Source organism: Cynocephalus volans, chromosome 8 (assembly GCF_027409185.1).
Source record: "Cynocephalus volans isolate mCynVol1 chromosome 8, mCynVol1.pri, whole genome shotgun sequence".
Lineage (NCBI taxonomy): Eukaryota > Metazoa > Chordata > Mammalia > Dermoptera > Cynocephalidae > Cynocephalus > Cynocephalus volans.
Genome location: NC_084467.1, coordinates 128191231 through 128263319, shown reverse-complemented (window position 1 = coordinate 128263319; position 72089 = coordinate 128191231). Strand labels below are relative to the sequence as shown.

General features: G+C 39.4%; 1 protein-coding gene across 1 annotated transcript; it reads right to left on the bottom strand.

The window, feature by feature from the left end:
• Positions 1-38394: 38394 nt before the first annotated feature.
• LOC134383487 (dimethylaniline monooxygenase [N-oxide-forming] 4) lies at positions 38395-59100 on the bottom strand. Its single transcript, XM_063104591.1, has 9 exons — positions 58775-59100; positions 54866-55005; positions 52413-52601; positions 51637-51799; positions 46807-46949; positions 45667-45866; positions 44226-44578; positions 42071-42140; positions 38395-40314 (listed from the first exon to the last, which is right to left on the bottom strand). Exons 2-9 carry the CDS (start codon positions 54995-54997, stop codon positions 39894-39896), a joined length of 1671 nt encoding a protein of 556 aa, XP_062960661.1. The 5' UTR covers positions 54998-55005; positions 58775-59100; the 3' UTR covers positions 38395-39893.
• Positions 59101-72089: the final 12989 nt, after the last annotated feature.

The window sequence follows — 72089 nt, the reverse complement described above, 5'->3', positions numbered from 1 at the left end:
CAGAGCTGTGGTCCCCTGAGAGGAGGTGCCTCTTTCTCCTTTTAAAATGAGCAGTACAGGCTCCGCCTGGCCCTGTAGGCAGAACAGACTCCATTCCTTTACCCAGACTCACCCATCAGCGCACTGTCTTCTTCCATGAGGAGGAGTTAGTGAGGGGAGGGTGGGGAGGCAGGGACTGTTCCTAACATTCTTCTCCTTCTCGGGATGTGAAGTTGAAATTTTACCCACCTTTCCCCAATATCGATACGTGGAATTCCACCTATGATTATCTTATACAGTTCTTCCAATTACTCAGTGGTATTCTTACTCTCATTTTCTAAACATGCTATATTGTGAAGAAATGGAGACAGCAATGATTGACTGGTGATTTTAGAATTTTGAATGAAATGAGGAGAAAAAAGTTTGAGATACAAAGTCAGGGGATTTTTTTTTTTTTTTTTTTTTGAAGGGAGAGACTGGAACTTGTTTAGAGGACTGTAGTTTTCAAACTTGAGTATGTATCAGAATCACCTAAAGGGCTTGTTAAACCACAGATTGCTGGGCTATATGCCCAAAGTTTCTGATTCAATAGGTTTGGGGTGGGGCAGGAAAATTTTTCTTTCTAACATATTCCCATACGTTGCTGATGCTGTTGGGACCACACTCTGAGAACCACTGTTATAAGCTAAGGCAGGGGTTGGCTAAATATGGCCTGCTGCCTGTTTTTGTGTTACTCGTGAGCTAAGAATGGTGTTTGCATTTTTAAGTGGTTGGAAAAAAATCAAAGAAGAATATTGTAGGGCTGGCTGGTTAGCTCAGTACGTAGAGCATGGTGTTGATATCACCAAGATCCAGGGTTCTATTCCTGTACCAGCCAGTCACCACAAAAAAAAAAAAAAAAAAAAAAGAATATTTTATTCATGAGAAGTGTGAAATTCAAATTTCATTGTCCATGAATAAAGTTTTATTGGAACACAATCATGTTTATTCATTACATATTGTCTATGGCTACTTTCATGCCTTAACAGCAAGGTCGAATAGTTGTGACAGATACAGTATTGCCCACAAAGCCTAAAATATTTACTATGTGGCCTTTTACAGAAAAAGTTTGATGCCCACCCCATGAGTTAAGGTAATGAAGCTAGTTGAGATGGAGAGGTTAGTAATACGGGAGAGAAATAGCTGACTGGACGGACAGCATTCTGCCTGAGGCAACTGGGAATTCAGTGAAAAAAGAGGGATATGCCATCCTTTGACAGATGGAGGATTACGGTGAATCTAGGTATCATTGTATGTGTGCTGTTTGGTTGGAATTTGATAAAGACAGCTTAATAGAAATGAGGGGGATGGGAAATTGACAAAATTGGCAAAGGCTTAGAATAATATTTAAGGAAGAATAAGAGAAATTGCAAAATGCCTCATTAAGGTGGAAGATTGTTCACTTTTAGTGATGCCGTTTGCATAATGTGTATCATTTTTATCCATTTTTGCTTATTGTTCCAATGCAGAAGCAGAGAAGGTAATTGTAGAATTGATCCAGCATGTAAAGATAAGTGTGCCTTGGAATAGAGGGTGTTCATGAAAGAATTGTGCATATGATAAACCATATAATAATATCTTCAGCTCAGAAGAAAAAAGGTCAGGAGAAGATTGCTTGGTAGAAATGAAAGAATCAAGCAATAGAATAATTGTCTAGTGAGAGACGTAAATATTCTCTAGTGGGTGCTTGAAAAATGAAAGTCTACAGTCAGAAGAGGAGTTATTATAGTTTAAAATATAATCAATGAAACAATTGCAAATGATCACAAGGTCCAGGTATGATCACAGGAATGGGTAGCTGAATGAAGTGGAAATAGTTATCATTAAAGGTGAGGGCATCAAGAAGCTAGAAAACTTGAATGTTAGGCTTATCCACACGGACACTGACAATTTCCAAGATGATGCCAATTTACCCGTTATTCCAAGAATGAGAGCATGTGAAGATGTTAAAGGTGTAGTAACTCTCAAAAGGAAAGTGTCTTAGCCTATGAGTGCAGCTGTAACAAAATACTGGGTAATTTATGAACAATAGAAATTTATTTCTCACAGTTTTGAAGGTGGGGAAGTCCAGGATCAAGGGAACACCAGGTTTGGTATCTGGTGACACTTTGTGTTGCTGTGAAGAGTGACCACCCACCAACAAAGACCTCACCAAATGTATTCCATGGACTTGGGATTTCCCAGCCTCCAAAACTGTAAGGAATAAATGTTATTTCTTTATAAATTATCCAGTTTCAGGTATCCTGTTATAAGCAACAGAAATGGACTAATACATTAAGTATCTTACATTGCCTGAAACATAAATAGTTATTTAATAATCATTTGTCAAATGAGTGGGTGAGAAAATTCTTCACTTAACCAGGCTTCAGCCTGCACCAGCTTAAAATTGCCGAGGGATAAGGTCCACAGCCAACAATCTAAGGCCTTTAACTGTAGCATTCTCAGCATCCACATCTTACCCTCTGACTCTACCTTGAGACTCAGGGCCATCCCACATGGAGCAACTATAGTCGTCCAATCACACTAGGCATCACATAGTTGGCATAATTGACCAGTAACCAAAATATGTTTCTCCAATACTCTTATCCTCATATTGCTCCATTATTTCTTTCCCTCCTATACCCATAGTCTGTCTGCATACCTAACTCATAGAATACTATCTCCATCCTTAGTCATAACTAAGACATGGTTCTGGCCCAAGACCAACACTTCCCCTGCAGCCTGGTTAAGGTGGTTGACCATCTTCCAGCCTACATACCTAAAGGTGGATAGGTGAGGTTAAGATTTTTCTGAGCAAGAGCAAGCTAACCTGCTCACTTGCTCTCCTTATAAAGCCATCAGAACCACACCCATTACCACCCATTAAACATCAACTTATTATTTCATGTATGATCAATCCGTTCACCAGGACATGGTCCTCACAATCTAATCACCTCTTAAAACTGCACCTTTCAATTGCCATAATAGGATTTCCCACCCTTAACACTGTTACAATGTAGATTAATACATGAACCTTTGGGGGACACAATTCAACCCATAGCAGTTAGGAACACAGAGATGAATAATACAGGATCACTGTGTTTGGTATGTAAACAGTTTAGTGTAAGAGAATGATAAATTAACACAGTGTAGTATTAAAAGTTTAGTGGAAGAGCATATAAGAGTGGATGGGAGGGAAACATGCCTCGTTTGAGAAGATCAAGGAAAGCTTCCTGATTGAAGTCTTCATTCCAAATAGCTTTCCAATTAGCTTCCAGGTAAGTATCACCTTCTGTTATGGTTTGAATGTTTGTTGAATTTATGTGTGCAAAAAGTAAGTTGCATTCAGTTATATATTTTTGCTTTCATCAGAAAGGGGAAGATTACATGTTGTGGGTTGAATGTCCCCCCAAACTCATTGAAGCTTGAATTGTGTCCCCCAAGTTGTATGTATTGGAAGCTTGATGGTATTTGAAAGGTAGGACCATGCCCTAATAAATAGATTAATAATGGTGGTTGTGGGTGTGGTGCCGAGGGCTTTAAAAGGGGAGCCCATAAGGAGCTATCTCTTTCTGCTCCACCATTTCCTGCCATATGAGACCCCTGCATTGCTGTAAAGCCACCACCAAAGAAGACCCTCACCAGATGTGTTCCCCGGACTTTGGGCTTCCCAGCCTCTGAAACTGCAAGGAATAAATTTCATTTTCTTTATAAATTACCCAGTTTCAGATATTTTTCTATATGCAACAGAAATGGGCTAATACAAAAACATACTTGAAAATGTGGAAGCAGCTTTGAAACTGCATGTCAAGGGAGAGACTGGAAGAATTTGAAGAAGCAAGCTAGAAAAAGCCTAGCTGCAGGTGGGAGTTTAGAAGACAAGAAAACCAGGGAAGATTTAAAATGGTTTAGAGTCCGGTTAAATGGTGGGGAGCAGAACATTGATAGAAATATGGACAGTAAAGGCCATACTGAGGAAGTCTCAGATAGAAATAAGAAGTTTTTTGGAAACTGAGGCAAAGATCACCCTTACTATGAACTGGCAAGGAACATGACTGCATTCTGTTCATGCCCAAAATTTCTATGAAAAGTGGAACTTTAAGGTGCAGACCCAGGATATCTGGCAGAAGAAACTTCTAAGCAGCAAAACATTCAGGAAGCTGCATGGCTACTTGCAACAGCTTATGCTGAGTGGCAAAGGCATGACATAAAGTCAGAATTTATAATTCAAAGGAAAGCAGAGATAAAGATTTGGAAAATTTGCAGCCTGGCCATTTGATAGAGAAGCAGAGAGCATTTTCTAGAGAACAATTCAATGTATAGCCCAGTGACTGTTTGCTAAGGAGATTAGTACAGAAGGAAAGGATTATCACAAGCAGAGAAAAAAAAAGACCTTGAAGGCATTTCAGAGACCCTGGAGGCTGAATCTTCCATTACAGGCCCAGAGGCCTAGGGAGACAGAATGGTCTCGGGAACAGGCCTGAGGTACCCTCTATGGGCTCACTGCCCAGGGCCACCTTGGGATGCTGCTCCCCACTCCAGCACCCCAGAGTTTTGGGTGCTCCAGCTGTGGCTAAATTGGCCCCAGGTGTGGCTAGATCCACAGCTTTGGAAAATACAAGCTGGAAGCCTTGGTGGCATTCATGTGGTGTTAAGTCTGCAGGCTTGCAGAATGCCAGAGCTGTGAAGGCTTGGGATCTTACACCCCAATTTTAAAGGATGTATGGAAAAGCCTGGGGGTCCAAGAAGAGATCAGCATAGGAGTAAAGTCATCACAGGAAGCCTTCGCTAGAGCAATGCTGAGCAGAAATGTGGGATCAGAGTTGCAGCACAGAAACCCATCAGCACCATGCCTAGTGGAGCTGTGAGAGCAGAACTGCCATGGAGACCCCAGACCTGTGGAGCTACCAGCACACAATGCCAGCCTGCAAGAGCTGAAGCATGACCTCAGACCAGGAAAGCCATAGAAGTGAAGGTGCCAGAAGACTTGGGGACCCAATCCCCACAACAGCATGCAGAGAATGTCAAACATGGAGTCAAGGTACATGATTCACCAGCTTTGATATTTAATGCCTGCCCTGCTGGGTTTTGGAATGCTTAGGACCTGTTACCTCTTTCTTTTGGCTTATTTCTCCCTTTTTGAATGGGAATATGTACTCTATGCTTTTCCCACCATTGTGTCTTGGAAGCAGATAACTTGTTTTGATTTCATGGATAGGACCTTGAGACTTTGGACTTTTGAGTTGAAACAAGTTAAGATTTGGGGGATGAAATAAGTGTATTTGTATGTGAAAAGGACATGAGTTTTGGAGTGCCAGGAGTGGGATGCTGTGGATTAAATGTCTTCCCCAAACTCATTAAAGCTTAAATTCTATCTCCCAAAGTTCCAGATATTGGAAACTTGGCACCCACTGTGACTGTTAACAGGGTGGAAAATCCTATTATGATAATTGAAAGGTGGGGCTTTGAAGAGGTGATTAAGTTGATGGTTTAATGGTGGTCACGGATGTGGTTCTGAGGGCTTTAAAAGTCTCTCTCTCTGCTTTGCTGTTTTCTGCCATGTGAGACCCCTGCATTATTGTAAAGCCACCACCAAAGAAGACCCTCAGCAGATGTGTTCCCTGGACTTTGGACTTCCCAGCCTTTGAAACTGTGAGCAATAAATTTTGTTTTCTTACAAATTACCCTGTTCTGTTTATTTTGTTATAAGCAACAGAAACTGACTAATATATTACATAAAATTGGGACTGCTTTGGAAAGCCTGAGATGGATGTTTTCTATGCTTTTGTACACCAGGCACTTGGAGAACACCTATTTTGTGTGACTTAGAGCAGTGTTATCCATGTTCCCCAAATCCTAATCACCTTGAATAAACTGATTGTTAAGTTTCCTATCACCTTGGAGAGCAAATTTGGAGTAGAGTGGTCCAGCAGTCTTAAGACTTCTTTTGCTGACTCCCCAACAATAAAATAGAAGGGAATAGAACTATAGATTTCTCTGTATGGGCTTAGTTCTATGTAGCTTCTCAGTTTAGAAAACCTGTTCTCATGACCCCCTCTTTAGGTTTGATTAATTTGCCAGATTAAAGTATCTCAGGGCGATACTTACTTACATTTACCAATTTATTATACAGGATATAGTAAAGGGTACAGATGAACAGCCAGATGAAGAGATGGATAGGGGAAGGTATGGGGGAAGGGTGGTATGGAGCTTCCACGCCCTCTCTGGGTGTGTCACCCTCAGAGTACCTTCATGTGGTCAGCAGCCCAAAAGTTCATCAAGTCTCACTGTCCAAGAATTTTTATAGATCTTGATGTCCAGCAACCCCCCCCCCCAGCCCCCAATCTTTCCTGGAGGTTGGTAGGTGGAGCTGAAAATTCCAACCCTCTAATCCTCTAATCACTTGGTGACTTTCAGGTGATTGGCTCCATCCTGAGGCTATGTAAGGGCCCCACTCATTAGATCCAAAGGACTTGTTATAAATAACAAAAGATGCTCTCATCACAATGAAATTCCAAGGGTTTTAGGAGCTCTGTACAAAAATCAAATATTGTAACAATAGATGTTCTTATCACCCTTGTTACTCAGGAAATTACAAGGGATTTAGGAGCTCTGTGCCAGGAACCTGGAATAGAGACCAAAAAATATATGTATTTCTTATTACATACTGGGGCTGGCCCAGGCTGGCACTCCTGAGAAGAACTTTGAGAAACAGCTCAGCCTCTGCCTGAAAAATGGGGACAAGGCAAGCATGCTGCCAGGTACCAGCATGCAATGAAACAACCAATGACAGATTGGAGGGCAGCAGATATATACCCGGGTAGGGCGACTCACAGGAAGCCAGGCTGTATGAAGAAGTATGGCAGGGTGGGGGCGAGTGATAAGGGCAACATGCAGATGAATCAGGAGATTGAGGCCATTTGTGGTGACTGGGAAGCTGCAGGACAGATCTGGGAGGACACCCAAGTGTCTGAGATGCCCCCCACCCCTTAAGCAAAGGATTTCCCTTTCCTCCACGAGAGAGCGAGGGGTTTGGACTAAGTTAGAAGTTCCCAGAGTGTGGGAGGAAGGATGGGATGGGTGAAGATGCGGGGTGGAGGTAGTAGAAACAGTAGAAACCCTGTCTTCCTGATTAAATCCAGAGGCTGTAGTGGCCCAGGGGGAATTACATTGTTACGCAATCCAAAGTTAGAAGAACAAAAGTAAATTATGGTTATTGTTATATTTGTATTTAACTTAAATTTTATTGTGGCTAATAGAATAACATGTATTTGTGTTTCACTCCTGTATGTGAGAGGGGAGAGAGAAGGTCATGCATCTAGCTTCTAGAATTATGATTTTAATACTTATAATAGCCAACATTTATTGAGCACTTACTATATGCCAGGTATCACATTTAATTATTGCAACAACTCTCAAGAAGATGCTCCTATCATCATTTTACAGATGAGAAACAGGTTCAGAAAGGTTTATTAACAGTTTGGAAGTGATCAAGTTAAGGTTCCAACCCTGATCTATGGGCCTCTGAAAGACTCTACTCTTCACTGCTTGGCTATATTGCTTTCCTTGTACCTGTAAAGCAAGGGATCATATCTGTACATGTCCTGCCTCGGGCGAGCTTTGATGTGTGTGAGGCACTCTGATGTGGGAGACAGATGTTCACTGGCTTTTTGAGGTGGTGAAGAGGAGGGGCTGAGACTGACTCTACAGAGAGCCTAGCTAGCCTAGTCCTGAGAGGATCAAGTTCCTCTGGGGAGGGTAATGAGCAAGGAGGAGAAAATGTGAGGGATCTGAGAGGAAATAATGAGGAAAAAAAAAAAAATCTTGGTTTGTATCTCATGAGAAGGGGTTGGTCCTCCCTGCCAGTGGTGTTCTCATAAACCCATCTAAGGAATCCTCTCTCTTCCTTCCTTCCTTTTTTCTTTAGAAACTTCTTTAAAGAAGTATAAAGACTCTATTTCTTCATTGTGTTTGTCCCCCTCCCCCATTCATTCATTCTTAAATGTTGATTGAGGGTATTGGGTGAAATGGGAAGGCATTTAAAGGGTTTAAGCAGAGAAGTTTAAAATTTTACACTTTAAAATAATCACACGGGCCGAGCCCGTGGCGCACTCGGTAGAGTGCTGCGCTGGGAGCGCGGCACCGCTCCCGCCGCGGGTTCGGATCCTACATAGGAATGACCGGTGCACTGGGTGCCGGTCACGAAAAAGGCAAAAAAAAAAAAATAAAATAAATAATAATCACACTGGCAGGCTGGGAGAGAAGCAACTCAAGTTTTCTTATGACCAACTCCTTTCCCATCCTCTGTGATTCAGGGGTAAAGGGAGAAAGGAAGGAAGAGCTTTCAACACCTCCCCGCTTCCACTAACAGGATTTACCCCCTGTTAAATCCCAAGATTTCCTTGAATGCTTCTGTCCCTGCTCACTTTAGCAATTTACCTGACTCATTCTGAAATCCCAGCCAAATTTACCTTTACAGTGCCCCATTAGGACTCCTTATGACCCGTAACAGAGGGCTCACTGTAAAGGTAAGCCACACATTTGTACTGATGCGTCAGTAGGTAACATCCTGTATCAGCTGTTTTAGCAAGGGCCCTAGTGCACTGGAAGCATTTTGGTACATGGTGCTTCCGTGGAGACAAAAGGGAAAGTTTTACCCATAGGCTGTTAAGAGAAGATTTTCCTTTGTTTTGGAGATACTTCTCTAGCTTATTGATGACTGCTTAGGATACATGCAGCAACAATAATAGCTAGTGCAAATGTGTACTCCTTACCTCATGCCCTACATTGTTCCAAGCAATTTAACCATTTAATCCTTATTACACTCTTCTGAAGCAGGTACTATTATCGTCCCATTTTAGAAATAAAGAAATAGAAAGAAGCACAGAAAGATTAAATCACTTGTCCAAGGTCCACAGGTAATAAATACCCTTGACCACTGTGCTATATAAAGAATATTTTGGAGCACTATTAAAGCACCTATAAAATATCAATGTCAAAGTTATCTTTAAGGTGAGTTTACTTTTGTCCAACTCTGTATTCTTTAACCGTCTGGGTAATTTCAGCATTTCTCATCCTGATTTCCTTTTATGGAAAATATCATAAACAAATAGAGGACTCAGAAGTTTTCTAGTCACATCATAAGAACAGACCATGCCAAAGTAAAACATTGTGTTAAAATACTAGATGAACCTGAAAGTTCTGTCACAGTTTTAGGAGAAATTAGTATTCTGCAAGGATCCTGGCTTGTTACCAAAGTTTTATCACCTATGGGCGTGTCTCTGGCTCTTATTATCATAATTATTTCCTGTTTCTCTTTTGCTCCCACACACCCAAGCTGAGTCACTCAGATAACTCAGAAATTTGTCCTTACAGCCAGAGGGCTCTAGTCAGAAATGGAAGGAACTGAAATCAGAACAAGCCTTCAAAAGGAGACCTGCTGCTGAAACTTCAAACTTAGTTCCAAGTAGAAATAAATAATGAAATCCTGTTAAACTAATCCAGTGCTGCATTGTCAGAGCAATCCCTCCCTGGATTCTCTCCTGCCAAACACACACAAAAATCTGTTGGAGTGACTGCTACAGTTCTGAAACCAATTGCAACAGGTCACAACAAAACCTGCTCAATCTTTCTGCTTGCTGCTGGCTGCTGCAGTGATGCGATAGAACTGGACTAATGCCACTCATACAAATCAACAATTTTAACTCAATTATAACTTTAGAGGTGGTATGGAAAGGATTTCATAGGTCACCTAGGTAAGATGATGGTGATTTTTTATTTTTTCAGTTTTAGCGGATTTCTGATTTTGTTTCTTTTAAAAAATGTAGTAGTTTATTTTTTAACTGACAAATGACAAATTGTGTATACTTAAGGTGTTCAACATGTTTTGATATATGTATACATTGTGGAATGATTAAATCAAGATAATTAACATATTCATTACCTCACATAATATGTATTTGTGATGAGAACATTTAAAATTGTTGCAGGGAACCCTAAGCATTTTTTAATTGCTAAGCTTTCCCTTTTCCACTTGAGAAACTGTTTTAGAAACTCTATGCTCCACTGTAGACTCTGGCCCCTGCTATTTACCCTGCTTGCTTCCTGGGCCCACCCTCTAGGAGATAACAGCAGTCTCACACACCCCCAGGGGCCAGAGGCAAATTAGGCTCCTAAAGTGACAAACGGACCGTGTCCCACAATCAGCCAATCCAAATTAGCAGGACAGCATCCCTCATTTACATAAGAGGACCTGAATGGGAACCTGGGAGGGAAAAGGGAGGGAATTTAGGCTATATAAGGGGGTCTTTTTCTTTGTTCTGGGAGACACTGGTTTAGGAGTTCTTGCTCCCCAGTGCTCTCCTTGCTTGCAGGCAAAAAGAGGTGCTGTAACACTGAATAAAGAGCTGCAACACTAAAATAAAGAGCTATAAAACTACAACACTGACGCTGGTCTTGGATTCCTCTGTGCATTTGCCCCCCAACAAAATCTACTCAGCAATTTTCAAGTATACTATACATTATTATTAATTATAATCACCATGCTATACACTTGATCTCCAGAACTTATTCCTCCTTTCTAACTCAAATTTTTTATCCTTTGGCCAACATTTCCCCATTCCAACCTTCACTCCCAGTCCCAGGTAACCACCTTTCTACTTCCTGCTTCTATGAGTTTGATTTGTTTAGATTCCACTTATAAGTGAGATCATACAATATTTGACTTTCTGTGCCTGGCTTATTTCACTAAGCAAAATGTCTCCTAGTTTCATCCATGTTGTTGCAAATTATAGGATTTCTTTCTACTTTAAGGCTGAATAGTGTTCCATATATATACCACATTTTCTTTATCTGTTCATCCATTGATGGATACTTAGGTTGATTTCATATCTGGGTGTTGTGAATAAGGCTGTGATGAACATTAGAGTGCAGATATCTCTATGACATGCTAATTTCATTTCAATATATACTCAGATATATATATATATACTCAGATATATATGTGTATATATACACACATATATATACATACACACTCAGGAGTACGGACATTTTTACAACAGTAATTCTTTTGTTTCATTAACATGGAATATATTTCCATTTGTGTCTTCTTTGATTGTTTCATTAATGCTTTATCATTTTCAGTGTACAGTTCTTTCACTTCCTTGGTTAAATTTATTCCCAAGGTTTTTTTTTTTTTTGATGCTATAATAAATGGGTTTGTTGCTACTGATTTTGGCATGTTGATTTTATATCCTATAACTTTACTAATTTTGTTTATTGGTTCAAATAGTTTTTTGGGGGGGTGGAGTTTTTAGGGATTTTATATATAAGATCATGTTGTCTGCAAACATAGACAATTTTCCTTCTTCCTTTTTGATTTGGATGCTTCTTTTTCTTTTTCTCCTAATTGCTCTGGTTAGGACTTTCACTACTTTGTTGAACAGAAGTGGTGAGAGGGGCATTGTTTTCTTGTCCCTCATTGTAGAGGGAAAGCTTCCAATTTTTCATCATTTATGATGTTAGCTGTGGGTTTATAATACATGGCCTTTACTGTGTTGAGGTACATTCCTTCAATACCTAATTTGTTGGAAGTTTTTATCACGAAAGTGTGTTGAATTTTGTCATGCTTTTTCAGCATCTGTTGAAATAAACAAATGTTATTGTCTTTCATTCTGTTAATGTGGTGTATCACAGTCATTGATTTGCACATGTGGAACTATCCTTGCATCCTAGGTGTAAATCCCACTTCAGTGTGGTAATGATCTTGCTGATGTGCTATTGAATTCAGTTTGCTAATATTTTGTTGTGAATTTTTGCATCTATGTTCTTTAGTGTCGGGCCTTAAAAACTAACACCACCTTAAATGACATTACAAGCGGCGCCATTATGGGCCCACAAGGGCGTATTAACGTGGCAGCCTAAGACTGGCACCAGGAGGAAATAGGGTGGGAGTGTCTGCGGGAACCTTGCCTTAGCCCTTACTGGCCAAATACACGCTTCCGCCTCGTGAACACTGCGTGATTGCAATAGCTAGGCATTGAGACAGGATACATGCTCTCGTAATCTTTAAGCTGATTGGAGGATGTAAAAATCTCCCTTCCCTATTTGCCTTTAAAAGCAAGTGCTTGCCGAGCCCGTGGCGCACTCGGGAGGGTGAGGTGCTGGGAGCGCAGCCACGCTCCCGCTGCGGGTTCGGATCCTATATAGGAATGGCCGGTGCACTCACTGGCTGAGTGCCGGTCACGAAAACGACAAAAAAAAAAAAAAAAATAAAATAAAATAAATAAAAATAAAAGCAAGTGCTTGTGTGATAATAAACGGAACTGCTCGACAGAACCCCCACCGCGTCTGAGTGTCCTTTAACGGGCTAGTTGGGGCCAGCGGCTGTGCTCACCTCTCTTCATGGCTCTCTTCCCCCGTCTCCTTCCAAGGGGACTGGAGGGAAGGAGGAATCCGGGCAATTCACTCGCCCACCTAGGGAAAGACTGATGACGAGGCATTTTTTCTAGGGCTGTTCGGGTTGGCTGGTGGCAGACCCAACATTTTAGGGATATTACCTGTAATTTTGGTTTTTCTATAGTGTCCTTGTCTGGCTTTGTTATAAGGGTAATGCTGGCCTTGTAAAATGAATTTGGAAGTATTCCCTTTTCCTTAGTTTTTTGGAAGAGTTTGAGAAGATTGGTGTTAGTTTTTCTTTAACTGTTTGGTAGAATTTAGCAGTGAAGTGATCAGGTCCTTGGCTTTTCGTTGATGGGTTTCATTACTTATTCAATCTATGTACTCATTGTTGGTTTGTTCAGATTTTGTATTTCTTTATAGCCCAACCTTGACAGGCTGTGTGTTTCTGGGAATTTACCCATTTCTTCTGGATTATCTAATTTGTTGATGTATAAGTGGTCATAGTGGTTGTGGTCTCTTACTATCCTTTGTATTTTGGTGGTGTCATTTGTAATGTCTCCTCTTTTGTTTTTTCTCTCTTTTTCCTCAGTCTGGCTAAAGGTTTGTCAATTTTGTCTTTTCAAAAAATCAACTCTTAGTTTTGTTGATCATTTCTATTATTTTTCTAGCCTCTTTTTCATGTATTTCTGCTCTGATCGTTATTCTTTCTTTCTTTCTACTAACTTTGGGCTTCTTCTCTTTCTAGTTCCTTGAGGTTTATCATTGGGTTGTTTATTTGAGATCTTTGTTCTTTTTAGATCTAGGCACTTACTGCTATAAATTTCCCTCTTAGAACTGCTTTTGGTGCATCCTGTAAGTTGGTATGCTGTGTTTTCATTTTAGTTTGTCTGAAGATATTTTTTAATTTCCCTTTTGATTTCTTCTTTGACCTATTGGTTGTCCAGGAGCATGTTATTTAAATTCTGCATATGTTTTAATTTTTCAAAGTTCTTCCTGTTATTGATTTCTAGCTTCATACCACTGTGGTTGGAAAAGATACTTGATATGATTTTAATATACTTTAATTTTTAAATGTTTTGCGGCCTAGCATATGATCTGTCATGGAGATTGTCCTGTATGCACTTGAGAAGAATGTGTATTCTGCTGCTGTGTGATGGAATGTTCTATATATATCGGTTAGGTCCATTTGGTCTAAAGTGTAGTTCAAGTCCAGTGTTTCTTTATTGGTTTTCTGTCTGGATGATCTGTTCCTTGTTGAAAGTGGGGTATGTAAATCTCCTCTCCTGCTATTATCATATTGCAGTCTATCTCTCTTTTCAGATATAATAATAGTGGCTTTATATATTCAGGTGCTCCTATGTCAGTGCATATATATTTATAATTGTTATATCCTCTTGATGAATCGACCCCCTTATCACTATATAATAACCTTTTTTGTCTCTTTTTACAGTTTTTGGCTTAAAGTCTATTTTATCTAAGTATAACACACCTGCTCTCTTTGGTTACATTTGGAGAAGTGCATGTTTTATGGCAGCTGAAGGGAGAATGGATTTCAAGGGCAAGTGTGTAAGCAGAGAGACTATTACATTAGCCCAGGTCATAAAGGATGGAAGCTTGGACTCAGGTAGAAACTGTGAAGGTATTAAGAAGTCGGTTTCCATTTATACATTATGAAGTTCACAGATCTTGGTAGTGGATCGATGGGGGGTGGGGGGGGTGAGTGAAGTAAAGAAACCAAGGATTTCCCAAGTGCTTGGCTTGAGCAACTCAGTAAAGGAGATGGAAATGATTGGAGGAGAAGCAGGGTTTTGTCATGAGAAGTAGAGAGATGTGTTTTGGCCATGTTAAATTTGAGATGCCTATTGGACACCAGGGGGATCTGTTGAACAGGCAGTTGGATGTACAAATCTGAGGCCCTGAGGAGAAATAAATCTTTGAACCACTACTGTATAGATGGTATTTAAAATCAAGGGCCTGGGAAAGTCAGTTAGGGAGAGAGTGTAGGGACAGAAAAAAGAGGGATGAGAAAAAAGTCATAAGGAAGAGAAGAAAGAGACAACACAGAAGGGGTAGGGAAGTGGGCTTTAGAAATTTGAGAGGGAAGAAGCATGAAATAGACTTCTGGGTGAGAGGGAAAGTGAATTTATTAGAGTATGAAGTGAGATTGCTCCACAGTGTTAGGGCCCCACTGAGACCAGTCAGTGTCCCCAATTTTTAAATTGAAGCTAGTTGGCAGTACTGTGTGTTCATCTAATCACATTCAGCTGCTTGAGTGCAGGTGCCAGGTGGCAGAAATTTGGTTTTAACTAAATCCAAGTTTTGCCTCCAACTGAGAAAAAGAGAGGGGCAAGGGAGTCTAATGAAATATTCTTTAATGAGCTGAACTTTTGTGAAAGTAGGGAGGGGAATTGGTGTTTCAATGAGAATGAGAATCAAGAATACTTATACCATCTCCAGGCATTGTGATATGTTCTTTTTTCCCTAGCCACTAGACTACCAGGGAGATTGTGATATGTTAAATGTGGGAAAAAAATCATCCACTTGAGAAAGATCCAGGTGTAGCAGTATACTCACAAGGGCAACTGGGGAGTGCATACAGTAGGGAAAACTGAGAAAAGTGTTTGAGGATAGAGGGATTTTGCTGATGACATCTGTGAGTTCCTTTGGGCATACAGAAAGGTTTGTATGGTTCAGGAAGGATGGAAGATTGGGCCAGTCTGTTATGTACAGTTTCCTATGGGGAGAAGAGTCCAGTGATGATGGGTGTAAAGTAAGGCAAATCAAAACTAAAGCCAAAATGTTTCATTATTTTAATTATTATTTTAGTTATACTAAGTTTCCATTTATATTGTCAGAGCTAGGGCTCAGATCCTTCAAACCCGTTGTACAGACTGGGTCACCAGACTCCTCACACGCAGGTCCATGCTGGGTAATTGGGAAAGATTCTGGGAGCTGTTGGCAGACGACAAGAGCTCTGTCCTCAGCGGCAACAGGTTACAGGTCCGGTAAGCTTACAGGTCTGGTGATGGTGGTGGCCTTGCAGAGGGTCCCAGGGGCACTAGCAGCAGCAGCCTGCAGCAGCAGTAGTGGCCTTCGCATGGCCACCCCCCCCCCCCGGGGGCATCCTGGGGGGTGGGAGGTGCCGTGGATCAGAGCCAGAGCCACTCAACCTTTATACTTAAGTCCATCACCCAGGACACTTGGGTGCACACGCGCAATTACACTAAATAATAACCAAGGAAAACCTGAGCACACGTGCCTGTTTACATCGAATGCTTGGCAAGATTCTGAACATCTGAGGGGCCCTGACCATTTTCCTATATTTTCCCAACAGTGGGTGATCTGGAAGCTTGGACTTCTGTGGGTGACTAGGTAAATACAGAGGTGAGGCATGATGACACTAGTCCTGGTGATCTCTTAGGAGAAGATTCAGTTCATTTATAGCCTCTTTCTCTGGTTTGGACTCCCAGGTAGTTTCTGGTGGTAAGGTTGTGGGAGGAACAATTTCAGAAGGAGCTCCAAACAAACAATTCCTACTTTTCAGTCTCTTCCTGATGTTCTTGATAGCACGTGGTATCCTGATGTCTCACCATCCTGGTCACCCTCTACTAGTTACATTCTACTTTATCAGCATCACTGTTAGAATGTGTTTCTTAGAACATATTATGATATTCTGAATGTGGGCTGGGAAGTACACAGTGCCCTAAAATCGTTACTTTCTTTGCTTTTGATGCCATTTTTATGTTCATCCCCCTATTTGTACTTCTCAGTTCATGGTCAGATAATTATTCTGGGACATTTTTCCCCCCTCAGAAACTGCTATTGTGCCAGTTCTTTCCATAATCCTGTAACTCTAGAATCATACAGTTCTTGAGCAATATCTGTCCAAGATATCACTCAAGCTAATATATTTTATAGATGGGAAACAGAGTTCCAGTTAGGATAAGTGATGACTATGAGTTGATATTTTGAATCAAATACTTGGCTTGTTAAGAAAAAAAAAAACAAAGGACTAATGAAATCACTCATAACTAGTTCAGTTTATGGGTGAATCCAAACCTCTACCTCTTTGAAAAGTTTGGGCTACTCTACAGGGCAAAGGGATATTCTCCTGGTGGTAACAGGATTTACTTTTGCAGAGTGGGATTTACCTGCAGCCTTGATAGCTCAGATACCTGACCTGGAATTGGGGCAACTTGTCCAGCCACTTTATGAGAGTTGATCCATGTTGGCATTTTGCCTTTTTTTCTTAACCTTTTTTGTATTTTCATCTGAAAGTAACAGTTAGACAGTCCTGATTTCATCCTCATTCCACTCAGCAAAGAACTTCTTTTTCCATCTAACATGACTTCTAGTTTATATTTTTTATCAGATATGCTGAGTATTTACCTGGTCCCCTACTCTGACCACATAACCTAATTGGTCTCTTTAGCAGATTTGGTTAAAACCTACAGCTCATAATTGTTGCTCGTGTAGTCATGAAACCAAATTGCACATCACACCGTAGATGTCACGTACCTTTAATTACATTAAGACACATACTTAAAAGGAACTTAATGTGGTCTGTGCCAACATTAAACAAATGCTTCCCTTTTGCTATAATATGGAAAGAAAAATTCTATATTATAATTACAGTTTGCAGCTAAATTGAGACATTTGTCACAGGAAGATGAAAATTTTCACTAAGCCATTGTCAGTTTAGACTAGTGAAATGAGTCTGCCTTTTGTGTACAAGAGAATACCAAAAATATCAACTAAATTATTGAGCATCACCTTCTTCAAGTAAGCTCCACAGCTGTAGAATGATTCATGTACTGGGATTTATCAAAAATAAATATCACTTCCTCTCATTTCTCTCTAGGGAAATTTAGATAAAATCCCTTTTCTGATAGTTTCCTTGCTACGCAAGGATGGCAACCTACTTATCTGCTAACATCCCTTACCCTCATTCCTCCATCCTTTCTCTACTTTGTGCTGATATGGTATCGCAGTTAAGAGCATGAGCTCCAGAATCAGCGGGACCTGGATTTGAAACATGGCCATGCCATACACTACTTATAAATCATTTAACTTCTTTGAGCCTCAATTTTCTCATCTGTAAAAGGAAAAAAATGATTTATTTAGTATGGTTGTTGTAAATATTAGTGAGAACAAATGTGTCATATTTAGGATTCTGACTCCTATACACAAAGTAATTTTTCTCAATAAATAGTAGCTATTTTGATATTATGGATTTTGAGAAGAAGGTAGTTAGTAAATTGCCCTGGTTTGAATGAGAACACTATAAAAATTGACTCAGCTCATAATCTTAGGTCTTATTTTCTTAGGAATGTAACAATAGGGGAAAACAAACAAGGAAACCAACCCTAAGCCTTTTCATGACTGAGTCTGAAAACACTCTCTCACATAGCATGGCTCCAATAAACAAAGTGTCTGGTGGAAATTTCTTGCCTCTAGGATATTTAAAGCTTGTGAAATAATAATTTCTACCGTGTAGGACTTCCTTGTATTTTAACCCCATTAGGATGGTCCCATCTGGTTGGAACTTAAGGTGTAGTCTGTTCCATTTTTTTTTTTCTTTCTTTCTTTCTTTTTTTTTTTTTTTTTTTGTGGCTGTCCAGTATGGGGATCCAAACCCGTGACTTTGGTGTTATAAGGTCTGTTCCATTTTTTTAAAGGTCAATTCTCCATTCCCCACAGATTACAGACCTTTAATTCACTAGTTATTAAATCTAAAATGCTTTTGAGTAAGTTTCCTCTTGTACAAATTCCAGTTGGGGTCTCTCAGGTAAACAGATCACAGGACTTTAAACTGTTTAGCAGGAGGGTTTAGGCATTGCTCTTCCATTGTTGACCATTGTCTTGTTTATCACCTTGCGACAAAATTTCTTAGAAACAACATAAAATTGATCGCAACTTTTATTGATCTTACTTGGTATTTACCTCCGTGGTCAGAAATCTATTCTGAACTCAGCTGTTTAGCTTCATATAGCCCCCAGAGCTACTGAAGCGAATGTAGAAACTGTACCTTAATAGCATCATAAAAATCTGGGCCAATAGCTGTTTAATTTAGTTGGAAGTAAAATATAATGAGATGTCATCTCTTTTAAAGCAGCTGTTCCATAATGGCTTGATATCATATCTCTCTGAGCTGGGTGCATGACCCACTGCTAAAAAGATAAGCACATATATGCTGTTACATGATTTTATTATCAGTAAGTACTGTGTAATTACTGTAATCTCTTACTGTAAAAAAGAATGTCTCAGATCAACTGTAGAAAATCCACTAACACTTGTGTGTGTATTTATGGAAAGTTGCCATATTCAAGATGGCATTTAAGATCAATAGAGGAATGATGGAGTGTTCAATAAATGCTACTAAGAAAATCAGTTATTGTTTAAAGAAAATTCATTTCTGTATCACAGCATGCATATCATAAATTCCAAATTGTTTAGAGGTTAAGTCATAAGAAACCATACTATGATGTACTAAAATAAAGCAAACCTTATTTTAGTAATTTTTGAAAAAGGAAGGCACCAGCAAGACACCGAACCTAGAAGGCACAAAGAAACAGATGAACGGATGTGCTCTCATAAAACTAAAAGTGTTTTCATGATAAAAGTTACCACAAAGAGAGTAAAAGATAAGAGATAGTCTGGGAGAAAATGTGTGCAACATGTATAACAGACAAAGGTTAATAATCACAAAGCATAAAGAACTCCTATAATTAGAAATTGGTTAATAGACACAAAGAATGCTTACATTTTGTAATGCTGAATTTGCTAATTATACTGATTTAATCATTACACATTGTACACAAGTATTGATATTTGACTCTGTACCCTACAAACATGTATAATTAATTATGTTTCAATAAAAACAAAACAACAAAAAAGGAGCTCCTACAAATAATAATAGTGCACAAGGTGAAACAATAGGAATTGTGAAACAAAGGGTGAAATACAAAGGGCCCATTTACTTAAACAGTTGTTCAACCAGGAATCAGGGAAACATGAATCAAAACAAGGTTCTGTTTTTCACATTTATTTATATTGTATTGTATCAATTATAGTATAGGAGATAGAAATTATATGAAAGGGCTAATAAAAAAGGATTGATACTATCTAGATTTGGTAAAGGTATGGAGGAAAAGGCATTGAAAAGAGTCAGAGTATAAGTTGTCACAGCCATTTTGGAGGACAATTTGGTGATATCTATCAAAATTTTATCTATTGGCCCAGCAGTCCCAGTTCTAGGAACCCATCCTATAAGAATCATTTATACGTATTATATATGTATATAATTTTTTTGTTTGTCTCTGAGTTCTAGATTTTTATTTCCATTTCCAACTGGTTACTGAATAGCTCCATTTGCATGTCTCACAACAATCTCAAAGCTACATCCCCCACCCCACCCTGCTTTCTTTACTTAAACTGAACTGTTGATCTTTCCACTCTCAAATCTGATTTTCATCCTTTCTCCCTCATTTCAGAAAATGATGCCTCTATTCAATCTATTTTCATGCCAGTAAACCTGGCATATCTTTGACACCCCCTTCACTTTGTTAAATTAAGTTTGGCCTAAAAGTTTCTCCAGACATAGAGTATTGTATGCTAGCTTGATGTGTTTACAGATTGTAACCTGATCTTGTAACAAGTAGCCAAGTATCAGCCTATCACAGGCAACCAGCTGTTCAAGCCGTTTTCAAATAAGACAAACACCCATGTAACCAATCCAGCTGTTTCTGTACCTCATTTCTGTATTCTATACTCACTTTCCTTTTTCTGTCTATAAATCTTCGCCAACCACATGACAGCCCTGGAGTCACTCTGAATTTATTCTGGTCTTGGCAGCTGCCCGATTTGTGAATCATTCTTTGCTTAATTAAACTCTGTTAAATTTAATTTGTCTAAAGTTTTTCTTTTAACAACATCATCTGTCCAATTCATCACCAAGTCCTATGGATTCTTTTTGTATCTGATAAAAGAGTCATATCCAGAATAAAGAACACTTATAACAATAATAAGACAAACAACTCAATTTTTTAAATGGGCATAAGATTTGAATAGACACTGTACTGAAGAATATATACTACAGGGCAAATGAGCATATGAAAAGAAAAGATGTTCGACACTTTTATTCATTAGAGAAATGCAAATTAAAACTGCAAAGAGATACCACTACACACTTACTAGAATGACTAAAATAAAAAAAGACAGACAATAACAAGTGCTGATGAAGATGGAGAGAAACTAGAAGCCTCAGGCATTTCTGGTGGGAATGTAAAATCACGTTGCCATTTGGGAAAACAGTTTGTCAGTTTTTTAAAAAGTTCAACAAGATCTTTTCATAGCACCTAGAAATTCCACTATTAGGAATTTACCCACAAGAAGTGAAGAATATGTCCACACAAAGAATTGTAGGTGAATGTTCCTAGCGGCCTTATTCATAATAGGCAACAACTGGAAACAATTCAAATGTCCATCAACTTGTTAATGGATACACAAAATGTGTTATATGCATAGCATGGGGTGCCACTCAGCAGTAAAAAGAACAAACTACTGATACACACAGCAACATTGATGGTCCTCAAAAGCATTGTGCTAAATGAAACAAGCCAGACACAAAAGTCTAGATAGTATATAATTCCATTTATATGAAATTTCTAGAAAAGGCAAAATTGTAGAGGCAGAAATAAGACTAGAGTTTGCTTTGAGATGGGGGTGGGAACAAACAGGCCCAAATGGGCACAAATGAATTTTTTTGGGTGATTGTAGTGATGGTTGCACAGCTGTGTAAATTTACTAAGACTCATCACACTGTAGGCTTGAAAGTGGTGAATTGTATGGTAGGTCAATTATACCTCAATAGGGCTATTAAAAAATCCCTCTGTAGTACTTTTAAAATTTTAGAAACATGAATCAAATCATATCGTCTTTTTGGTTACAGTACTTATCTTAGGTAAAAACAGAAATCTTTACCATGGCCTATAAGGTCTTGATTTATTTGGCTTATTTACCTTTGCATCTTCAGAATTATCTCCTGCCAATCTCCTTGCCCCCTGATTTCCAGCCTTTTCTCAGCAATATCTTATACTCTCTTTTGCCTCAGGGACTTCTTACCTGCTGTCTGGCTGGAATACTCTCAATCCTCCACTCTTTATCTGAAGAACTATCACTAATCCTTTATGGCTCAGGTTAAATCACTTCCTTGAAGAGATCTTCCTTGACACACCCTTCAGTTTAAATTAGGTCACTTTGTCATTCTCTCACTGGACTGTTCCTTCACAGCATTTTTCACAATCTGTAATCGTATTAGTCTGTTTTTATTGCTTATGAAAGAATACCTGAAACTGGGTAATTTATAAAGCAATAGAATTTTTTCTTACAGTTTTGGAGACTGTGAAGTCCATAGTCAAGGGGGCACATCTGGTGAAGGCCTTTTTCCTGGTGGTGACTCTCTCCAGCAATGCAGGGTGTCATGTGGTGAGGATGGGCTGAGCAGGAGTGCTAACCTTCCCACTTGCTCTCCTTGTAAAGCCATTAGAACTACGCCCATGGCCGTCCACTAAATCATCAACCCATTACTCCATGAGTGGGTCAATCCATTCACTAGGGCATGGTCTTCACAATCTAATCACCTCTTAAAAGGCTCCACTTTCAATTACCTTAATAGGACTTCCCACACTCTTAACACTGTTACAATGGGGATTACGTTTCCAGCACATGAACTTTGGTGTTGTACAATTACCCATAACGATAATTGTATGTTTATTTTGTGATGATTTATGTAATTTCCATCTTTCCACTTGAATGTAAGCTCTATGAGGGTAGGGACCACACCTATTTTGTATATTCATTTTTAGTAGGTATCCTCTGACATAATTGGTTTACACAAAATAAACAAGCAGGTTAATTCATTTAATTACCAAGGATTACATGCTGCAATTAGGATATATGAACACGTTCATCACAAAGTACACTGCTAAAATTAAAAACACTTCATGGAAATTTTTTTCTTTCTCTTTAGCAGTTGGGCAATTGGTAACGTAAGCTCAGAGAATCTTCTAGGCTAAAGATATTGCAGGCAAGCTCTATGGAATAGAAGTTTGAGTTTTCAAACTTGTCCAAATGTTTTTATATACATTGGCAGAATTGATTGTTAAGTTGCAGACACTCCCTTAATTGACCACATATCTGTAGGGAGCTGAACTCTTTCCAAAAGGTCATTTGAGAGGAATGATATTCAGGGAAGATTTCTAAATGATATGCAGTCCTTCCAGAACATCAGGTACCTGCTTACTTGTACTGGGCTATTTTGGTCCCTCCTAGAATTGCTTTTAGTGACTTGTGCTATCAGTTAATATACAGAACACTATAAGACATACTGCTGCTAAATTCATTGCAGGAATGCAACACTCTATCACCCAGTGATCTCTTTATGAGGACTCACTGTCACTCAGCTGCTGCAGACTTGGATATCCATCTATCTACTGGGTATCTCCACTTGGATGCAATACTAGTGGCAAGAGTAGGTGAGATGACTGATGTTAAATAAAAATTATAGGAGGCCATTGTTTTGGACTAAGTTTCTGCACTAGGACCCAACAGACAAGACTAAAAATCAAAATGGAGTCACCCATGCTAAAGTTCCATGTCACCAAACCCAAACCAAGTTGTTAACTGTTATCAGGAGGAAGAGATAACAGACAATTTCCCAAACAGCACAGTTTAAATCTTCAATTGCCATGATCATGAGGTTCCCTCTGCTTTAATCTTTACACAGAAGAGGTAGTCTGAAGTAACCTGATGTTAACTAATCAGTTAGATTTCTATTGTTTTGTTTCCCTGTCCGCACCTTACAAGAGAAGTAGCTTTGAAAGACTAATACACTCTCTGTTCTTTGCTTCTGTTTTCTTCAGCCCTTTTCTGTCTATAAAGCCAACCTCTTCTGCTCGGATCATGGAAATACTTATTCTGTTTTGTGGAATGAAGTGTTGCCTGTTTCTAAAATTGTAGAAAAGCCAATTGAGATCATTAAACTAAATTTATTATAATTCTGTCCTTTGATATTGAGTTTAACATTTTTACAGCTCTTTTTTATTAGAGTTGGTAGGAATAAATGGCTTACAAATTTTTAGCAGGGTATCGTTTTTCCCAATAAAATATTAGCAGGTACCCTAATATGTAAAACATAAAAGAAGCAAGAGTGTGGATCAGGTTGGGGAAAGCCATGCTTTAGTTTTTCCCATTCAAGTACTGTATCCTTGGTCCCCTGACGTAGTACCTGAGAAAACAGAGGAGTTAAGAACCACTGATCTAGTCCCATCCCAACATTTAGGACAGTTGTGTCCCCTGTTGAGAAATAGAGGCACACAACTCATTTAATGACATGTAGACATTGTAAATGACTCCTCAGAAAGTTATAGTGGATAATTTCAAATACTTAGCAGGATATTGATACAGTCCATAGTGACAGGAATTTTCAGGGGCTGAACATAGTATGTGAGAAGGATCTATCAACGTTGCATAAGCATTCGCCAAAAGTGCTCCTGGCTTGTCTATGAGTTCTGCCTCTGGGAAGGTGGCTTTTGAAAACTTCTTTAAAAACTGGGTCAGCAGGGGGAGCTGTTTGCTAATGTTCATGTGTTTTGGGTGGTGCTCCAACTTTCCCACAGAACTATTAAGGTACTGTATTAGTATTACTAAATGCTGGGTAGCCCCAGGCACTGAGCAAAATATTTTTGTGGGGTTGAGGGAGGAGGAGCATATGGAAGCAGAGCCCACAACGGCCCTAATATCTTTGAAATCTCATGGTTTATCTAAAAAATTAATGCAAATACTGTATTCTGTGCCATTGAATGTTCATATATAATTTAATATTAAAACCCTGTTTTACGTTATTTCACATTTAAAATTACTAATATCCTGCATCTCTCATTGTACTAGTCAGTTTCTGTTGCTTATAACAAAATAATTGGAACTGGGTAGTTTGTAAGAAAATGAAATTTATTGCTTATGGTTTCAGAGTCTGGGAAGTCCAAAGTCCAGGGAACACATCTGGTGAGGGTCTTCTCTGGTGGTGGCTTTACAACAATGCAGGGTCTCCCATGGCAGAAAATGGCAGAACATAGAGAAACTAACTTCTCATGTGCTCTCCTTTTAAAGCCCTCAGAACCATGCCCTGACTACCATTATTAACCCATTCACTACAGCATGGTCCTACAATCCAATCACCTCTTCAAGGCCTCACCTTTCAGTTACCCTAATAGGATTTCCCACCCTCTCAACACTGTCACAGTGGGGTCAAGTTTCCAATACCTGGAAATAGGAGGGACAAAATTTAAGCTTCAATGAGTTTGGGGGGACATTCATTCCACAGCATTCACCATTGCATCCCACCCAAACTCTAATCTTTGAATGAAATGGATGCATTCTGAAAGACATGTGTTTCTTATTAAGTCACCAGTGCGCTCCATCTCACTACATCCAATGATCATTTATATCTTGTACTCCTCTTTCTCACCATCCTGGCAGCCTTTGACACGGTTGATCACACCCACCTTCCTGAACCACTTTCTCCTCTGGTCTACTATTTCTGCTGGCTGATCCTCTTCCTCTCCCTGCTGTTCTGAGCCCTTGTCTCTTTCCTTCTCCTGTCTTTTCTTTCTCCTTTTCCCTATTCTCTTTTTCTATCTAGCTCTCCATAGGTTACTTTATTCAGTGTTTTGGCTCCAGATGCTTTTATGTGCAAATAAGCTCCTCATTTACATCTCCAACTCTGACTTCTTCCCTCAGCTGTGGGTTCTTTATTTACATGATATTCTCACTGGTATTTGTAGCAGGCCCCTTAAACTTCATATGCCTAAAACAGGACTCCAGTGTGCCTTGATCTGAGGCTTTTTTCATTCATTGTGCTGGGTGCTTGGTGAGCCCTTGCAGTCTGGGTCTGCACTTTTGTGGGGGGAAATGTATTCTTTCTTTGATAATTTTATCCTGCTTGCTTATGTCTTCTTCTGAAAGTCCTGTAATTGAGATGCTCAATTTCCTAGACAGAGCCTCTACTTTTCTTAGCTTTTCTATTGTCTATCATTTTATCTTTTTGTTTCACTTTCTGTGAGAATTTCTGAACTTTATCTTTCATTCCCTTTTTAATTTCCTTCTTGTTCTATTGTTCCTTTTATAATAGTACTCTTTTCTTGTTTCATGGATGCAATACTATCTTTTGTCTTTCAGAGGATGCGGATTATAGTTCTTTCGATGTTAACTTGTGCTTTATTTTTATTTCCTCCAAGTTCCTTTCTCTATTTGTTTTGGTCTCTGCCTTCCATGTTAAATGATTTCCAGAAATGTCTGTTGACCTTTGACTTCCTGTTCATGTTTCAGAGCACACCACCAAACCATTGATCTGTGGCTCTGTATGTTTATGCATAACTGTTCAACTAGTGGGATTTATCATGAAGCAATCAGGCTGGGAGCTTGTCTTATTTTTTTCTTCATTTTTTTTTTTTTTTTTTTTTTTGCTGGGGGATCCCTAATAGTATCTAGAAAATTTTCACTGGAGCCATATTGATTTTCCAGAGGAAAAAGTGCCACCCTTCTGCTTGGCTGCTGGTGGTCTGGGTTTGGGCAGGGAAAAGTGGGCTGGGGCTCATCGTTCAGAATATAGACTCTACATGGGCGCCCCTGGTTTTGTCTACTTGCTCCACCTCTGCTCTTTGCTGTGCCGGGTGCCTTTAACTCCTGAGCTTTTCCAAGGTTCTGTGGCTTCTTGTGGTATTTCTATGATAATTTAGGTTGTGAACTTTCTTCACTTTGTTAGTCAGTTACTACTCTTCCCATCTGCTTTTCATCTGCTGAAAATGTGATGACTTGCTCTTCTGCTGTCATCTCCCATTCATTTTTGTTTTCCTTTACTGTTGTTTTGGTGGGGTGTCAAAGAGATGAAATAAAAATAATTACATGTGTTCCATCTGCCATATTCACAGAGCAGTTTTAATAAGACTATTTTTATCCAACACACAAGAAAACGCTTCAAAATGAATATGTTTCTTCCCTTGGGGGATAGTCTACTTGGTTTAACCAAACCATTCTTTCTCCAATCATTTTTAGAATTCCTTGTTTGGAATCACAAAAGCAAATCAGTTTCATTATTTATGTCAGGTTTTATTTTTAACAGAAACAGAATTTCTCAGTTTGTCTTTATACAAATTGGGTTCTAAATGATTTTTTAAACTGCTTTCAGAAATCAAATTTACTCTCAAAAGATGATGACCTTAAAAGGAAAAAAAAAAAAATTCCAGGAAAAAAAAAATGTTGATGACATGGTTCAACTAAAGTACCTTGATTATATACCTGTGCTATAATGCAGCGTTTCACTCCCAGACCACTGCTAGTGTGGCCCATGTCCTTTGCCAAATGGCTCCAGACTGCTGTGTTATTGTGGCTGGTTGGCTTTCACGTTGGTGGTGTTCTCAAGGGTTATTGAGAGTGGCTTAATTCTTCCACATGACCTAGAGGCCTCCACTGTTCTAGTTGGAGTTTCTGCCTCTTCCAGTCTTCTCTCTTGTTTGTTCCTCTTTCTCTGCTTTGGTCTATCATTGTTTTGGCTACTGCCAGTGGACAATCGCTTGACTTTTTGAACTGCTGTTCACCTGCCAGGTACCTGAAAATTAACTGAGGGTGGTCAAAGGAGCTCAGATTGCCTGGTACAAGTAAAACAAGTTCAAATGAACTCTATGCGTGTGTAGATGTAAGTATAGTTCTGCTTCTCTCCTGCAGAATAAATGGCAGGGCTGTGATTCCTACTCCTATGGGGGTGCAAGAGTCAGCTTGAACACTCACAGTGGGCCCAATTCAGAGAAGTCAGTATGTTAGAAACATGTATGCAGGAGAGTAGAACAAGAAAATAAAAACATTCTTTTGAGCTTCATTTATTTCCTTTTAACTTATATGTATTATTATTAAACTAGAAAGTGCAATATCTGAAGCTTAGTCTTTTTATTTTTAAAATGATTTCCCCTTCACTTGAAGAGTTTCCTTTGGAGGAAATAAACTTTCAGAAATTGCATAACAGAAGTATCTAATTATAATGCTGAGCTTTGAACACATTTTACTATTGAGCAAGAGACTTTCAAAGCTGGTTTATTTTTAATTTCCCCGAATGACCTTGGGAAATACGGTTTACCTGATAACGCTTCTTAAGACTGAATTATTTCATTTAAATTATAATTTTATGTTTAAATATATGAATTCTGTGATAAGGGGTAGAAGATAAAATGATATTAATAATATTTTTAAAATGTTTCTGGATTTTGGATCATCCTTGGGATCTGTGTTTCATTTTAAATTGGGGACGTGGAAAGACTCATAGCTGCTGCTCTAAGAGAGACTGCTTCAGCTTCAGCCTGAACCATGACCCTTTTTAAAGGCCCAAGTTCAGGCCCAGCCCTTCAAATGACCCCTCCTCATAAACTGTACACACAGAAGGTCCGCCTGCTGCACTTGATTGGTTCCTCCCTGTTGTGAGACCTGATTAGAAATACTTGATCAGCAAGGGTCAAACCAGGGCTGGACTGAGTTCCCTAAGTGGATCTCAGTTTCTCCACTATTAGGATTGAAGGATTCCTGAAGTTGGATCCTAAGCTGCATTGCAGGTGTAGGTTGGCAGCAGGTGGCCTGTAAGTCAAACTTCGCTCATAATTATTCTAAATGGTTGAAATTGTAAAAAACTGCCAGAAAGAATTCTGCAATGCCAGCTGAGACATTAAAAAAGTCTCATGAATGTGATGTTTCACCTTTATCTGTTTACTTATGTGACTGCACACATACCTAATTGATTTCTCACACAAATTATTTTTATTTAAACTTTCAAATTTTTTTCTCCAAGATTTGTATGTATTAAAGCATGCATAAGGAAATATGAATAGAAAGACCTCTTAGGTTCTTAATCAATAGTCATAATATCTTCCTACATTTGAATCAATTTTGTATTTTGTGAAAAAATATATCTTTAAGACTGGCCAGTTAGCTCAGTTGGTTAGAGCTTTGGCGCTGATTGATTCCTGTACAGGCCAGCCACCATAAAAAAAAAAGAAAAAAAAAACCCTTTAGATAGTGGAAATATTAATTATGACTATGGGAAAATATTTCTAGTTACAAATGAAAATTATTTCTCTGTAAGAGTCAAGTTGAGTAAATGTTGGTCTTAATTTGTAACATGAATAGAAGGCACTCTGTATCAGTAGTGGTTTGAAACATATGCAGAAGAGAAAAAAATTAGTATGTAGACCCAAGTTCCAAACTAGACCCTGGAGAACTGTCTTAGTTACAGAGACTGACTTTTGAGGCATAGTGCATGGGTGGCAAGCTCACCTCAACTGAGGCAGTGGCTGGCAATGGAATATCCAGTTTGCTAATGAGACAGCACTGAAGAGATTCAGTGACATTTAGTCTTTGGGGGTCAGGTAGGCAGATGACTGCCATCCGGGAAATTTGCCCCTGTGTGTGTTGTACTCCTCCAGCCATCAGAAAAAGTTTTACTTCCAAATAGGACTGATTTAAGTACATTTGTGCAAAAGTGTTTATGGGACGGCTGAGTACCAAGTTAAGAATTTAAAGAAGTAACCAAGCAGAATTTGGAGGAGACACAAAAACCCAGTTCCTCCTACCCGTCCATCCATTCATCCATCCACCCACCCACCTATCCATCTTCAATTGCTTATTTACTTGGTTAATTAAACACGTATTTATTGAACCCCATCTTTGAGCCCGACACTGAACTAGGTGCTAGGGATATAATGCAGAGGAAAACAGATATAGCTGTTTGCATGGCACTTACAGTCTAATGGTTGTGGTAGTGGTCTAGTAACAAATAATTAAAAATTGCGAGAAGGGGTTTTGAAGCAAAGGTATAGAGTGCTGTGCGAAAAAAGTAATGGGAGACTTGACCTTGTCTGGGGATTAGGGGAGCTCCCTTGATGAAGAGGTGTTTGAGCTGAGATCCGAAAGAGGAGTCACTAGGTGAAGAATGGGAGAGAGAGCTGGCTAGTACAGGCTTGTGAGAGATGGTTGTGTGCATCTCTTTCCAACCCCGTGTTCAGACTGGTGGGTTGAAATTATCTACACTATGGAAGTATCTACGCTATGGAAACCTGCAGACACTACAAAGATTTCTTTTGGAAAGCTGGTTGTTAAACATTTGCCAGCACTCTCCTGGGAGAAGGGGGAAGGTATCTAAGCACCTACTAGGACCCAGGCATTATATTAAATACTGGATGTATTACTTCATTTAAGGCTCACAACATACAGTGAGACTTAGAGAAACAGTGAATTGTCCCAAATTGTTAAGCTAGAAAATGGACACCCAGTCACACTTGAACCCAAGTCTATCTGTCTTTAAAGTCGATGTCTTTTCCTCTGTGTCATGCTGTCTGTGATTTTGAAGCAGTAGTAGGCTCCAAGCAAGCACTTCTCCCCAGATTTAATTGACTGTGAAACAGACTATGTCAGAAGAGACCTTGTAAATGGTTTACTTACTTCTGGAGTGTGAAAGCAAGTGGACAGCATAATTTTCAGAAGTTAAAAACATAATTTTATTTTTTTGCAAACATAGAATGAACACATGTCAAAGATTTAATGATCTCATTAATTAGTGAGGGAAAAAGTACCATGGTAAAGCTGGTTTGAAGAGCATTTAAGGGTATTTATATGCAATTCAATAAAGAAAAGTTAGAATAAATTTTCTAGGTTAGAAAAAAAACTGATTAATGTCTCACAGGGCAATAAACTGTAACCTTTGGGATTATCTCATCCACTGGAGAGAAATCATTTGCATCTTTAATGGACATAAATCTACAAGTCAATACCTATGTAACTTCACAAAGTCTAAGTTCCTAATTAACAGTAAATAGAAAAGTCAGAGTATGGCAACTTCTCCTAAAAAAATGAAATAATCCTCGGGAAGATTGTTAAACAATGCCCTTATTTCCTTGTTTTGGGTCATTTTTCTTCAGAAGCATGAACAGGCAGCCTTCATTTTGACCTGTCATATCTGTGATGGTGTAACTTCAGGGCAGTGTGGCAGTGTAATGTGTGGTTAAGTGCAGGGACACTAGAGTGAAGATCTGTTCCGACATGAATCCGGGTTCTATCCTTTAGTAGCTGTGTGACCTTGGGAAAATTATATGACCTCTCTCCCTCATTTTCCTCATTTGTAAAATGAAGGTAATAATAATAATAATAATAATTACCTTGCAAGTTGTTGTTAGGATTAAGTAAGTTATTATATGTAATGTGCTTAGAACAATGTCTGGCACGTGAACTATATATGAGTATCATTAAAAAAAAAAAAATCTGTTAAAATACAGAATTTTCAGGATGTCCAGGACAGAAGCTCGGGACTCTGCATTTTAAACAACCAGCTCAGGTGGTTTTGGTGAAAGCAGTCCATGGACCATATTTGCAGCTACACTGCTGTGTACTTTCTGCCTCAGTCAGCACTCACTCAGGAAGTTGAGAGGAAGGGGGTGCCTGCAGGAGGGGGAGTGGCAGAGCAATGGATCCACTTATAAGCTGGGAAGAGCAAAGATGGGGACATGGGGGGGCCTGTCTTGTCCAGTCATATATGACTCATCAAGAAAGGATTTTAGAGGGCACTGGGGCTTCAGGAAATGCTCAGCGAGCATATCAAAGAGAGTGCACTCATGCTTCCCTTCTGTCTCAGTGATGCCATGTCAGTGACCAGAGGAAGCAAAGGAAAAAAAAGCAAGGATAGGAATTTTCTCAGAATAGATGACTTGGGGACCATACTCTCTAAACAGCTTGATAAGCATATGGAAATGCAGAAACACGCTTCTCAGATGGTCAGAGTGGAGGAGAACAGAACTCGCCATAAATAAGTGAGAGCTGTACACATTGAAAAATTTGGTCTTGAAATTAGGAGAGAGAGAAAAAATGGCGACAATTTAATATCATCATCACTGACTTAGTTAAGATATAGAAAGTGTGGAAGGATGTTCACACACACACACACACACACACACACACACACACACACACACACACACACACTGGAAGAGCATGAATGGACAATTGGAGAAAAAACTAGCTCAGTTAAGACAGCAAAGCACGAAGTCTGTCTACTCCCTGGATTATTTGGTGACAGACAGTAACAGAATAAGTACTAATAGTGAAGTGTGATAAATCTCTATAGACCAATTGGGCCATGACAAAAGTTTATCAAGTTTTCTTCACTAAGTTCATAGTTTTGATCCGCTGGACTCAATTAAAGGGGAAAAATATCCTAGTCCTGAGAAAGGCTAACCAGTTGCGGCTGAAAATGAAGAGAACAGTAAACCTGGATGTGGAAGGATAGAATAAATGAATGAAAAAGACTTATAGACTCCTAAGATCAGCAAAACAATATATATTTATAAGTACAAATTATTTGATTATGTGTAGTTGATTGAAACATTTTATAATGAGGATTATTATAATCATATTACACAAATTATTTTAGAGGAATATAAAGATTTTAAATAGTGTGATATAGAAACTAAGGTTTTGTCTTAGACTTAAATATTGGTGGTAGTTAAAAGAAGAGATATGTATTTTAAGAATTTGTATAGAAGGTTTATTATCCACTAGTATTTTTATGTATGGCCTGAATATTTAAAAAGAAAGCTGTTTTCCCTATGTCAGCCTTACACATTAAACATTATTTTTGGTGGAGTTTGTGCCCTTGGTCAATCAGTTACTGATATCTTTGTCAGAGTAACATTTCACTAAGGATCAGTCAGCTATGGCTAATCCAGAACACCACACAAGGATCTATGCTGATTAGGGAGTCAACCAGAGCACTGGGAGGCTAGATAAAGGGGAAAATTTAGAATGACACCATGCTACTCCAGGAAAAAAAAAAACCTTTTGGAGTGCTTCTTTAGAATATGTTAATATTTTAGGAATTCTAAATCATAGTAAAAATGCCAATTGTAGGAGGTATGTAGAACCTCTAAATCATGCCTTTGTTTGAAAAGTGATACATTATTCATTCATTTATTTACCTCTTCATTCCATAAATATTTACTGAGGGTTTCTTATGTGCCTGGCACTCTTAGGAACTGAACTAGGCATATTGGTGAATAAAACAGACAAGTTTTTATACTCATAGTGCTTATAATCAAGTGGGGGATAGAATCAATAAACAAGTTAACAAAGGAACACACAGATAATTCCAAATCATGTCAAGTGCTTTGAAGGAAACAGATACATGCAATGATAGTTCCCTTATGGTTGTGGCGGGAGGAGGGAAAAGATCGAACAAGTCATCAGAGAGGACGCCTCTAAGGAAAAGACTTTTAAGGTGAGCCTTGAAGGATAAAAAGGAAACCACATGTAAAGGGAATTGAAAGATGGCTAATATGGGTGCAGAAGAGTAGAAACTGAGGGGTAAATTGGCCATGAGATAGGGCCAGATTAGGCAGAACTTTGTGGGCCATGATAAAGAACTTGGATTTTTATCTGAAGTGCAACGAGAAGGATTTAATATAGGGTGTAATGTGATATGAGAGGATTGCTTTGTTGTGGAGAATAAATGGGTAGAGACTGGCAAGAAGTGAAGTGGGGAGACCCACTCTGCGTGAGTGGTGATGTGAACTTGGATTAGGGAAGAGCCACCCAATCGTCTGTCAACATTTACTGCCTGCTCATCTCTGTTTCCTAGGTAGAGTCAATACAGGAAGAGGGAGTTAAGTTGTCGGCTACTGTATGTTGATAACCCTTTAAGGTAAGAAGCTCACAAAATAACAAGCCAGCAATAAAAGGGAAGGGATGGAATAGTTGGGGAGTTTTTATTGGGCATACGGATGATTTACCAATAAAGAATATGATTCCAAGGGGAAAGCTAGGAAGTGGGAGTTGGAGGTATGATTAAATGACAAGTTATTTGTGTACAATATTTGGGTCTCTGAGAGTTCTTGCTACGTAACTAGCACCTGTTTTCCTTGCCTGGGTTCTGGACAATTTATAAGATAAAACAAAGAGTAAAGATGGAGTAAAAAATATTCATTTAATCACCAAAAAAAAGTCAAGCTAGAATATATGGGCCTGCTAATTAAACCTCAGGATTAGAAGTCTTCTTCATCCCATATTTGGAGAAGAGCTGAGTGCATGCTCTCTGTAGGCAGCTCATTCCCACTAGAAAGACAGTGGAGTTGGTGGGGAGCAGCTATTCTCCCCAAATTTACCAGTCAGATAAATCACTGCACCTACCCAGACACAGAAGCAGTGTGAGTAACAGGATGGAGAGGGGCCCAGGCTATAGTAATTGTGGTCCTTTCATAGGAAGGATGCATTAGCCATGGGGAAGAATTGTATCTGGGAACATACAGGATCCAGAGAGAGAAAGGTACATTTCACAGAGATGCAGAGACCATGTGGACTGCCCCCAACTCTAACTACAAACAATATTGTGAAGGAGTCAACGACTTTAGACCCTGTTAAGAAAGGTGAAAGTTTAATCTTATCCTCTATTCTTCTGGGTAGGTTAGAGGTTTTGGATAATAAGGAAGTTACCTTCAGTAAATGTTGACCATTGACCTTTCTTCTCTCCTGCTGACTCCTTGTTCCCAGAGGTAGAGGGATTGGAACTGCTGAGGGTGCCAAAGACCTATGCCACAGCTCTAGGTATTAGACTGTTCCCAGAATCTAATGAAAATTAATCTGGGAGATTTTTAGAAGCATTGTTGGCCTGGAGAAACTCAATTCAATTCAATGAGCTGCTTTATCGAACTGCCTTTCAGTCAGGCTACTTTCTATTCCTGCCTTTGAAGAGTTCATAAGTTAGAGGAGATGCAAATGAGTAACCACAAGGAGACTTCCTTCTTGGGGCGATTCATTATCTGAATCTCTAAAGTTACAAGACTTTAGGAAAGTGAAATTGTCAGAATACAAAAACATTCACTAAAGACTGTTTTCCTATTCTTCATTTCTTTTAGTCTCTTGCCTTCTTCCTTCCAGTCAGCAACATTTTCTTCTTACAGGTCTTCTAACACAGAACTTCCCACCCACTGTGCCTGAAAAATGGATCACCTCAGCTTTCAGGCTGGCCAGGTGAGACCAGGGGCACCCAGCGCACTTGGCAGGGGTCTGAGACTGAGAGCAGCTTTTCTGGCAGGTGCTCTACATTGCCCCCTCGGGTGGCAGGCGTGATGGGTGAGGCCTGCAGTTGACGCTTCCCCAGAGCTTTGTCAAAAACCTGCTGAGACACCTGAGCATCTACCTTAGCAGGACCTACAGAGCATGCCGTTGCCCACTGTGGACAAGGGGCTGTGGACCTGTTCGCAGAGTTGGTATGATGGGTGCCCAATGTGGTGATGATGGGTAGGGTGTAGGAGGATGTAGGGAGTAGGTGGGGTTTCCTGGTGGGTGCAACTCCAGACAGTAGCCTGGAATTTCTGTGTTCACGTATAATAGATCATTCTTTGCATTTGTGGCCAAGGTGTCCTTCTAGTGCATCCAAGCTACCCACAGGGTGAATGCTCTAAACAAGTGAGCTACTTCTACTAATTAGAGCTTTGTCTGATTCAAATTACTTGTTTAGAAAAAGTTTGATTGGACTTGGATCCATTTTCATAACATAAAAAACTTTCAATGTATCTTTTTTTTTTTTTGACAGCTGGCCGGTACAGGGATCAAACCCTGGACCCTGGTGTTATCAGCACTGTGCTCTAACCAACTGTGCTAATATGCCAGTCCCTTCAATGCTACATTTATCAATGAAAGAAAAGAAAAAAAATGATTAGATTCTTATTTCAACTGCTGTAATTTTTTTTTTTTTGAGTGGCTATGAAATGGTTTTACATTATTTTCACTCCAACTTGTGGTATCTTGAATAGATCATCATTAAAAAATCTTTATTAGGGCTGGCTGGTTAGCTCAATTGATTACAGGATGGTGTTGTAACACCAAGGTGAAGGGTTTGGATCCCCGTACTGGCCAGTTGCCAAAATTTTTTTTTTAAATTAGGAATTCAATGCATAATTTCAAGTGTAAAATATGATAGAAAAAGTTATGTGTCCAGAAACAAGTTCAAGTTTTAATTAAAAACTGTGAAAACTTATTTGGAAGCATATTATAAATTCTATATTTAAATTTTTGCATTTTTTTGCTTAAATAATTTTGCTTAAATATATAAAAAATTATTTCCCTGTGCTCGCATAGATTACCCGCATCCCCTCTAGCTTATCCCAGTGTAGCATACAAACATTATCATCATTTTCTACGTGTGTCATGATGCAAACAAGGTCAGAAAGAACTGTTCTAACATACATGCCTCAGGGCCTACTTGCTGATCTCTCTGCCAGAAATAATACCCTTCTATGAAATAATCACATGGGTCACATCCTCACTTTCTGCGAGTTCCCCTAAGTACATTTCAAGAGTCACTTCTTCGAAGAGGCTTTGTCCGAGCCTTCTATCTAATCCCCCATCACTCACTGTCTCTTAAACCTACTCTATTTTTCCTTATGTCACTTATGACTGTTCAACATTTTGTTGTCTATTTTCTGCCTCTCACAGTCAATTATAAATTCCATGAAGTCAGGGACTTTGTCTCTTTTTATTTACTGTTGTTTTCCTATAATCTAGAATAGTGCTTGGAACATAGTAGATGCTCAATACATATTTGTTCAATGAATAGATGAATTATCCGATGACTTAAACATTTATTTTCTCTCAAACACATATCTCTGTTCAGCAGTAGAGTTTACTCTGGGTATCATTGTCATCAATGTCTTTGTGGTTGGTCTCCGATGATAGTCTGATAACACACACCATGCAATGTAAGTCAATAGCAAAGTGAAACCACATATCCTGCAAAATAAGGACTTCCTGAAGTTGATGAAAGTAATACTGGAGAACTGCTAAGCCATTGCAAATCTGGATCTAGCAGAGCTAAATCATGTAAGAAATTTTAAAAATGACATAGACACAATTGGCAGGCATGATAAGACGGAATTTCAAAAGTGAATAACATGAAGGAATTTCAAGTGAATAACATGGATATGAAAGAATTAAAATCTAGTTACTTAGCAAAATCAATGAAAACTTTGAATATTTTAAAACAATGGCTAATCTTATAATATTGCTTTGAAAGTCAAATTTGAAGTATCAGGTGGAGGGTGTTTTATCTTGCTGTCATATAAATTGTCAGATGATTAGGTAATTCCTGTTAGCACATAGTTCTAATTATCATCAACATTTGGTTAAACAAAGGGCAAAGCAAACTTATTTTTCTAACTGCTAGTTTGGTTTTGCAAGTTGGAGTCTCGACCAAACCTAACTTTTTTCTCCTACTGTTTACTATAAAATTTTGGTTCTCATTTAAAATGGCCTTTTCCTGGTACCGTATGTTTTTTGAGAACTGAGGTCGTGCAGTGTGATAAGTACAATATTTATGAGTCCGTTCAAGTTGTAGAGGTACCACAGAGGAAGGAGGAGTGAAATGAAGTGTTCCTGGGGGACGAGGTGTTCAGGTTGGGGCTTTGTTTACAAGCAAATTGAGGTGGTAAGAGGAGTTGTCTCCCAAGGCAGCTAGTAACACAGCCTGGGCTTTAGGGTTGCATTTGTTTAGTTCAAATGTCTGTTCTGTCTCTTACTTACTGTGTGAACCAGGAAAAATTACTTAACTTCTCTGAGTTTTTGATTTCTCATTTGAAAATTTATATATAAAAAAATAGCAATATTAGCGATCTAAGTTATGACGAGCCAGTAAAGACATCTCAGTTCTATTCTCTCCCTCAAGAGCTTGTGTCTAGATAACTTAAACATGACACTGCTTGTGTTGATCAGATTTAGTTGGTTTTGAAGATTTGGAATTAGATGCTCCTTCTACTGGGGTGTTGTTTCAGTGAAAACCTGGACACACTGACTAGTTATTTCGGGAGGTCCACTTTTAATACTTTTTTTTTCTTCCTGCCTCCTATGAAACCCTGGTAACCAGTGATTTTTTTTTTTATTACCTCTAACATTAATCATTTCTTTGTGTTGGGAACATCCAAAACTCTCTCTTTCAGCTAAGTGAAAGTATACAATAAATTGTTGTTAATGATACTCACCTCTCAGTGCTATAGAACATCAGATCCTATTCCTCCTCCTAGCTGTAATTTTCTATCCATTAACCAGCCTCTCCCTATTCCCCTTTCCCCACCCCTTCCCAGCCTCTGGTAACCACTACTGTCTACTTCTATGTGATCACACTCCTAATACTTAAGAACAACTCCCCCCTTGCTAATGTTTGCCTGCTGCATTCTGGAGGGTCCATCTGAGAGGCACATAGGTCACGGTGATGGTGGTGGTGGTGGTGATGGTGGCAGCTGTGGAGATGGGGGACACAAGGACAAAAGAGTGATCCTAGTTGGAAATTGCTACCAGAGAATCCATAGAGAGCAAAGGCCATGCCTCTTCATTACACAACAGGGAATAAAGCCAGGCAGCAGTTTTCAAGTCTTTTGATTCAGATTGGAAAATGCTCTCCGACTCTGCAGCTGTTAATAATTAATTTACTTTGTACCAAACACCCCACATTGTCTCATTTATGTTCACCTCAAGGCAGGTACTATTATTAGTACTATTTTCCAGATGAGAACACTGAGGCTTACAGAGGCTAAGTAACTTGGCCAACACATCACAGCAAATGGCAAAATTGAGATTGGAATCCACGTCTATTCTAGAGTTAGTGCTCTTAACCAGTACACTTGGATCCTAGTTCCTATATGGCTATATTTCCTCTAATTGCCACATGGATTGTCTTTTACTTATAAAATTAGCTGTTGGTGGACTGTGCTTTTTCATTTGCAAGGCTGAGATAATTTGAGGTAATTTATCATGTTGGCAGTAGAAAAGAATAGGGATAGAAGAAGACGGGCAAGGAATGCCAGGTGGTGAAGCCAGTTTATTCCTCAAATGTTTATTTAGCAATACTTTGTATCAGGAAATTTTTTCTATTTTTTATTTTCTATTAAAAAAATTTTTTGGGCCGACCCCGTGGCTCACTCGGGAGAATGCGGTGCTGGGAGCGCAGCGGCGCTCCCGCCGTGGGTTCGGATCCTATATAGGGATGGCCGGTGCGCTCGCTGGCTTGCTGGCTGAGCGTGGTGCGGGCGACACCATGCCAAGGGTTGCGATCCCCTTGCCGGTCACACAAATGGAAAAAAAAAAAAAATTCTTTTTCGGCAGCTTGACAGTATAGGGATTGAACCCCTGGAACTTGGTGTATCAGGTAATGTTTTAGATGAACAAAATATGGTTCCTTTTAGGAACCAACCATTTATTAGGAGACATACAAACAGAAAATGATACTACAGTAAGAAAAGAGCAATACCAAAGCAGAACACGAGGTACCTTCTTTACACAGGGATGATCAGCTCTCCTTTGGGGATTCAGGTATGGCTGCACAGAGTGAGATAACTGAGCACTCTTGAAAGATAAATAGGATCTCATCAGTCAGGTATGGTACGCATTTGCATGCCTGGCAGAGGCAACAGCTTGTGCCAAAGTGAGTGGGCATGACACAGTTAATAGTTTGGTAGTGCTGGATGGTAGGGCTTGGAATTGGTGGGTGGGTGGGGGTTGGAGGTGGAAGCTGCAGGAGAGGATTCTGGTGACCTGGGCAAAGGGACTCAGATCATGAAGGACCTCCTCCGTTAGGCTAAGAAATTCGAACTATGTTCCCTAAGCAAGACAGAAACTCTAAGCGACATAACTTGATCTCTTTTGTTTGCCCTTCTGTATAGACTATCCATCATCTTTGCTCTGCTCTGTGCCCTAGGAGGCTGACCTCCATGCGTAACACGAGTTGGCAACCTTGGGGAGAACTTGGCTGTTGGGGAGCATTGGCGGGGGATCAGAGGGAGGGAAGAGAGTAAGGTTAGATAATTTATTCCCCCCAGATCTCTACTTCTGGGATCATTGTGTACTGCCTTTATCATTCAGCTAAAGATCATTGCTATTTTAGGTGGCCCTCTCTACACAGTTCTCTTTATCTCTTTAGTAATTGCTTTCTCCTCTTATTTTATTAGGTCTAGGTTTAGTAAACTTACTTCATTATTACTAGTCTGGGGGGTCTTTCATTATCCTTGTGATTTCCTTACACTCTGCCCAAATTTTTAAAAAATAATCTCTGTATTAAAATTTCCACAAATTACCTAATTTGAGTGCAATCTTATTCCTACCAGGGCCTTGATGGAAACAATGACCATAATTTAATTCTAGAATAATTGCTTTGGTAGCAGAATAGAATATGCATTGGACAGGGAGACAAGAAAGCAGGTACTGAGGCCAAAGAAGAAGACAATACAATAATTCAGATAAGAGACAGTTGGATTTGAACTTGGATTGTGGCAGTTATGATGGAGAAGAGAGGAGGGATGCACAAGATATTTGGAGATAGAATTAATATGGGGTGGTGCAACCCTACTAACCAATGGGATTCACCCTCACCAAACCCTTACTAGGTAAGGGGAAATTCTAGCCTGTAGCTTATCTGACAACAATTTCCAAAAAAGCGGAGATTTACAGAAAAGTAGAAGAGAGGCAAGTAGGATTGGTGCACTCCAAACTTTTAAATAATGTGACGCAGAAGCAGGCTTGGAAGAGTCAGGAACGATTCGAGTTTTTAAAGGTTTTAGTGTCCTGTCCCACTGGGTTAGGATGGCATTTCTGGCTCCGTCCCATTTTCCAGGGCCCATTAGGCGGTACTGGTAAGGAGTACATGGCCCAAAGAAAACTTCCCAAGCTAATCTGGGATCCTTGAGGAACAGAAATGGGATGTTGGGCTTCACACCTATGCATGCAGCGAGATCGTCCAAGTAGAGAATGTAGCTGAGTTTTTCTTCACTGGTATCTTTAATCACTCCCCTGAGAAGGAAAAACATGGATTACTTTTCATTAATCACCTCTTGCTTGGCATTTCTAAATTATAAGATCCATCCCTCCTCCCATCATTTTGTTACTTTTTTTTTCAGAATCAAATCATGTTTGGAAATTTTTTTGTGTGTTGGAAAGAAAAAATAAAGAATTTATTTACAGAGGCTAATTAATTTTGTTAAAGGCAGTGGTAAAAAGATACAATTGGAAGAGAAGCTCTAAATAATATTTTAGGTTCTTGAATTTGATATGAGGATAAAGTCTGATCAGTTCCCATATGATGGTTGCTGAATGAATGAACATGATCAGAAAGCATCACATATATTGATGGGCACCTCAATTTTTTTTATTGATGTTAATTGTGATCTTAGAGAACCATACTTGACATAGTGGGACTGAACCTGACACAAATATGAGCACAGTGTGTGCTAAGGCTTGATTCATACCTATTTTTGCTATCAGTAAACTTTTATAATGTCCCAATGTCATTCATTCAATGAATAAATAAATAATAAGTGCCTATCATATTCCAGGCACCATTCTAGATGCTGGGGATCCAACAGTGAATGAAACAAAGTCCTTGCTGTCAAAGAGCTTACATTCTAATGGAGGAAATCAACAAACTGTTAAAAAAAAATCCAAACAGATATGTAACATATCAGATGGTGGTGGGTATCATGAGAAATATAAAGGCGAATTGGGGGAAGGACAGTGGTGAGACTGGTGGGTTGCCATTTTATATATTGCTGTCAGGTAAGACTTCTCTCTTATGAGGTGACATTTGAACAGAGTGAGCCCTTCCAGGCAGGGGGAAGAGTAAGTGCAAAAGTCCTGAGGGGGTTAGGGCTGGCACGACGGTGAGGAGGTTGGAGTCCTTGAAGCAGCATGTATAAGGTGGAACAACGGCAGGCAGTGAGGGCATACAGATAGCTGAGGGCTCTGTAGGGCCACAGAGGCTGCAGGGAGGCTTTCAGGAGTGAAAGGGAGGCCATTGAAGGGTTCTACATGGAGGGGCAATGTGGCATGGCTCACCCTTGCTGCCATGTCAAGCTTAGACTGTAGAACAGCCAGAGCAGAAGGAGGGTGCTGTGGACTGATTGGATTGTGTCACCCAAAGTTCATACATTAGAAGCTTAATTCTCACTGTAACTGTTGAGAGTGGGAAATCCTATTACGGTCATTGAAAGGTGCGGCCTTGAAGAAGTGATTAGGTTGTAGGACCATGCCATAGTGAATGGATTCATAATAGTGGTCAGGGTGTGGTTCTGAGGGCTTTAAAAGAAGAGCACATGAGAGGTTAGTCTCCGTATGCTCCATCGTTTTCTGCCACGTGAGACCCCTGGTTCACTGCTGCCACCACCAAGGCCTTCACCAGATGTGTTCCCTGGACTTTGGACTTCCCAGCCTCTGAAACTTTAAGCAATAAATTTCGTTTTCTTTATAAATCACCTAGTTCTGTGTATTTTGTTATAAGCAACAGAAATGGACTAATACAGAGAGGGTGGCCAGATAAGAGGTGGCAGCAAGTATCCTGGTGAGAGATGTTGGTGGCCTGGTCTGGAGTGGGAGCAGCAGGGACACTTTAAGAGAAGTGCCTGAACTCTGAATTCATTTGGAAAGTAGGAACTGACAGTGTTGGCTGCTGTGCTGCTTCTCTCTGAGTGGTTTTTCTACTCTTGAGAATCCTTTTATTTTTTTATAATAGAATGTATAATTAGTTTCCCCTATAGCAAGATATATTTCATACCTTTTAATGAGCTGCTCCATCTTAGTAGCCTCAGCCATCAGTTTTTGGGATGGAGGTATCTTACAGAGTCCTATGAGAAAATTTGGAAACAACACTAAAGTCACATGTGGCTTATCCTTGATTTAAGTTCCCCTCCCTGTCATTTCTGGCCTCCGACTGCTCCAGCCTCAGAACATAAGATAGTCAAAGCTTAGAATGGAATTGGAATGCAGAGGATAATTTCCTGGACGTAAAATCCCCATTGTACACGCATTGTGTGTATGTTAAAGCTATTAGTTGGTTACATGCCAACACTTAAGATGATTTCCTTTTATAACACCGCTTTGGCACATCCTCACTTTTGTTGCACAAGCAGCCTCAAGCGTGGCAGGGGCCTGGCATGTGAGTCTCACAGAAGCTCTCTCTGCTTGGGTGGTCGTGAGGACCCACTCACTCTCAAGCTCCCATGGGACACATCAGACAGTCTCAGCACTTGAACTCTTCTCTCCTTGTTCTTCAAGATTCTAAACCTTGTTCTCACCCTAACAGTTTGGACCTTGGCCATTCTCTGCAGTTGCCCAGCTGCCCCAAAGTCTAAAATCCCACTCTGTCCTCTGGGTTCCTGGGACTTCCTTATAACGTGAACCCTGTCCTCCCCACTAACCTCACCCCCCCAACCCCTGCCAGTCACAGGCCACTTGTGATCTTGCTACTCCACCCTGTTCACCATCCCGTTCTGGCCAGTCCTGCCCGTCAGGTACCAAGTGCTAACCCCAGGGTGGGGGTTACTATCCATCCAAGATAGGTCCGACTCAGCTCTGTGGTACACTTTCCACTAGGGTCACTTGATCCTGTAAAAAGCTAGCACGGATTTAATTGGTGGTTCCTGGATGGCTTCTTGGAAACTCTCTGGTAAAGCTTGCAATTACTCCTATGACCCGATCTCATCGAGTTTTTCTGTCAGCTTTATCATTCTAATAAGCATTTTGGAGCTCATTATAAAATATTTTTAAAAACCACATACTTAAAGAGTCTTCTGTGGTTTTAATATAATTGGATAATGCTGTGAAAGCACTTTAATTGGCCTTAAAGAAATAAAAATTTGTGTTAATTTAATAAAGCATTGTGGAATTTTTTCTCTAATGTGAATAAAATGAGATTTTCTAACCACCACCTTCCTCCCTCCCTCCTCCACTCAAATAACATTTGCCAACTTAGGAGAACATACATTTTTTAAGTATTTGTACAGTGTGATAGAAGTCAATACTACTTAATACTGTGTCATAAGCTATTTATAAATTACTGGTGATTGTTTTTATTCATTAAGGACAGAATTCTGCTAAAGGACAGCTGGCTAGCTCAATTGTGATTGCTGTTTATATTTGAAAATAATACAACTGCAATTCTTTAAAATGCTTACTAATCTAAAACGAGTCCTCCTATAGAGAGGTATGATAGTAACAGCAATAGTGAGAGTAACAGCTATCTCTTAAAGAGCATTTACTGTGTGTTAAGTACTGTGCTCCCTGCTTTACAAAATCCATTTTACAAAATCCTTGTGAAAGAGGGCTTATTTTCCCTGTTTTACAGATGAAGGGGCTGAGGTTTACAGAAGTCCTCACTAAGCTGATGAGTTTCAAAGCTGGGTTTGGACCCTGGTAGCTCTGACTCCAGTATCTGTGCTCTTACAGTGATGACTAATGGAAAATAGTGTCTAGTGTCTAAAATATATTTTATGGGCATTTCTTAAAGGTCACTATTGCCTCATATCTCAATTTTATTCACAGAGCACATTATTTCAATATTTTTCTTTGGAAGCAACATATATTTCTACTTCTAGTTATACATGGAAAGACTTAGGAGTAAATAGACTAGATTAGACTAAGGTAGAAAAGAATAGGATCCTGAAGCTTCCAATAATTTCAGCTCATCTGAGAAATTTGATTACATACTGTTGCCCAAATTTATTTCATCTACAGTGTCAGAACCTCTCTTTCCACTTAATCATGCTGAGTGACATAAGCACGCACATGATAATATTGCACATATATACAGTTACTTGAATTTTTGAAAAAATGTGTTGCTTTAGCTCACATTTGTTTGATTTTAGCTACATGGCAGGGCACTAACTTTAAGATTCAGTTGATCCACAGGGCTTTAAATGGAGTCAGGGTACCTTTGAATACTCTTGTGGCCCATCGTGCTTGAAGCTCTGTGGCTGCTAAGACGGACCCTGTAAGGCCGATGTGGCCGATGATGGCTAATGTTGCTCTCTCCAGGTTTGAAGGAAAGATCTGCTTGTATAGAAACAACTTCTTTGTACAAAGGCTTTTCAGAGGTTCTTCAAAAAAGGGAAAAGAAAATGTATATCCTGTAGTGAAGATCACGGTATCGATGTTTTCTGCCACTGTCCCATCTTCAAAAATAGCAGAGTTTTCTGTAAACTCCATCACGCTGGTTTTAATCGTGACTGCCCCACAGAGGATACAGGTTGGCAGCTCATCATTCACTATTAACTTCGGTTTTTTCCTTTGACACAGAGGAGAAAATCATTCACTGTTATATCTACGAGACACTTCAGCTACTGATTTAGACAGTCAGTTCAGGGAAATTATCTGCCAACAAAGGAAGTGAATTGACCAATGTCTATTTCAGTCATCTACCTGACTTACTGTGTTTATAACGTGTTTAGTTTTCCTGCTCCCAGTAGAATGTATGTTGAAAATGACTAAACCTACTCTTTCTTGCCTGGGGTTTAAAGTTTTCTGTCTCTTGGAATTAATTTCTGGAGCACTACTTTTCTCAGAGCCTCAGGTGAGAGTACACAGCAATCCGTTCAATGATCAACTTTGGATCGCACATCACCTAGGCCCTCAGGGAATGACATCAGGCAAAGAGGAAATTAGCAAGAAATTCTTTGAATAAAAAAAAAATCAAATCTATTTATACTGGTAAATATTTTCACTGTGAGCATCATTCTACCTAATCACATTAGACATAACGTCTTTATAAAATTTACATATCACATCATCCTTTGCCATTCCTTTTCCTTCTAAGTTGGAAGATATCCTACCAAAGAAAAATATTTGGGTCAAGCATATAATAAAAATCACTTTTAATGACTTTACATGCATTTCAAAGGTTTTCTTCTCTTTGCCAATGTGCAACTCTATACAGATGTATAATAAAATATACCATTTCAGGAATTCCTATTAGAAATCCATACCTCTAATCATTCAGCCAGAATAGACTTTTACTACAGGCCAGTGAGAGCTGACCATCTGCACTTACTGATGCTGAAAATATTCTATTTCTAGATGGGAGCCATTTCAAGGTTCCTCAAAGCCAATTTAAATTTCCTGATTTTCAAGGTGGAAATGAAAGCTTTCATCCATCATCTTCTTCTAGCTTCGTGTATTACTACTTTTGTTACCAGATGGAGAAAACTCTTATTTCAAGAGCTATTGTGGTATCTGACAGACATTGTCTTAGGAAAATAAGTTTAGAACAGGATAAACAAAACGATGTTACAATTATTGAACATTTTGAGTTCTGAATAAAATACAATGAGAAATACTGATTTAATAAGTTTCCCATTAAATAAAAAATTTAAGTACCCCTTTGTAATACTTAATCCATAATTCTCATGGTTAAATCTTTTATTCATCTGCCTCTCTTGAATCCAGTTGAGGAAACACGAAGGCATTACTTTTACAATAAAATTAATGCATCTTCTTGTAATCATCATATTATAAGGGTAGCCCTTATCTGCAGAGCGGCTGACAACCCAGGTACCAGTTCTAGTACTGAGAAGTACCTAAAAAATAAAGCAAGAAGGATAAATACATGTCCATCATTTTGTAGTATTTTTCTGTAATGTGTTTCAAATCATTTTATAACATTCTGGTCTTATAACAACAGAGGATTGGTGAATTTGTACATAGGTCTACATGTGACGATCTATTCCTATTGCTGTCCCCGTTCTCAAAAATCACTTTCCCTAATCTGTATACCTGTTAAGTATGTTCATTATGTTTTTAAGATTATAAACATAGGATTATAATATTTGCAGATATATAGTATTGATCTGGCAATTTCTTACATGTGAGTGATATAGAATTTATAGTGAAGGTTTGGAAAAGGAATATTAACTGAATTAAATAAAAATCTACTCTTTCTGGTTCTAATCATTAACCTATAATTTATTCTAAAATGGAACAGATTTTTAATTTGTGAATCTATTTTGGACTTTCTAAAATCATTACGTATACTTCTTGCTTGAAGTAAGGGTTGCTTTAATCTTAAAACAAGGTACAAATCAGGCTTCTAATAGAAAACTTGGAGACGTTCAGAAAACAACCTGCTCTTTCTCTTACCACAGGGAGGTTTTGCCAGGATTACAAAGGGAGAGTGTGAAAGAAAGACAATTGGCCTGGGTATAGCAATTTGTCCATTTTGTCTTGATCCTGAAGGAACACTTCTGAAAAGTGCCTGGTGGTCTGGCATCCACACAATTGTCCTAGACCCTTCTTGGACACGGTTCAACTCTGTAAAGTGTGGCTTCTTAAATAGTTCAGGGAGGACCATGAGTGGCTTTAAGGATTTTTAGGTTTTTTTCCACTTACTCTGTGTCCCCATAATTCAGCACTTGGCCAGTGTGTTTTATAATTTTGAATATCTCCCTCCAGTGCCTTTTACAATTTTGAATACCTCTCCATAAATGACGGGCGTGGGGCTCTGGTTCAGGGGTGATGTACCTGAGCTGCTGTTCGGCTGAGCTCCACTGCAACATCTCCTCCAGTGTTCCCAAGACCGAGCACCAGGACACGTTTGCCCTGAAAGCCTTCTGGAAACTTGTACTCTTGGCTGTGCAGGATCTGGCCTTTAAACTTATGGATTCCTCAAGGGAGAGAAAGACCAGAAAATCCAAAATATCAAAAGCTATAATTCCCCAATATGCAAGGATAGGGTCTGTGGAAAAATGGAAGTTCCAGAAATACAGTGGCCTTGCTCCTGCCACTAGTCGCAGGAAGTAGAGCAAGCATGGGATCCCCTTGCCTGTGGGATGCTGTGAGCTCACATATAGATTTAGTACAACCTGCCTTATTACCAATATAGGAGATCTTATAGCTATATGAGTGTTTCCTTTTAAACCAATTACTCTGGGAAATAAAACTCACTGCAGACAAATAATAAGTCGCATCTAATACACTACCATGAACATCCTAGGCAAAAAGTAGATGTTTCTAGTCCCATGTCATTACACCACATCTACAATAAGTATTATATCCAACTGTGACTTCTCTAACAACCACTGCACTCTTATGTATAAGTACCCATTTGACATCTTTTGGATATTGAATAAGCATCTCAAAGTGAAGAAAAAAAAGTATGATAAGTTGATGAATGTTATTTTATCCAACAGACATTTCCTATCAGAATGTGACTGATGTACATAATATGTTAACAAAATTAATTTCCATTCAATTAAAATTTCCCGCAAAAGAAATTCTGTGGCAAGTCCTTCTGTAAATAATTATTCCTGTGATTTAGGCTCATGTTACCTATAATTTATGCTTACTTTACTTTACGTTTTATTATATGCTTTATGCTTAATTATACTGTATGCTTATTTGTACTCTATTCTTACATTACTTATACTTGTTTCTGACTGATCTTTTAAGCTCCTAACACTCTGTCAAGAGAAGCATGGCTATTATAATATTTATACATGTAAGAAGGGCCAAATACCAAATACTTCTCCTTTTGATTTATTTTTAGTAATGACCTCCTTGGCACATATAAAAGATATAAGCCCTGGGTTCATATAAACTAAGAATGACAGTAACAGTGGGAGTAGGAGTGTTTACAGTGGAGGCGGCAGTGATGAAAATTACGAGAGGTGACAGAGGAAACAATAGTGATGGGGCTGGTGACCGTCAGACCCACCGACAAGTGAGATGAAACATTGACAAAGAATCAGAAAGAGAGGTTTAAAAGTTTAGAGGACTAGACAGCCTCCCACACTAATGCTTCAAGGGCTTTTGAAGTTTTAGTGTATAAAGATCAGGCTGTCTCTTAGAATATATCATTCTCCTACCATTCCATCACTGATACATTCGTTTACTCAGTAACATTTATTGAATAGCTACCATATATAACAAAATGTTTTAAGAGAATTCTTTGCCTGCAGAAGCCCTCAAAGCTGTAATCTAAACAATAGTTATTGCATTCCAAGTGAGGTGCTAAACCAACTATGCAGAATTTGCAAAAAACGTGTACCCAGATCAGTTTTATCAGCCTTAGCCTCACGTCCACTTTGAGAGTCTAAAATGGTTGAACTTGAAGTGTCTAAGATTGGCAATTGAACAATTCCATGAAAAGAATTGCTAAAGAACTATGGCATTTTCTGTCCTGTTGACATGGAAGCAGGTGTGAAGGCTTTCAAGGGGAACATCTGACACCTTGACCTTTAAAGTCTCTGGAGCACAGACTGGTGCTTGACCCATGCTTGAAAGGCTAAGACTGGAACTGCCTACAAGAGATGGTGTCTGCTCTGGGAGCAAGTGTTTCTTCCACTGTTGACAGTGTGAGATACATATTTCATAAGGACCAGACAAGGGCCATGTGGGAGAGGGCCAGTCTGATGCCAGCTTAAAGGGACTTTGCACAAGGTGGTCATCTGCACAGGTAATGAGATCCTAACAGATAGTCTATGTGGGGATGACCTGGGGAGATTCTAGGGTTTAAGGAGTTCTAAGTGGTCAGCCTGAGAGTGTATGACCTATGATAAGGAGCTAGTGTTGAGACATTCCCAGTAATGGAGGTCTCTCCGAACCAGAACCTAGGAAGGCACCCCATGAAGAGTCAATTTTCAGTCCCCCCAAGGCCAGAGAAAACTAGCACTGGATTAGTGCCAGTCAAGACCATTCCTGATCCCTGACCTCATTTTGCCCTTCACCTGACTCCAATTCTGGAAGGGTCAGAAACTTCAGCTGGAGGGTAAAGGGTGTGGAGGGAAGAGGAACTGGCAGAGGAAAAGAGAAGCTAAGCACACCAATCTCTTCCCACTGCTGCCGTCACCCAAAGCAGGAGCCAGATGGGAGAAGGAGAGAAGTTTTAACAGTACATGTGGTTGCAAATTTTGACTACTGCATGAGACAGGACAATTTTGTCATGAAAATGAGAATTTTTTTGGTGACCTAAAGTGATCAGAGGACTTTTCATCATCTGAGAGTGAGCAGAGAAGCCGTGGAACCTGCCTGAGATTTCATCCAGAGGCAGAGGAAGGACAAGCCCCACAGATCAGGTCTGCAGAAGTATTAAAAGAAAACATAATGTTGGCTAATAATTGTCCTTTACATGATCTTTCAACACTATACACTGAGGAGCTATATTAGGTCTAAGGGATATGAGGATAAAAGGCAGTCTTTAAGGAATTTGTCCTCCAGTGGAGAGATAGGTAAGTAAACTGATAACAGCCAACATTTATTTAGCCCTTACTATGCAAGTCCCAGGCATTCATCTAAGAACTTTATACACATTAACTAATTTAAACCTCACAGCAACTTCATAGGGTATACAGTATTATTATTAAATTTTACTAATGATGCGATTGAGGGACAGGGATGTTAAGCAATTTGCCCAAGGCCTGTATAGTAAGTAGCAGAGCCCAGATGGGAACTCGGGTTGTCTGACTCTGAAGCTCAGCTGTCAAGCATGATACTATACTGCTTTCCAGGACTGGTGTTGTTATGGCTTCAATGGGGCATTCAGCCTAGACTGAGCCAGGGGAGGTCTTCTGGATGAGGAGATTTTTAAAAAAGGGGGAAATTTGAAGGATGATTAGAAACTGGAAAAGGGGAGCACTGAGAGGGTTCCAATAAGTGGGAATAAAAGCTGCATCAAATGCATTAGAGAATGGGGCATTCAGTCATTTACTGAGGTTTTACCAGAGAGAAGTTACTTGAGGGCTTAACCTTGGTTCATAGTTTGTATCTTTCCTGTTACTTAACTCAATGCCTTACATATGATAATTGTATTTATCTCTGCAATTGCATATTTGAGCATGGGAGCCATGAAAAACCACAGAATGCGTAGGTAGCATTAAATCAATGATTATACCAATGCAGTGCCAAAATTTATTTAGTAAATCAAACTACTACTTAAGGAAGAAGAATATGGCAATTTATACGGATAAAAACTGGGTTACAATTTCAACTTTCAAATAGTTGTGGTTGACACCTGATAGACAAAGCTTGTACTTTCTATGGATTTTTTTCAATTGATAGGGTAGAAATAGCCCTGATACTTTTTATATAGAGAGGAGTTCATGTTCCCAAGTAAAACATTCATTCAACAGAGGTCTTAAAGCTATTTGTGAAAGATGCTGTGGTGATTAGTCAAAAGCAGAAAAAGAATCTTAAAAAGTTGTAGTCTGAAGGTAGTCTGGTGTAAAGGATAAACCATCCCAATCCTGACAAGACACCAAATTCTCAAAGTATCCATATCAATAGTTTGGCACTTGCAACACATTTTTCCTATAGAGACTTTGTTAGAAGAGGCAATTGGTTGTATATGCTTTTAGCACTGTTTATTCCTCAGACCAGTAGGAAGCCTGAAGTCCACCCACCACGTACTATAGTGCTTCTTTGCAAAACTGTGTATTGACTTCTCACTTGATTTTTAACACATTTTTCAGAATAGGATATTTTGTTAATTTGCAATTATGTTTATAAGTTTTATATTTCATTTTTTTCTTGTCAAGTTTTTCAAGTTTGATTCTTCACATTTTCCTTCTTTAATTTTTGTTTCAGTCCCTTGAAGAAGTTTCAAAACTTCATGTACTTCATTGCCTTTAAGGCTAATAATAAGTGTCAGAAGAGAAGTAGTTTTACTACATTTTAGTAATCCTCGTTTGACTAGTTTTATTTCCCTCACCTGAGTTTGAATAGCTGTTGGTTTTCCAAATAATCAATTTTGGACCTCAAAAGATGGAGATTTGTCAATCATGAGTATGTTAAAAACAATGTTGCTGTTGTAGTCAAAGGCATTTCCAGAAGGGAATTTCTAAAACTCCTTTTCGTGGCTAACTGTGGTCTAAGAGATTATGGATTATTATTATGTTGACTCTTTGGAAGGATGAATATATTCCTTTACATGTATAATTTCTGGTTTGTTTCTTTTTAAAATATCTTTCCTTTGCTTATATTCTCACCTCCTTTATGTTCTTGAATTACAGGTCAGTCCTGACTCAAATAACCTGTAATTCAATCGGCAAAATCAAAACCTGTTCTTTTTCATGATGGATCTGATAGTTTTAAGCCTCATATGAGCATTAAACTTGAACTAGACATGCATGATAAAGCTTAAACAATAACAATAACATTTATGTTAATAAGTAAATAATAAGACCTGACCCCTATATGGTGCTTTATATCTTTTAAAATAATTTTGTACGTACTATTTTTAAGACTGAATATAAAGTTATCTATAATAATGGAGAAGTATTTCCAATTACGAATCAATAGCTCTTCTTCTAGAAGAAGCCAGAATAGAAGGCTTGGGCTCAGGAAGAAATCACTCACCAGGGAAGGATTCCAAAGGTAAACAGGGATTCAGGAAACGCCCGGTGCAAACCATGACAGCATCAAAGACAGCTCTATCCTGCTTGCCCTCTGTTTCTGTGACGACATTCCACTGACCAGTTTCAGAGAAGTCTGGATGCTTTGTTACGCTGCACACAGTGGTCTAAAAGCAAAAGACAAATACTCACTTCCTATCAATATTTTCTGAGCTCCTGCAATGACTGGGATGGTAACCATGCCTGTTATTTTAAGTAGACCAAGTACCATGATAGGAGGTCTATAAATATTGGTTTATCTTTTTCCCAGAGAACTGAAGTAAACTGTGCAATCTCTCAAAGGTGGTAATATAGATTTATACCCAAGATATTTGAATCCTTTCACTGGGAGGAAGAAATAGCTAGTTTTAATTCCTGGTGAGAAGGAGATAAGTTATAATACCTGATGCACTGAAAAAATTTAGAAAAATGAGTTTTGCCCCATTATAATTTCTGTCATTCTTACTTTTAGTCATTTCTTCCCAATGGGTTTCATGAACAAAGTTCTTTTTTTTTCCTCTAAAAAAAAAAATTCTAAACTTTATCTTGAATGAGAGTTTGACATTTAGAGGAGGAATCAAGAAATTCAATATTTTAATGATTTATTTGAGTAAAAAACATGAGCAGCAGAAGTGAGGAGTCTTAAAGTCAAGAAAAAGTTTGCTTAAACATCCTATTTTCATTAGATTGCTAAACAGGCCAGCCCCATTCATTAACCTTCCATAAGCCAAAGTATCTTACCTTAAATTGAATATATTTCAGGAGGTCAAAGTGCTCAGCAAATTCATGGAGATAGTCCCAAAATTTTCCTTGGTTCATAAAATTGGGATAATCTTCTTGGAAAGGGAAGTCACTGTAACATGACATTTCCTTGCAGACATTTGTCACTAAGGACCTGTAGACTCTGGTCATCCCATCTTCAGAAGATTCCTGTGGTGAGGACATAGTTATCTTGATAGGGTGAGCCAGGAGGAAGAGAACAGAGATCCTGGTGGCTCATGCCAGCCCCATAGTTAGCATTCCACTTGCACTTTTAAAAAGCTCTGAAACTCAGCATTGTGTCCCCATGCTATAATCATCAGAAATCATAGGTAGAATTGGAATAATTAAATGCAAAATCCTTCTCAAACCTCAAAGAAGCTAAATGAAATTTTATAAGGCTCTCCAAGTCTAACATTGTCCTTAAACAAAGGATTCCATGAATGTAGGGCCCACGATCTGTCCTGGTTCTTTTCCTTCTCCTCTTGTCCTGGCTACTTCCTCCACTCCAGCTCTGGACATCTTCCTCTTTGCCTTTCCTTAGGTAACCCCTTGCTGATTTTTCTCATCATTGTTTATGTATATTCTCAATCACCCTCTTTTTATTAGTTCCTTCCTATCAGCATTTAAAATACTGAAGACTCTACTTTTAAAAACACAACAAAGCCCCCTCTCCACGTATGTCCCCTTTCAGCACCACATCTCTCCATCCTATCTCAATCTTCATGAAAGAATCATCACATACTCATAGCCTGTATTTTCTCAGGTGCTCCTCAACTTGGAGTCTTGTCTTGATTTCCATCACTTGAAGATAAAGCAACAAAAGCAAAAGGCCTGTATTAAAGGCACCAATGAATTTCTTATGGCTGAAGCTAATCTCTATTTCTCCCTCAAGTCTCTTTCGTAGCTGTCACTTTCTCTAAGAAGCCTTCCATGGCCCAAAAGATCTGCATAAGGTAGCTGTTGTGGACCCACAGAACCCTGTACTTCCAACACAGAACTGATCACACTGCGTTATTTCCTATTTCTGTTCCCCAGTAGACTGAAAGGAGGGCAGAGATCCTGTCTCTGTGGTTCACCATTGTGTCCTGGCAGAAGGATATGATAAACACTTGCTGAATGAATGAAAATTAATATTACAACTGCATTTTTGAAAAAAAAATAGTGTGTATATATATATACATGTATATATACATGTGTGTATATATATATATATATATACACACACATACGCTGGAAGAAATTACATTGAAATTTTAATAGTGCTAACCTGTGGGTGTTGTTGCTATATTTGATTTGCATTTTTCCTTTTACTTAATTCAATATTATTTCCTAAAACTAATTTGTGTTACTTTAGAATAGGAGAAGGAAACCAAACCAACCATGGGGTCAAACAGCAGAAGTTACACAAACCAAATCCAGTACTTTCTTTTCACATTGGCATTTGGTGGCATGACGAGGCTCACAGTATACCAGAAAATGTTCTTTTTTCCTCCTGTTATACTATAATCCTAGAGTTGTGACCACTCCCACTTACATACATTTGCTTATTCTGTTTTATTTACCATCCATCCAAGACCCAGCAAATACCATCTTTTCCATGAAGGCTTCTCTCATTCATACAGTTGAATGAATCTTGCTCTTCTCTTCCCCCTCTGGCATTTAGTACTTGGGCCTGCTTGGCTTCCATCTTCTGACACCTTCTTATGCCCCACCACTAAGGGGCATCCGTGGGTCCCCACTGAATACCTTGTTACTCCCAGTAACCAGGACCAATCCTGGCCAGAGGCAGGTGGTAATTAACCACTTCCAGCCCTACTTTCTAATGATGAAGTCAACTAACAGCTGGCCTGGCCCTCAATATGACCCCCAAGGCTGCATATTCCACTTCTAAGAAGGACTGGTCAGTGCCTGAGTTCTTTCTGTTCCGATGATGTGAAAGCTACTCCCTCTCTTTTGGAGGGTCTGTGCTCCTGCCTCACTCTTGCCAGTTCTCTTCCCAAAGATCTGAATAACGCCTGTGGATTTGGGCTCCATTCTCAGATGTCAACTTCCAACCTCCCTAGAGTGTAATCTCCATATTCACCAATACCATGCGGCTTTCCTGATGTGACCCTCTGCTCCTTTGTCTTAGAATGTCCATTGTCCAGAAATTATCATTAGCTTCCAATACCATGTTTGGCTATCAGACTTAACTCTTTCCTCCTCTCTCTTCCAACAGCCCCTGCCCCTGCCTACATATTCTCAAGGTTCCTCACTCATCAGATTGCGTCCTGCTCAGTGCATGACACTGCACCGTGCACATGTTTGTGTTGTTGCAGTCAGCTGCTCCCCTACTTGATCACCAAGGCAGGCTGAAGCCACTGTGTCTGAGCAGAGAAAAACCAAATGGCTGGACTGTGATCAATCGAGATGGGAGAATTTGGACCACTCACAGTAAACTTCCATAGTCCCCCGATGTTATTAGTTCTCTCAAAGCAGGTGGGCTCCAAGCCCTCGTCCAAGCAACATTTGATGGAGGACAGGCCACTCACACCAGCTCCAATCACTGCAACTCTCTTGGCCATGGTATGCTCTGTTAGAGGAAGGGCAAACAGAACTTTTTTATATGACATGGTTAGAAAGGAGTCCTTGTCACAGGATACATTTATATTGATATAAATATTCTCTTTTGTGTTTGAATGGATTCAGAATCACATTTTGGTTAAAAATGCAGGCTCTGAGATTAGAGTGTTTTAAGTCCTGCCTTCACCAGTTAACTGTGTGACCTTAGGCTAACTCTGTCCTCTCTGTGCCTCAGTTTTCTCATCAGTAAAATGGGGAGGGTAACAAAAACAACAACAACAGCAACAACTTCTACTACTACTTTAAAGATTTGTTATGAACATTAAATGACTGATATATGTTGGAAGGGTTTTAGAAGTATGTCTGTTACATAGTAAGTGCTCAATTAAATTTAGCTATTACTATTATTGTTATTGTTGTTAGCTAGTGTAGCTAGGACTTGACCCCCTTGGGACCCTAGATCCTCTCAGTATTAAAGGGGCCCTTTGCCATTACCTTGCTCCTCTGAATCCTAGAAATTGCAGTCAGTGGAAATGTTAGTTTTAATTCAAAGCATTTAGAGTCCTGAAGAATAGCTGGTCATGGCCATGCCTTTCCATACAACAAGGATATTATTTGAATTGGAGTGGGGGTTGTTCTTAACCTTGCACAGAGGCAAGATGGACCATAAGAGATAATGAAGTCCTCAAGGAAACTCCTATGAGTGGGACATTTTGGAGTCCAAGATGAGGTCAAGTGGAAATGAGGGTGGTCATTACGTGTTAGGGGAGACTTGAAGCATGTGTCATGGGGATTTACAGCCAGCTTTTCTTGATTTTATAATTTGGGCTTTTGCAAACCTCCATGTAGCTTCTGCCTTGATCAGATGGGCTAATCAGTTAATTCCAGTACATCAGGTTTACGTTCTTCACATGTCAAGTGGACTTAGTTGCAAGTGCTGCTTTTTACTTCAACAGCCTTGGCCAGTCCAGAAAACACACAAACAGTAGTTGAGACCTCAGAGTATGTAATTGTTTTATAAAATATCTATAACTCAGTACGTGTATATATACGGTATTTTTAAAAGAGAGATCTAGCTGTATACTGCCTAAGTGATAAGTGATTTTTTTTTTTTTTTTTTTTGGGCTGCTGGCTGGTTTGGGAAACTGAACCCTTGACCTTGGTGTTATCAATACTATGCTCTAACCAACTAAGCTAACAGGCCAGCCCTAACCCCTGTGTGATTTTTTGTAGATTCATGCCACTTATCATAGTGGTATTTACTTTGTGGAACCAAGAGAGCAAGTGTTTATTGAGCAAGAGAACAAATGCTTATTGAGCCCATAGGGCCAGTAAATGGGAAAACATAGCATCATCATTTGACACAACTTAAGGCTACACAGCTAATAACAGGCAGAGTCTGCTCTGAATATGGATCTCTGGCTCTGAAGCCAGGCTGCGCACACAGTGTTGGTCTGAGAGCCTGAGTGTCCTGTGATTTCCATCACCAAGCCTCCTCTCTCACCTGTGCTCAAGTTTGCTGCTGCACCTTTGGGATGGGCATGGGAGGTTCATCTCTATGGCTTTGCAACTTACCCCCTCATCAGATCAGAAGTGCTAGGCATAGAAGCAAAGTGGACTTACTGACTACAGGGAGCAAGAAAGATTTCTGAGCCCTCGGAGCCCTCAGACTCACCTGAATCTGGAGCAGATTCATGGACTTGCAATGAAGATGAGAGAGATTTCCTAGGGCCGCCTGTTTCCAAATTTGTTTACTATCCTGCCCTTTGTAAGGCTGAGATCTCCACATCTGGCTTTATTATCTATTGCAAAATTTATACTTCTTTCCTTTAGACTCTTCGTTTATTTGGGAGTCTCTATTTATTTGAGAGAGCTAGGTGGGCTGCAGTGAGAATGGAATTTGGAGGCAGCAGAATTGGATTTGAACCTTTTCTCTGTTCCAGCCCTGTGACCCTGAGCAACCTATTGAAACACCCTTAGATATATTGTTTATATTGTTTGTAAAATAAGAAAAATGCCTATGTTGAAGGATTGTTTGAGTTTTAGACAAAGTGATATTACTTACATAAAAGTGCCTGGTACAAAATATCTACTCAGTGTTTACTTTCTACCTCCCTGCTTGTCTCCCTCCTTCTCTCTCTTCTCCCTAAAAAGACAACTCACACATAAAATTCATCAACCATTTGGAAACAAGTAGAAGAACATACCTGTGATTTCCTTCAGGTTGAAGTAGGCAGTCTAGACAGCTTCTAACCAGAAATAAATGGCCTCTAACAATAAGAACACTTGAATTTTTAAGTTACTAGGTAGAGGTCTGAAGTTGGCAGATCTCTGCTGTGCTGTGTCTTTGCAATAACTCAAAAGAGATGGTTGCTAGTTGAATTTGTAAACAATATACTGAAATGAACAGACTGGCAGCAAATTAATTCATACAACAGATGTGCCCAGGGCACCTCTAAGCACAGGTACTGAGAGAAGTGACTAAATAATAGTAATAAAGTCCTCGAAATAAAAAAAGACACGGTAACTGCCCTCAAGGAGATGTTGCTATATGGAGAGAGGCTGACACACATGATACCATGTGGCAAGTTCTATAAGAGCAGCATGTTCAGGTACAAATGCCTGTAGATTCCCTTGGCCTGTTTAGCCTGGAGACCTAGCTAGGGACACAGAGAGGGCTGTGGGATAAAAAGGGACTGGGCAAAAACATGTCTTTTAAGGACTGACTCAGAGACTGTACAAGCAGTAGAAACAAATTGGGAACTTGCAGCTTTGAAAATTAATCCATATTTACAGACTGTGAATTTCTGCGTAGAGGCAGCCATTTTAAAGTCAGTAAGGGAAGGCAGTGAGTGAACTAGAAACTGAGATCTGAATTCTAGTTTTGTGTCTGCCTCTAAATGGCTATGTAACCTTGGTCAAGATTCTTGATTTCTCTGTGCCATTGTTTCCACAATTGTAAAGCAGAGGGCTAAAGTGGTATTCTTTGTTTTCTTCCAGCTTGAAAGGAATGTTATGTCTGAAAACTAAATAATTGGTATATATATATATAAAAAAATAGATGTGAATTCAAAGGTATGAGAGAATACAGCAGGCTTGAAGGATTGGGAGAATATAGGTTTGAGCAAGATCTTAGTAAACGATAAGGTGTGCTACCAATGTACGATGCTCAAAGCTTGCTTATATTTAGTCCCTTGGCAGAAAAGACCCCTGATCTATCGAACTACACCTTTGTACAACAGGAAAAACCCACCCCATACTTGACCAACCAGGAAATGCAGGGATCATTTTTGAGACGTGGGGAAACTTCGATGATGTGCAAAACATGTAATCAATTATGATTTCCCTGAGTTTGGAATTTGGTCAGTTTATGTTTCTGATCATCACCCCACTATGCTCTTGCTTGGTTACAGTAATTCCCATCACCCCACCTGTGGAGTATTGTTTCGCAGTGTCTGGCACCCCCAGCTCATTAACAAGATGAAATCATAGGTGAGTCTAGACTCATGGAAAGTCTCATGATTATTATTCCCACGGACACCTCCTTTCAGATAATTTCCCCTACAACATAACTTTGTTTCCTTACAACTTCCCTTTACTTCCTGATTCTCTCCTTAATTCTGTTGCTGTAGCCCTAATCAAAAGTCTCCAGAAGAGAATCACATTCATACTTAAAGAAGACACCCTCCAAGGAGAACATTCATCCTCTGCAAAAGCAGTTTCTGGAAACATTTCCCCACTTAAAAAAAAAAAAAAAAAAAAAAGTCCAAGGCACTTACCTTGTTAGCATAGAGCAGATACTTTGACTTAAATTATTTCTCAATGCCAATTAGCCAAAGATAGTGTTTGTCTTAAAAACAAAAACAAAAACAAAAGAACCCCCCCCCAAAAAACTCCAAAAAGCAAGCTCCACCCCCAATTTTTTGTTTTAAAAGAAAAATAAACAGAATGCTGACTTTCATCAAGGTGCTCTCAGTTTAAAACAAAAGCCAGTCCTCTTTCCTGTCATACTGGTGACAGCCGGAAGTATACTAAGGAATAAAAGTTGTGTAGGACATGAATTTATACTTCCGTGATCGCAAGGGAGAGCAGAATGACTAGTTAGAATCCGGCTTCCGGATTGGAAGGACGTACAGGACTTCTGCCCCTTTCCCCCACCCTCCCGAACGTCACAGTTCCGGCAAAGCCCTAGAACTTACGGAGAAGCACGCGGTCAGCAGCGCTCTCGTCATTGTCGCCTCTAGAGGGCGCCAAGTCACCTCAAATCACAGCCTTCTCAGTGAACCAGGCGGTTCTGCTTCTGGAAACAAACTTCTAAACCCTGACACCTATTAGTCTCTTGAACCATCATCAAAGGAGTAATTTAAGTAATTTAAGTGACTGGCAAATTCTTCCGTGTCTGGAATTCTCTAAACCTGGAAGTGTGATTTTAAAATTCAGAATTTACAAGGAATTTATGTAGTTTCATCCTTCACGAGGGGTCAGCAGAGGGAGCTGGTAAAATGTTTGAGAAAGCATAAACTTATTTTTTAGATATTAACCTAGGACACAAGACGAACAATAATTATAGAAGCAGTGGCAGTAATGGAATACTAAGTAAGCATCTTTTTAAATTTTATTTTTTTCCACTGAATGTTTGGAAGCTAACATAACAGACCATCTTAGGTTTTATGTTTAGGGACAATTTCCAACATGGTTCATTGAACAGTTTCTAAACCAGGAGTCACAAATGCAAATGCCTATAGGAGTGAGGAAAGTAACGTAAATGACCAAAGTGGGTCAGAGAAGATCTGACCAGAAAGCACATTCCGTGCAGCTCTGTGTTGCTATTTGAGCATGAGCCCAATATTGCAAGGCCTTAGGCTCTTTCCAGTGGAAGCTGCAAATCCAGATTTTAATATGAAATCTTCTGTTGGCAGCGAAATAATTTTTTTCTTTTGAAAAATATCAAGTGCACAGAAAAGTTAATAGTTTTCATTAATGAACACCAATGTATCCCTCACCCATATTCTTATCACTGTAGTAATAGAGGTTACCAACTATTAACCTCTTGGTTCATTCTCTCTCTCTCTCTCTCTCACACACACACACACACACACACACACACACACACACACACACACACGCACACACACACACGCACACACTTCCCTTTTGCCAAACCATCTGAAAGTAATCTGCAAACATCAGGATTCCATCAGGTTATTTCAGCAGAATCTCACAAGAAAGGTTACTCTTCTACATAAGCACATTACCATTACTACATCTAAGAAAGTCAATATAAATTTAATAATATCATCTAACATACAGTATTTTTAAAAAATTTCTCCAATTGTCTCCAAAAATGTTCTTATCTAGGGGCGTGCTGAGGCTGGCTTATACAGAGAGAATCCAACTCCGAGTTCAGTGACATCACGTGACATTAGTCATGGTGGGAATATTTGCACCATGGAAATTGGCAAACAGTAAAAATCGGCTTCCTCCACCCTGAGCCAGTTGTTAAACATTTACCATGATACCACTCTTTTTTTTTTTTTTAACAGCTTTATTGAGGTACAATTGATATACAAGAAACTTCACATACTTAATGCATACAATTTGATGAGTTTGGACACATGAATGCACCCATGAAACCATCACCACAATGAAGGTAATAAACATATGAATCACCTCCAGAAGTTTCCTCATTCCCCCCCACTTTTTATTTTTTTTTTGCTTCTGGTAAGAACGCTTAACATGAGCTCTACCCTTTTAACAATATTTTTAAGTGCACAATATGGTATTGTTAACTATAAGCACTACGTTGTACAGCAGATCTGTAGAATTTATGCATCTTCCATAACTGAAACTTTATGCCCATTGTACAGCTCCCCATTTCCTCTTTCTCCCAGGCCCTGCCAACTACCATTCTACTCTCTGCTTCAATGAATTTAGCTATTTTAGATACTTCATTTTAGTACAATCAGGCAGTGCTTATCTTTCTGTGCCTGGTTTATTTCACTTAGCATAATGTCTTCCAGATTCAAGCATCTTACTGCATATAACAGGTTTTCCTTCTTTTTAAAGGCTGAGTAATATTCCATTTTGTATATGAATATGTCCCATATTTTCTTTATCTTTTCATCTGTTGATGGACATTTAGGGTGTTTGCATAATTTGGTAATTGTGAATAATGCTACGGTGAACATGGGAGTGCAGATATCTCTTTGAGATCTGGCTTTCAGTTCTTTTGGATACACACCAAGAAGTAGGATTGCTGGATCACATGGTAGTTCTGCTCATATTTTTAATTTTTTGAGGACTCTCCATACTATTTTTCATAGCAGCTGCACAATTTTACATTCCCACCAATAGTGTACAAGAATTCCCATTTCTCCACATCCTTGCCAACATTTGTTATGTCTTTTTCTTTTTCCTTGAAAATAACCATCCTAACCAGTGTGAGGTGATATTAACCTTATGAGATATCAATTGCGTTTCCCTTATTATTAGTGATGTTGAGCACCTTTTCATATGCCTGTTGGCTATTTGTATGTTTTGTCTGGAGAAATGCCTATTCAAGCCCTTTGCCCATTCTTAAATCAGGTTATTTATTTTTATTTTTTTTGCTGTTAACCTCTTATCAGATGTATGGTTTGCAAATATTTTCTCCTGTTCCACAGGTTGCCTTTTCATTCTGTTCATTGTTTCCATTCCTGTGCAAAAACTTTTTAGTTTGATGTAGTCTTACTTGTCTATTTTTGCTTTTGCTGCCTGTGCTTTTGGTGTCATAGCCAAGAAATCATTGCCAAAAACAATGTTGAGAAGTTTCTCCCTATGCTTTCTTCTAGGAATTTTACAGTTTTAGGTCTTACATTTAAGTATTTAATCCATTTTAGTTGATTTTTTGTGTATGGTATAAGAAAAAGTTTCAATTTCATTTTTTGCATGTGGGTATCCAGTTTCCTAACACCATTTATTGAAGAGGCTATCCTTTCCCCATTTTATACACTTGGCACACTTATCAGTTGACCCTAAATTTTTAAATTTTTGGGGGGGATTCTCTATTTTGTGTTAGTACGGTACGTCACATTAATTGATTTGCATATATTAAACTACTCTTATAGTTACATTTTTTTCTGACTATGGAGCCAATTAGTTTACAAATTGCATTTAGCTGTTAGGTCTCTTTAGTCTGCCCTATTCTGTAACAGTTTTACAGCCTCCAAAGAGTCTAGTCTAAGATTGGTCCATATTATCTAGTTTGCTGCTGCTGGAATCATTCTCCTGAAATAGTCTCCTTACTTTCATTTGCTCCCCTGTAATTCTAAAATCATAAATTAGAATCATATCACTCTGACATATAAAGTGTTAGCTGATAGGAATGCATGACCAAGAAGAGTTTTCAAAAAATGGGAAATATTATAGCATTTATATATTGTAAAGATTGATCCAGTAGCAAGAAAAAAAATCAACCACTTGAGAGGGCAATTATAGGAGTGACATCCTCAGGGAGGTGCAAAGGGGGGGGATCCAGACCATTAGTGCAGAAATTGACCTTAGGAGTGCAGATGGCTTATCCTTAGTAACAGGAAAGAGGGTATATAGGCACCACAGCAGATAGATTGGGAGATGTGGTGCCGGCAATCTGTTAAGTTCTCTGGTAATTGTTACTATTCTCTCATTTGAGAGTGAGGTGGGGAGGAAGTGGTGGAGATTTGTGGTGAGAAGAAGTGATGTAAAATAGTCATCTAGGAGATCAGATTGGGGAGTGAAGGAATTAGAGAAATCTAGCAGGATTTGGGGACAGTAGGATAGTCATGAGTTGAGGAGTGGTCAGTTAGGGCCCTGAGTGTTATTTCCTCTACCTATGGTGAAGTATTCGGGTGAAAGTGAGAAGTAGGTGGAGAGTTTGACCAGAGTTGGAGTTCTGCCATGCAAGTATGAATGAGTAAGAGGGGACAATGGAGTTGAAAGTGTATGCAAATATGATATTATATAACTGTAGACTCTAAGCTGAGTAATGAGAGAAATGAGAAAATGTGGGGAGGTGGACAGTGCGAGATGGTAGGGTGTCTGGATTGGAAGTCCCAAGAATTTGAAAGAATATTGTAGGGGCTGGCCACTTTGCTCAGTCGGTTAGAGTGCAGCCTTATGACCCAAAGGTCATGAGTTCAGATCCCTGTACTGGCCAGCCAGCCATCAAAAACAACAACAACAACAACATTGTATTAGAAAAAGCTAACTGGAAAAATATGACCTGGTGGGTGGAGAGTGGGAGAGTTGTGATTTAGACCGTGGAGGGTTGCACTTGTTGAGAATGACAAGGTCAAGATCTGTACTAACACAAGAGCCACAAGCTTTATATAGCTATTTAAATTTAAATTAATTAACATTAAATAAAATTAAAGATTCATTTCCTTATTGACACTAGCCACATTTCAGGTGCTTAACAGCCACACGTTGCTAGCAGCTACCACGTTGGAGAGTGGAGATTATGCATTTCCATGAGGGCAGGAAGTTCCACTGGACGGCTGTGGTCTAGTGTATGAAGACAGTCGTGGGTGGCAGAGACAAGGTGGAGGATAGGATCATCGGTGGTGACTCAGACTAATAAACTGAGAAGATATGACATGGAAGGATTGCATGCTTGATTTTAAAATCACTGAGAATTATGACGGGAGTAGAAATGAAGACAGAGACATTGAGCCAGAGATCCATTTAAGGGATAAGGTTAGGATGACTTGGATGTCAGCAGATTCTGTAGATGACTGCAGCAGAGTCATCTGAGTGTGATGGCCTGAGGTTTAAAGGAGCTGGAGTTCTAGGGAGAAGGAGAGAGATGGTCTCAAAGCTTCACTGAAGAGTAAGGAGAAAACATACCCCAAATCAGACCTAGTAGCACCAGAAGAGGGGATTATTCCCACTGCCCTACGCTGCCCAGGCACAGAGAAGGACCTGCAGTCCTGACCCTGCTGGGGCTTTCGGGGATATGGGAAACTGTCCAAGCAGAGGAGGAGCCTGTGTTCCAGATTTTTCAGTTTCTCTCAAGACACAGGTTGGTCTACTTCTTCCATGTTTTCTTATTTCCCCCTCTTTTTCTCTGACTTCTTTTCTTATTCCTCATCTTATATATATTTGATTATCACCGAAGGAATAAATATGTAAAAATGTGAAGCAAAAGATTAAAATTAAAATTGAAAATGCTCCTCCACCTCTCCTTGACAGTTTCCCTCTCCAGAGTGTGGAGTGGTAGTATTTCCAGAAATTTTTTTTATGCATGTTTAAATATATGCATATAAAACACCATGGTTTAATTTAAAGTGCTTTTGTTCTCGCCAAGTGAAATCATACCGTAATATGGTAACATAGTTATGTAACTTTGTATTTTTTAGCTGCCCGTGATATTGTGGACATCTTTCCATGTTGAGACACACAGGCCATCATTCGTTCTAAGGGCTGGTTAGAACTGGACAGTGTGTTGGGTGTTGTGGGTAGTCTCTCTGCCCAGCGTTCATTCTTCTCTTTCTCTCCTTTTTTAAGAGAATTTCCACTCCCTTCAGGTGTCCCCGAGATAGCTAACCCCACCCCCAGGTCTGGGTCATTTGGTCTAAGGCAATCCCATCCCCCTTGCACATGATTGCCTTAGGAGGAGACATTGATGCGATTTAGGCCCTGGGGACATGAGACACGGCGAGCAATTCACTGTAAACTTCAGGATATCTCTCTCTCTAGATGTATCTGTATCTATATCTACACACACACACATACTTTAAAAAGTTCACAGAAAGATTCATATTATCTTCTAATTTCATTTTTCATGGACTTTTTGAAGTATCCTCGTATATGTGTGTGTGTGTATATATATGTGTTTGTGTAAAAGCTGAGCCAATGTAACAAAGAGACTTCCAAATACAATGGATCAAATAAGACAAATATTTATTTCTTTATCATGTGACAATTTGACCAGTCTAGGCTGGTAAGGCATCTTTGTTGCCTGGGTTGGTCGGGGAGCCTTAGTCCTTCTATCTTGTTGCTCGGTCACCTCTTAGAAGTTTGTCCTTGTCTGCATGGTTGAAGCTGGGTTGCTCCATGACCTTGACATAACTTGCAGAAAAGAGAAAGTAAGGAAGTCCAGAGTAAGCAACTTCCTTTTTAAGTAAACGGGGAAGAAATTGCACACATTAATTTCATTCACATTCCATTTACAAGAACTTGGTCACGTGGTCACACTAGCTGCAAAGAAGGCTGGGAAATGTAGTCACTGGCTAAGTGGCTCTGTGACCAGGAAGAAGGGCAAACAGATTTCTTGGGTGTGAGTAGCTGCCGGATTCTCCTTCTGGAAGAGTTCTGGAAGTACTTATCTCTCTCTTTTTCTACAAATTGTAGTCTGGAATTTCAGCAGCTATCTTTGCACCATGCTGAGGATGAAGCTGGTCCAGGGAGAAGGGCAGATCCAAGAAAATTGTGGAGAAATGGCACTGAAGCCACTGGATTAAGTCAAACCTAAAGCCCTCCTTACCATTAGACTCCAATTATGTGAGCCACAGTTTTTCCTTATTATGCCAGTTGGACCTGAATTTTCTTTTTCTTGCAGTGTGGATGTTCCATAAATTATTTAACCATTCTGATACTGACACTGTTATTTAAGTTTTGTTACAAACAATATATTGTTATTGTTACAGACAATATGACAATGGACACTGTTGTATAAATATGTTTGCATGCATGACTATTTCTACAGAAGAGATTCTGAGATGTGTAACTGTGTGTCAAAGAGTATGTGTACATAAAATTTGGTAAATACTGCTAAATTGCCCCAAAATGCTTTTGCCCAAAATGCAATTGCCCCAAAATAACATTTGCATTTCACAATCACCACCCTCCTCCTCTAATGGCCTGGAGCATCTCCCGTTGACTCCTTTTTTGTCTTAATTTTATAGTATGGTTTTTACAAAAGAACATTTTGTTGACATGGATTCTCCTTTGCTGCTTATATTTAAGTTTAGCTTCTTTCCCTAACCTCATGTTGTACTCTCTCCTGCTTTGTTCGCTAATCTGCCTATAATCTTAAAAAGAGTCACACACTTTATAAAGGCTGCTTGCACTTTCATGAAAACAGATGTTTGAAATAAAAAGCATTGCATAGTTAAATACGTAGTAGGAAAATTTGATCAATAATTTCATCCTATTGATATAAAGCCAATCTCATGATATGTTCCCTTTGTTAAAATTTTTAGGTTTTCTTTAAAATGTCTAATCAAGTTCTTTGTTGCAGAGAAAGAATTAAGTGCATTCTTTTTGTGTTTTTAATGAAAATGCTCTTAAGTTATACTATCTTATCAAGGACAGGACAAGCTTAAAGGGTGTTGTTTTTCTTAGTTGTCTTCAGCTACGACATGAAACTTTCTAAACTGGGAAGCAGTGATGGAGACTGGAACACTGGGGTTAGGAGCACAGAAGCTCTTTATTTTATCTTCTCTTGCTATGACCACTACAGAGAATAGCAGCACTCACCAATTATTCTGGGGGAAGTATGGGGACAGGAGTGCAGAGGGACTAAAAAGGGCCAGAGGGCCAGGGCAGCCAGGTAGTAACCTAGACAAGAAATTAAATGGGCCTCAACTAGCCAGTGAGGAAAGTGGGAAGGTAAGGGACAGATGAGTCTTTGAGAAATGAATAATAGTTACCTTTAGATGAACACTTACTATATATATGCTAAGGACTGGGCTAAATGCTTTATATGTGTTATCTTCATTTATTCTCCTTGACAACAATGCTAAAGTATTATTTCCACAGTTTATAGGTAAAGAAGCTGAATCTAGAAGATATCAAATAACTAACTCAAGGTTGTGCAGCAGAGTGGGATTCAACTCAGGCAGTCAGACTCCACAGGCTGTGCTTTTACACACAATACCACAGGGGCCTCTAATGTGCTTTAGTGAGACACACGTGATAGGACTTGTTGACCGCTAGATATGAGGTGTGAGGGTCAGAGGTCAAGGATGACTTCTTTCGGGTTTCTGTGGAAAACTGGATAAATTGTATTGCTATTCCTTGAGATAGATGATAAAAGATAATTTTCAAAGGAGGTAAAACCATGACTCTCATACCAATATGAAAAGGACATATTTTAAAGATTTAATTTAACTTATTATAAAGGGGATTGGTAAGATGTTACAACCAGTTCAAAAGAAAATTTAAAGAACAGACGCACATTTTTAGGAATGTTTAAATGAATATATAAATGGAGGCAAAATGGGCTTTTACCATAGCAGGGAAGGTAAGCTAATTAAACCTCTACTGGACATAATCTACATATCTATAAACAAGAATTATTTTGCACCACTATTAGTTATTTACAATTTACTGAGTTATAAAATAGCTCCCATAGCATCAAAATCAAATAACGCTGAAGGATATGCTTAGTCAATGTATAATTAGTCATTGAAATACATTTGTTTCCCTACAGGGGGGTAAGGAGGATGACACCAGCAGGTAAGTAGGGTGGCTGTTGGAGAAAATCATAAGATTAATTTTAATTTTTAAAATTTTTATTGATTATACATATTTATGGGGCACAGAGTTGACCATCAGCACCTGTGCCCAAGATGTGGTAAGCAGATCAATACTATCAGCATGCCCACCACCTCAAATTACAGTTATTCAATATGTCCCCAACCCAACCTCTCCCCACCCCCCACTGCAACCCTAGGTCTGTCTATTAGCCCAGCACACCACTGTGGTCTTTCTTTCCTTCCTTCTTTCTCTCTTAGCTCCCACTTATGAGTGAGGACATGCGGTATTTCCCCCTCTGTGCCAAGCTTATTTCACTCAACATAATTTTCTCCAAGCCTTTCCATGTTGCTGCAAATGGCAGAATTTCATTCTTTTCTCTGGCTGAGTAGTATTCCATTGTGTATATATACTACATTTTCCTGCATTTGAGAATCTCATGACATATTCTGGTGGTACTGTCCAATGAGGAGCTAGGTCTATGGCTTAGAAAAAATAAAGCAAGCAATAAAACAAGCATCTTGCTTAGTTAATCATAGTAATAGTAGCTGTCATTTATTGAACATTTACTTTGTGTAGTACTTGTAGAAAGCTCTTCACATGGATCATGACACTTAATCCTTATAATATTCTTATGAGGTAGGATGTATTATGAGGTAGGGATGTGAGTATCCCTCATCCGAAATGCTCAGGACCAGAAGTGTGTTTTGGGTTTTTTTTTTGATTTTGGAATATTTGCAGATACTTAACTGGCTGACCATTTGTAATCCAAAAATCTGAAATCTGAAATACTCCAGTGAGCATTTCTTTTGAGTATCATGTCAGCACTCAAAAATTTTCAGATTTTGGAGCATTTTGGATTTCAGATTTTTGGATTAGGGATGCTCAACTGGTAACTTCTGTGTTATAGAAGGGAAAACTGTGGCTTAAGAGAAGCAAGTAATTTGCTCAAAGTCACACAGCCAGTAAGTGGCAGAACCATCCTCCTAAACACTGGGCTCTGTTCTCTAAGCATCCTGCCTGCAACAGAGAGGAGTGTTGAAAGATCCAGAGCACTGGAATAAGAAAAATAGGCCTCTTGACCTAAGACTGGTCCAGCAGGGGATACACATTAAAATTATTCAAAAAATTTAAAATTACCCTTGGAGATGAATACCTCTGAAGCTCTTCTGACTTAAAGGGTATGCAAGAAACACAGTCAGCAAAGCCAAAGTGTTTAACAAGTTTTGCTAGATTTCTGGGAACTAACTAAGTCTTTTTTTTTTTCTGAGTGGGAAAAATAATACTGTTTCCTAGTATGATGTATGAAATAATTTCTTGATGAGGAGTGAGAAAACTTTCCTTCTATTGAGTCTGTTCTATACGATGACCATAAAGTAGACCTAGTATAGTTATACTCAGAAAAGAAGAAAGAGGGATAAACAGAGAAAAAGATGCATGAGAGATTCAACCCATGGATTCAGAAACATAGGTATACATAAAGGGAAGGATATGAAATTGCAGACATAGTGGGAAAGATACACATTGAGAGAGAGACGGACGGACAGGTCCACGCATGCTCATAGGGAGAGTGAGAAAGGGAGAGAGGCATACAGATACTATCATGGAGAGACATCCTTGTAAAGTGGCTTTCATAATGTCACCACTAAGACTTCTGAAGTCATTTGAACATTGGAAACACAGGCTTAAATGATAAATATGCAGTATTATAATTATTCCTATAGTTTCTAGTTGTGCTACCCCTTTAAAAAATACATGTTTTGTACTATTGAAATAAATGAATGCAGAGCTTGCTATAGCAAAAGTTTCAGCCACTGTCACTAATGTTTGGCATAGATTCAAAGTCTGGTAGGGGGAGGGTTTTTTTTTTTATAGTGAAGAAAGGGAAAGTACATATTCTCATTAGAAGTTGTTGGCATGGAGAAGGTGGAGGTGGGCTAACTAGAAGCAAGCATCTGTACGGAACTGGTTTGGGGAGCTTATTTGGCTTTCTTTGGTTGGTCCTGAGCAAAAATTTAAGTTGCCACACACTGACGAAATCCTGGGTGGTCTGGACTGATTGCTGCAGAATTTGTGGGTCAGAGTTCTATTGCTGTACATTGTCTGGCCATTATCCATTTGTATATTCAGCCTCCCAGTACAGTAGATGAAATTAGGTTCATGTGCCAGCTTGGGTCTTTATGGTTTGCTGCTGTAACCTGGGGAGTTTATCCTGCCCTGTTTCCCCTTGGGCACTAAACCTCCTCCCAGCCAGCTTCATGAGAAATGCTAAAGTGACAGCTGCTTCAACAGAGAGAGAAGTAGTTCCAGGAATAATCTAGATTGTTTTCAGTCTAGGGCTATTTCTTATCATGAATTTCTGTGCTAAACAGTGAAATAAGTCAGGAGGCAAGTTGAGAAATGGAATAATACGGAGGAGCTAGAAGAGAAGACCAAAGTGGAGGACATGGGATCTGCACCTGTGCTTACCCACAGAGCTCACTCTTTCCTTACTCCATAGTTTTTGAGTCCCCTACCCTCATCCAAACCATGGACCTCCTTGTGAGGTGAGGCTTGCCATCAGGATTTGCCATCTGAGCCTATTAGTGAGGTTAAGTGAAGGTAAAACCTCTTCTGGCTGTGAGTCACATCTTCATCAGATGTAACTGTGAGATAGGCTGGGTCTAGTTTGGTCAAAAACTGCTCTTGACATAGTGTTTGCTTTTGCTCCCCCTTTTCTTTCCTTTTCTTTCTCCCTGCTTTCTCTCTATTAAAGACTTCTTGGCTGTGCTCTTTCTCTAATGCACTCCAATTGAATTTGCTTGGGTTTGGTTAACTGGTAAGAGGAGGCAGCTCTGTTTGCCTGTTAAAGCAGTGTTGCAAAGGAGGATCTGAGTGGGAGGTCTTTCTCCTTTGGCTGCAGGAGGACAGCTCTAAGGAGCAGGTGGAGGTGGTAGTTTTCTGTGGAGTTGATCTGATTTGGGCCCTTAGTATGCTGTTTTGTTATTCCGGGGGAATGAACAGTTCCAGGCAGGCACACTACTTTGGAAATTGTCAAACTAACTCATTGAATCCCCTATCCTTTCATGGGCTTTATTTGTAGACCCCTCATCCTCTTCTCTCTTTCCCCAGCCCTTGAAAAGAGAATAAAAGGCGACCTGAAACAATCAGTTTCTAGGTTTCTTTCTTTCTTTTTATTTTTAATCAGCCAATACCATAAGAGCACCATCTTTTGTGAGGTAGGGGATTTCAATTGAGATCTTTGAAAATAGTTTATGTGGAGAAGAGGTACGACTGCTCAGAGTGCTGTCTAGGACAGCTCTCTTCCTAATGTGAACCTGGAACCTTCCAGTGGCCTTCAAATACACAAAATCTTAGTTATCATCCTCTAGCATTAGATATAAGTGAAGCTGGGAGAGGTTCAGCAATACAGTGTTAGTCCTGGGGCCAGCCAGGGAAGGGAGGTGGTGGCCTTCACTATTCAGATATGACTTAAAACTGTGATGGGGGCCGAGCCCGTGGCGCACTTGGTAGAGTGCTGCGCTGGGAGCGCGGCGACACTCCCGCTGCGGGTTCGGATCCTATATAGGACTGACCAGTGCACTCACTGGCTGAGTGCCGGTCACGAAAAAACGACAAAAAAAAAAAAAAAAAAAAAAAAACTGTGATGGAGTTTGGATGTGTTGTCCCCTCCAAAAGTCATGTGGAAATTTGGTCTCCAATGTGGCAGTGTTGGAAACTGATTGAGTCATGGGGGCAGATCCCTCATGAATGGATTAATGCTTTCCCTTGGGGAGGGGGTATTAATGAGTGAGTTCTCACTCTATTAGTTCCCACGAGAGCTTGTTGCTTAAAAAGACCCTGGCACCTCCTCTCTCTCTCTCTCTCACTTCCTCTCACCATGTGATCTGCTTGTACCCACCGGCTGCCTGCCGCTTTTCCGCCATGAGTAGAAGCAGCCTGAGGCCCATGCCAGATGCAGCTGTCCCAGAATCATAAGCCAAATAAACCTCTGTTCTTTATAAATTACCCAGTCTTAGGTATTTCTATTATAGCAACAGAAAACGGACTACAACAGAAAATTGGTACCAGAAGTGGGGTGTTGCTATATGGATACTTGAAAATGTGGATGCAGGTTTGGAACTGGGTAATGGGCAAAGGTTGGAGGAGTTTGGAGGACTTAGAAGAAGAAAAAGAGATGAGGGAAAGTTTGGAAGATTTTAGAGATTGGTTAAATGGCTGTGACCAGAATGTTGATAGAAACGTGGATGGTCAAGACCATGTGGATGCTGAGGTCTCAAATAGAAATGAAGAACTTATCAGGAATTGGGGCAAAGATCACCCTTGTTACACCATAGCAAGGAATTTGGCTGCATTGTGTCCATGCCCTTGGACTTTGTGGAAGGTGGGACTTAAGCGTTGTGAACCAGAGTATCTGGTGGAAGAAATTTCCAAGCAGCAAAGCATTGAGGATGCTGCATGGTTATTTCTAACAGACTATGCTGAGTTATGGCAGAAAAGGCATGATGTAAAGCCAGAATTTAAAACGGGAAAAGAGCGTAAAGATTTGGAAAATTTGCAGCATGGCCATGTGGTAGAAAAGCAGAGAGCATTCAATGG

Excerpts from the sequence above, each read along its gene's own strand:
- LOC134383487 (XM_063104591.1), bottom strand. The coding sequence starts at position 54,997 with ATGGCCAAGAGAGTTGCAGTGATTGGAGCTGGTGTGAGTGGCCTGTCC. Across the intron at positions 46,950-51,636 it reads ACCTTTGGAATCCTTCCCTG|GAATCCATAAGTTTAAAGGC; the intron begins GTGAGTGATTTC and ends CTCTCCCTTGAG. Across the intron at positions 44,579-45,666 it reads GGATTAAGTATTACAAAGGG|GAAAAAACCGAAGTTAATAG; the intron begins GTACTTAAATTT and ends TCTGTGTCAAAG.